Raw genomic sequence first — 72089 nt, 5'->3', positions numbered from 1 at the left:
TTTTAATTCTATAATACCTTTCCAAGCTTTAACCTTGAATATGAAGTATAATATAAAATAAATTACAGCATTTTATACAGTCATAAGTTAACTTTCAGTACAAATTACTTCTGAATCAACTGGGACAGCCCTTAACTAAAATAAGTGAAAATAACACCACCTTTAGGCTGATGGGTTTACATCAGTCGAAAATTCTGGTACATCAGAATAGACCTTAAGGACCTTTAAACTGAACCAAATAACAAACATCGCAGTTGTCCTTAAGATAACAATAGATGGTAAGACTTTTCAGGCTCCCATCTCCGTTTAAAGACTTACCGAAACAGAATCAGTTCCTCTTATTAGAAAACTTAATTGGCATTACTCGCATTAGCCTTAAGAGAAACAGCATTAAGGTTTTAAAGTTTGTTAAACAGGTCCTGGGGTTTGTTGGTATTTTCCCACGAAAGAAGTGGCTTCCTCAGGTGATGAAAATCTCTTCTTCTCGCAGCTCTCCAGAGTAATCTGTAAGGGAGCCGGGAAGAGAAGTGTTGGCCGTAGGGCTAAGTTGTAGAGGTCAGCCATCACCGATCGGTATTTAGCTCATTCCTCAGCGACTTCAGGTTTATAGTCCTCAAAGATCTGAACTGGTGACCTGCGATAGTGGAGCTTGCCTCGTTGCTTGCGAGCCTCTCGAATAATCAGCTCCTTGGTCTGATACCGATGAAGACGAATTATTACCGGTCTAGGTCGAGCACCAGATTGTGGTTTAGCAATGAGTGTCCTATGGGCTCGATCCAGTTCAGGGGGGGACTGAAGAATTTGTTCACCGAGTACTTCAACCAGAAGGTCAGCAAAGAAGTTTGTAGGTCTAGGTCCTTCTATTGACTCTGGGAGACCAATTATCCTGATATTGTTTCTGCGGCAACGGCTTTCTGGATAAATAGTCTTGGCTTTTAACTTAGTATTACTTTATGCCAATGCTACACACCTCTCCTCCAGGGCTTGAAGTCGTTGCTCTTGTAGTTCAGCGTGGGATTCAAGCAAATTCATTCACTGACCATGTTCTGTAATCGTTGTCTGTATCATATCAAGCCTTCCTTCTAGGGTTGCAAATGAAGTTTTAAAGTCGGCTGAGATGCTGGCTCTGTGCTGTTCTAGCATGTTGGCTATGCTAGTCAGCGGCGTGCTATCCACTGTCGGAGAGGTGGCCACGTCATCTTCATTATCTGTCATAATAGTCGCCTTTTTCTTCCTTGGCATTCATTAAATATGTTTGGGTTTCAAATGTAAGCTGTTTCAGTCTTGGTTAGGTTCAATTTTCTGAAGAATATAAACTTTTAAAATTGTCGCTGCGAGGAGCTGAGACGGTACTGCCTTCACATGCTTCACCAAACCGGAAGTCTATCGAAAGGAGTAAAGATCAACACACACACCCCTTTGTATGCTACTGATATAAACCCTAAAGTGAAAATTATTCCACTAAAACTGGGTAAAACTTTTATGCAGTTTTAAAATTACACCATTAAAGCCGGTGGTGCCGGTATGAAAGACAGTGCAGAGACAATAGAGCTCGTCTTAACTGCTTCCTTTACTTCCACCTCTGTGCAGAGAGACCTAGTTCTGGGAATTAAGCCAAGCTGCTGCGGGCACTGAAAATGTGACAGTCGTCTCACATGAATGATGTACAGTACAGTAAGATTTTCCACCCTATCGTCATGGAAACACTGATGAATTCTGGCCAATGTTTGAATACAACTTGCATGTAGGTCAGAGGCCCTGGGATCTCTTTTTTTAAAACTGCATATCCACACAGTACAGATCAGGACTGGGGGAAATAAAATGCGACACCATGCAGCTTTTTCGTCTTCACACTCATTAGAAACCATCAGATCTGAATTGCACTTGATGGGGAGAAAAATCAGAAGTGGGCCAACTTGAGCTGCAGCCCTCGAGTAACTATGATGGAGGTGGCAGGTAACAGGAGGGTTGTTTTAGTCCAGACATACTAACAAACTGCTCTCTGAGTGGTCGCTTATGATCTATTTGCAGAATTAGCATTGTCATTACCCCCATGCACATTCGCATGGGACGATCAAAGCCTGTGTCTTACTCAAATTCACCAAGTGGGAACCTCCAGGCCTGAAAATGAAGTTCAATTCAACACAATTGTATTTATATATCAACTACAGTTGCCTCAAGGCGCTTTATATTGTAAGGTAAAGACCCTACAAATTCACAAAATGAATGTGCAATTGTCCAAACCTGAAGTTGCTTCTGTGGCACAGACTTCTATGTTGAAACGCATGGTTTATCAGTAGGAAAACCTATGAAAATGCAGTTAAAATGCAGCGGGTTGGATTGGAGTCTTGGCAGGGCAATTCTGGCTCCCAGGCCTTATGTTTGACATTCCTGTCTTAGAGGGATTAAAATAATACATATATTTACGTAGTCTTGATAATGCAGATGGCTTCCACTCTTAACAAAATAACTACTAATAACTACTGCAGTCACAAGGCAATGGACAGCTGAAGCCAGGAGCTGTCTGCTAGGCATCACTTCCCTAATTCTAGCTACTGAACTGGAATGTACTTTCAGTACTTCATCTTCTGTGAAGTACAGAAAGGTGCACTGCACCCATACAGTTTATGGTTATATAGTTTATAGGTTCCTAGCAGTAGCAGTCCACCTTGTGGTCCAAATGTTCTCACTTCTGGCACCAGAAAATGATGGGTGATAAAAGATTTACTGACACCTGTGGTCACCAGCTACAGATCGATGGGTGGCACACAATTACTATGAGAATATTTAAAGACAAATGCTTTCTCCATACCCTCCAAGGGGGAAGGAGATTTAAACTACCTTTCTCCATGTCGGGTGCAAATTAGTCAGGGCTTTGTCAGGACTTCCAGTGTGCCAATGTAGCCTTTATGGATCTGATTTAGAATCTGTGTAGACAAAGGGTGCACAGAACACACGCACACAAAAGAAAAACTTTGCAAAAAGAAACAAAAATCCTGAGACCACAGAGATGCTGATTTGCATGGGACTAATTATCACAGGGCCTATGTGATTGGCAAAATATGGCAGGTAATTTGTGGGGAATTTTTTTTACCATGTGTGGCATATTTGCACAAGATTAAGATCCCAGACAGCTCAGCAATCACTGCAGAATACTAGAGTGCCCCATGAAATACTAGTCTTGTGCAAATAGTATGGGATCCAAAGTAGTATAGTGCTGGGTTGAATAGCCTTAGTTTACCATTTCTTCTCTGTGTAGATATTATTTGTTCTGGTATAGGTTTATGCCAAAATTGACAGCTTAAGGAAGAATTTCATACTGAAGCCCCGACTGTGTTTTGAGGAATTCATGTGTGATATATCAGTTTTTATAATATAATTTTGAAAACCAAACCAAGTCTTTGAGCTTTTATTATCCCCGTGTGATATTGCTCCATATACCTTTCCATCTTCTGGCTCACTTGTTGCCTTTTGAATATACTGTTGTGAAAACTTCTATAAATGTAGGGAGTGCCTTCAAAGTATAAGACAGAGGACACCTCTAAGCCCCAAATGCACCTTTCAGTTAATTTATTTGCATACAAATTATACTACTCCAAATCAGTTGATTTCCAGTGTGCCAAAGTCTGAACTGTATTTCATTCAAGTGGAATATTTTAGACATAATTATGAGAATTTACAAGGGTTCTCTTATTCTAATACTTTCTTTTAACAAGAAAGTGTTGAGGGGAGCTTAATTTTCTAATGAGTGTGACTGAAACTGATGCCAGGTTCACCATGAAAAAAACAACACAAAGCCTGCAGAGGACAGTCACTTCCACACTGATCTAGACATCATCTTGACATGTACATTTCAAACTAAATGTAACATAATCCTTTCTTTGACTGCTATTCAACCCTCATGTACTTCTTTTTTAAAATTTATTATCTAACCATTAAACCATGTCCTCACTGCTGTACCATATTTTTTTTTAAATCCTCATAACCAGCATCTATAATTATCGATATAAAGCAAGCATTTATTAACACTGAGAACACAAAACTTAAAATTGTAATTGCAAAATAATTTGTACTTGTCAATGGTAGGAAACCTTCATGTGTGGGCCTAGCACATGTGTTTCCCATGTTCACTGAAATGGCAGCTCAGGTGCCTTTAATTTTAACATATAGCACATGTGCAATCTTATGCTTGTTTACCATTTCCGTTTCAAAGACCTGCGGGTCTGCAGACAGTTCTAGTGACAGCGTCAAGGGCTCCCTTGAGCCCCCTTTAAACTTGAAACATGTTTTGTGTATTTTTTACCAGGACAGTGTTAAAGTTTAACATGGAAAGTGTTTCATTGATCTGTGATTTGGCCCTCTGTGGTAATCTAAAATCCTTAGAGGCTGTTTGGCACATCTATATTATGTACAAAATGTGGATCGCCTGTAGAAAATTGTAAAATGTTTAAATATTTTCATTTTCATGTATTTTTGGTAACTTTTCGTAAAGTCATCAAATTTCAGGCTAAACGAATGATGCAGGTTATTTTTACTGCTGTCAAATGTCTAAAAAGAGTCAAGTGTGTCAGTATGTAAGTGCTAAATGTGTGTTAGAAAGCTAAACAACAAAAATAGTTTGCACTAAAATCTTGATTTCTCTTTCCACTTTCAATATATATTTATAAATAAAGGTGCATTTTAGAAAGGTAATGACCAGCTGATTAAATTAGCCCAGAAATCCAGGGATAAATTCAAGTTAGTCAAAGTGCAGTGGTATGAAAGCATGTATTTTCACTTACAATGTCCTGTATTCATAGACAACATATAGTAATTCAATAATTTGTTGATTCCTGTGTTTTATAGGAGTTATGGTGAAAACTGCAAAATGAAGATGAGGATCAGGGCAATGGGTGTATCATTTTGGCAATGTTTTCTCACAGGTTGACATTAGACATACTGGCTTGTCACAGAAGGAAAAATATAGGCATGTTATTGAAAGCTGTATCCCACTTAGGAAAGCCTGCTTCTAGTGCATGCATGTAAACTGTAACGAATTATTGGGAAACTTAATGGAACTCTGCCATCACCAATTCCACTTGTGCTTTCCCTGCTGTAAGAAGTCAAACTGTCTGCTGATGGAAATATCTATTGTATGGGAACCACTGGGAAGTAAAGATAGTCACACAGTATATTATTGTTTCTGTTGACTGATCAATCACATCTATATGCAGGGCTGTATGCATGAGGGTAAACTGATGGCTACATTGATATGGTGTGCTTTGTTTTTAGTTCTGAGGTTTGTTTTTGCTTCAAGAAAAAAATTACCCATTTATGTGTATGTGTGTAAAACAAAATGTATCATCAAGAAAACTAAAAAGTCCAAAGTTTAATATTTTTCTCTTTTCTTTATGACAGCTTGTACAAACTAAAGGCCTTGAGGCTCAAAAGTTCTGTATGACCCTGTAATAATGCAGCACTCACCTAAATTAATTAAAAACAGAAATTTTTTCAATGGAAGAGAGGCGGCGATGTAAAACAGCAAGAGAAGCAATTCTGAAAAAGCAAAAACGTGTGATTGCTAGTGGTGACTCATGCTTGGTCTGATCAAATCAAAAGAAAGCAGAACTTTGGATTTTAGTTTTAAACTGTTTAAAGCCATTAGTCAGGCTTATCTTGTTCTCTTCTCATATGCCAAGTCTCCAAGCTACTCACCTGTAACTCTTCTCTCTGGACGCTGGTCTCCATGTCAAAAATCATCAGCTCTTTTGGCAATTCGTTACTCCGGACTCAAAACTACTCACTGCCAATGTTCCCTCTAAATTTTCATGTGTCTGAGCGAACACACAAACTCCCTGAGCGGCCCCTTGGTCGACTGTGAGCAACATTAGACGTGTGCACTGTGGTCACGCCAACATCGAATCCATCCAAGTTACATGGTTTATTAAAATAATCAAATTACAGCATTTACATTTATGTTAGACTACTTTTAATTAACTGCTTTAGCCCATTTACAATGAAAATTAAAAAACATAACATCTTGTTCATGACTTTGTGTAGTATGTTCACACTATTAGCAGTAAAAATAACTTGAACTCCAATTTCAAAAACACAACTTTCTTTTTTTTTTTAAATATAAAGCTCTGACTTGTATTATGAGTATGAGTCTGTGGTCTCTGAGAGAGTCCTGTAACTCTCTGTCTGCAAAATACAGTATATAAAGACCAATGTTGGGCAATTAATTATATAGTTACTTCTTCAAAAAAGTTATGCGTCGGGTCCGCGCTGTGTTTACGTCTTTTTGCGCTGATTCTGAGCTGCAGGTTTTGTCTCTCTCCAACCAAAATCCACCGAGCCAGCAGCAAAAGAAGCAGCAAACTGAGCTTCACATTTGGCCAATGTCGTCATGAATTTTGCTGTTTTGCTTCCACGACTATTAAAATTACACTTCATGCACAGCTAGCTCTCTCTCTATCTCTCTCTGTACTTCAAGAACAGTTTCCGTCTCCAATCTCTGTTTTCTGTATTATTCATTCGCTTATTACCCACCAGTCTACAGTTGTTTACAGCGCTGTGGCTGCTGTCTTTTTCTTTTCTTTTTCTTTTTTTCACTTAAATGACTTCGGACAAGAAAGCTTATTTTTTCTGTTGTTCAATACTGAAGAAATTTAAACTTTATATGCAGAACATTGTAGAATATTTTTAAGGTTATGTGCTATAATGTTCTTTGATTTCTCCAGTGCCTTCAACACTATTCTTCCCTCGGTTCTGAAGGACAAGCTGGAGAACTCTGGAGTGGACCATCACCTCACTACCTGGATTTTGGACTACCTCACCGACCGACCACAGTATGTGAGGACTCAGGGCTGTGTGTCGGACAGGGTCATCTCCAGTACGGGGGCCCCACAGGGAACGGTTCTGGCTCCGTTCCTCTTCACCATCTACACTGCAGACTTCTCCCACAATTCCACCCAGTGCTTCCTGCAGAAGTTCTCTGATGACTCTGCAATAGTCGGCCTCATCACTGATGGGGACGACAAGGAGTACAGAGGACTGACTCAAGACTTTGTGGACTGGTGCCAGCTGAACTACCTCCAGATCAACGCCAGTAAAACCAAGGAGCTGGTGGTAGACTTCCGCAGGCACAAGCATTCTCCACTGCAACCACTGAACATCCAGGGTATGGACATTGAGGCTGTGGACAGCTACAGGTACCTTGGTGTTCATCTGAACAACAGACTGGACTGGACTCATAACTCAGACGCCCTCTACAGGAAAGGGCAGAGCAGGTTGTACCTGCTGCGGAGACTCAGGTCGTTTGGGGTGGAGGGCCCACTCCTGAAGACCTTCTATGACTCTGTGGTGGCTTCTGCTATCTTTTATGGTGTGGTCTGCTGGGGCGGCAGCATCTCTGCTGGGGACAGGAAGAGACTGAACAGGGTGATCCGAAGGGCCAGCTCTGTTCTAGGATGCCCTCTGGACCCAGTGGAGGTGGTGAGTGACAGGAGAATGGCGGCTAAGCTGTCATCCCTGTTGGACAACGTCTCCCACCCCATGCAGCAGACTGTGACAGCACTGAGCAGCTCCTTCAGTGGGAGACTGCGGCACCCACGGTGTGGGACGGAGAGATTTCGCAGGTCTTTCCTCCCCACTGCTGTCAGACTCCACAACAAAGACTTTAACTGAACAAACACACACATCCACACATATGCAATAACACTAAGTGCAATAATCTTTTCTGGCATCGTTGTATTTTTACTCAGTTGTATATAGCATTCGTATTCTATTTTTATCTTATTGTATATTTTTATTCTATTTTATTCTACTGTATATAGTATATTATTTTATTCTATTCTGTACAGCTGTGTACTGTATTTATTCTTATTGTATTCTAATTTTTGCATCATAACTTTTGCACTGTCCACTTCCTGCTGTGACAAAACAAATTTCCCACATGTGGGACTAATAAAGGTTATCTTATCTTATCTTATAAAAAGCCAGACCAGGAAAGTCTCCTTCATGTTTTTCTGTGTTTTATTCTCAGTTACTTTCAAACAAAGGCATCTGCTGTGATGTTCACAATTCTGATGAAGTCAGTACTGATAAATGATCAGAATTGTAATATTTCTGACTGTCCGAGGCTAAGTTGAATTGAATTGGGACTTTGAAAACCGGAATCGAATGGATTATAGAAATCAGTGATGATACCCAGCCCTAGTGAGCAGCCTAGGCACGACAGACATGGATGTAGCTGTAATAGGAAAAGAACTATTGCTAACTTTTCTTTTAAGTTAAGGCCTGATCCTTCTGACATTCATAGCCAGTGCTCTGACACGGTGTCATCAATCTTTAAATGCTGAAAAAGCATAGTGTATCCAGAAAAACACATTATATTATATAAATTATTATAAAATTTGTGTGCGCCTAACTTTTGTGCCAGTACGCCCATGGCAAAAAGTTAGTTTAGAGCCCTGGATTGGTCGACATGGTACATTTTTCAACCAATAGGAAATGGTGGGGTTTTTGGTTTTGTTTTTGCTCACAGGTGGAGAGTGCTTTCAAGCATTTTCCTCATTAAATTCAATTTTTACCGTTTCTTCCCGCAGTAAATATAAACAAAGATAGTATTCGGGAAGAAAACCAAACATTGCATATATTTTTATCATAACTCTGGTTTTACGTAGCCTATCAACACAATTTAAAAACTGGTATAAAGTCCACACTTTTTCCGTCAATTGTTCCGTCTGTCCTGCTCACATCTCCAATGGTTGTACACGTTGTCATTAACGTGGCTTCACTCCACATCAGCCACGCGCTTTGCTAGCTAAAACACCGGTGTCGGCACATAAGGATGCTGTCATAGCCTGTCAACGACGTTGATTAGCTGCATATATACGAATGTGAATCGCATTATTGGCTGGACTATGGGATAAGGTGGCATTGTTCTAATCCCATACGGGAGCAGCCAGTCACTCACTGACTAACACTGCGAAACAGAAAGTATTCATTTTAATTTCAATTCAGGTTAGATTTTTTTTGTGAGCAGTGTGCAATTGTGCACGTGCGCAGCTTAGAGGGAACATTGCTGACTGCTCTTACCTACTGCTGACTTCTCTGGATCACTGGAAACCAGGTTGGAACCAACTCACCTACTCCTCACCTGGACGCTCACTTGGCAATTCCTGCCTCCCGAGCCTCTCACTCCACTTCCGTATTGACCCACTCAAATTCTAACCAATCTTTCCAGTGTCTCCTCATCAGAGATTCCCTCACCACATGCTCACGTCTCGCCATTGTTATTCCTGTATTTTCAAATAAACTAATGAAAATCTTATTCCAGTCATTACTTTTTACTTTGCTAGAAAAATTTAAGTAGGAGAATGTAGAAATTAATTGAAATATGCACAAAAAGATGTAAATACAGTATATAAAGCAACAATAAAGTCACTAAAATATCAATAGAAACATTTCTGGGTGACATAAAAAAATACTAACCTTCCAGAGTCTCAGCAATATCCTAAACAACCACCTGCCTGTGATGGTTGCAGTCAACCACACAGCTTGGTCTTAGAGGTTTCTCAGTCCACAACACAGACTATAGATTTTTCTCTCCAGGCTCTAGGCTCTGCTACTCATTACAAGAGGGAGGCGTGACCTTTGGCTTCCTACGTGTTTCCCCTGAAACTTCTCTCGCCAGGTGACCGACCTTCCTAAATTCTCCTAAGTTGCCCTCTGCCTCCTTGATACTTTCAATCCAAATTTCCAGCAGTGGCCTTCCAACCAGCAAGGCAGGAACCCCTCCTCATATATCTTTACCATTGCTTATACCAAACAACCTTGTTTGTTCTCGCCATCTATTTGTCATGTGTCAGACATCCCTGCAGCATCCACCACTCCATGTGGTCTCATTCCCTTTTCCCCCTTGGCTCACCGAGTGTGAAAGTCTAAATTGTAATTGTTACCAGTCTCAAACAAAAGCAGTATATTGAAAACTGTTGCCATGAACAAATCGCCTCCCGTCATGAAATTTCCTCTTTAAGCTTTGAGCCTGTGTGAGATTTTGGTAGAGAGGAAAATTTGTTACTTTTAACAATAAGAAGGTCAGGTAAAACTTATTAAAAGTTTTTTTATTTAGTTTCAGATTCTCCTTCGAGATGAGTCATCTTTTAAAAAAGGCACATTTTAAGCTTCATTTTCTTGTCTAGTATCACATTTATAAGCTTTTGCCTGCTTCTTGGTATTTCTAGAAATCAGTTGATTGTTTTTTTTAAAGTCAGTCTCAAACATACCATGACTGTAGACTGAGGTTCAATCAATACTGGCCGACACATTTGAATGTCTGCATTTCCATTTTTGATTTTTTGACACTAGCCTTACTGTAGTAAAGGTTAAGATGATTGATGACAGTCATCAGTCAGTGGTATGAATAAATATGTCTTATTAGGATAAATATGATTGCTTATTGATTTATTTTCATTTAAATGTGAGGTCATTAACAGGAACATTGAAGGGAGCTTATCATTACATTAAGCGTGCATTGTCTAGTCCTGTAACGTGTAATAAAACCATTCGCCCTACTTTACAAACCTTTATCTTCTTGTCTCCCAATTATTGTATTTAACTCTGCTTTACATAGCCTAACATTTCAGACTCTATTGAAATATCTGAATGCACTCTAATAACCAGCAATCAAAGTCTTTGTGTCATCAATGCCATGCTCCCTGCATCTGACTGTAAAACAGAGAAATGCTTTATTCATAGCTTTGTTCATATCGGAATATCAAGTAATGAATAGCCTTTCCTATGGCCTTGTTTGTTTTTTAGCATTGAAAACTGTTTCATAAACTCTGAAAATTAATTTGTAAGGTTTTATTAAAGTCTTTATAAATGTTTATAATCTAATACAGGGAGTGCAGAATTATTAGGCAAGTTGTATTTTTGAGGAATAATTTTATTATTGAACAACAACCATGTTCTCAATGAACCCAAAAAACTCATTAATATCAAAGCTGAATGTTTTTGGAAGTTGTTTTTAGTTTTAGCTATTTTAGGGGGATATCTGTGTGTGCAGGTGACTATTACTGTGAATAATTATTAGGCAAATTAACAAAAAACAAATGAGCAAGAAGTAATAAATATCACATTAAAATGTAAAAGTAAGTCTTCAATGGATTATCATGACATAAATATGTCTGTAGTTAAACAGGTTATTCTGAATATTGCTAGTCCCTTAACATATATCTGTAATTTATCATTTCAGTCTGGTTGTTTTCCAAAAAAAATGAAAATTGCGAAAGTAATACCACTATATAAAAGTAATGACAAACACAGTTTTACCAATTATAGGCCTATTTCTCTACTGCCTCAATTCTCAAAAATTCTGGAAAAACTTTTTAATTCAAGATTAGAAAAATTCCTTGAAAAACATCAAATAATAAATGTTGGTCAGTATGGTTTCAGAACGCAAAGAACCACTTCAATGGCGATAATTGAGGCAGTAGAAGAAATTACTGATACACTGGATAAAAATAAATATGCAGTTGGTATTTTTGTTGATCTCAAAAAGGCCTTCGACACAATCAATCACTCAATATTATTGGATAAATTGGAAAGATATGGTATTCGAGGGAAAGCTGGTAACTGGTTAAAAAGTTACCTAACGGGTCGGGAACAATATGTTAGCATAGGGCATTACCATTCAGAGAAACTTGGTATTACATGTGGTGTTCCCCAAGGGTCAGTGTTGGGACCAAAACTTTTCAATGTATACATAAATGATATTTTTGATGTTTCTCAAGTACTTAAACTCATACTGTTCGCAGATGACACCAACATATTTTTCAGTAGCGATGATTATACTGATCTTGTAATGACCGTAAACAGGGAGCTAAAATTAATAAAAAAATGGATGGACATAAATAAATTATCATTAAATATAAATAAAACTAAAGCAATGTTTTTTGGTAATTTAAAATATAATGTAGAATTACCAATTATCATTGAAGGTGTACCAATTGATAATGTGAGTGAAAACAAATTTTTGGGAGTCGTAATTGATAACAAAATTTCATGGAAACCCCACGTCAGACACATAAAAACCAAAATTTCCAGAAGCCTCGCAGTTTTGAACAAAGTGAAACCATACCTTGATAAAGATGCACTTCGTACTCTGTACTGTACTCTAGTTCTTCCATATCTTACATATTGTGTGGAAGTGTGGGGAAATACATATAAAAATACAACTAATCCATTAGTCACAGTACAGAAACGAGCACTGCGTATTATTCACAAGGCTGGTTATCTAGATCATACTCACAAATTCTTTCTTCAGGCAAAGTTACTTAAATTCCAGGATCTGGTTAATTACAATACATCCATAATTTTGTATAAAGCTTTTACTAAACTTTTACCGGCAAATTTACAAACTAGATTTGAAATTCGAGAAAAGGTTTATAATGTGAGAGGCTTTGGAGAATTCAAATTACCCAGAACTCGAACAACCCGTAAAGGTTTTTGTGTGTCTGTATGTGGTGTGAAAATCTGGAACAGTCTGAGTTTACAATTGAAACAATGCAAAAATATTCATAGATTTAAATTTCTCTACAAACAGTTGGTCTGGTCACAGTATACTCAATGATGCTTTTAGTGTGCTCTGTAATGTCTGTTCTCTTACCATTGCTGGTATGGATTCCAAAAAAAAAAAAAAAAAAGTGTGCGTATGTATGTACATATATGTACATGTGTGTGTAGATATATATGTATGTATATGTATGTGTGTTTGTTACTTGTAGTTATTACTGCCTGTTACCTGTGGTAATGCAATTTATAATTTATATATTCTGTATTCAGTTATGAAGGCTCTAATTGTTGTTTGCGAGCTGCCGTTTAGATGCTGTTGATGGGTCTGTATGCAATGATGGGCGTAGCTGCGGGAAGTTTGTTTTTTTTGTTGATGAGTGAGTATAGGGGTGGGATTTAATAAGTTTTCTTCGTCCCACTCCTTTTTCAGGCAATTTTTGTTTTTTGTTTTGTGCATTTTATGTTCAATATAGGTATTTGTTGTGCCTGAAAATGAACAAATAAATGAATGAAATGAATGAATGAACTCTTAAAAGCAAGTTGGTATAACGGGGCATTACTATTTAAAAGGAAGCCACTGATTTTACCAGCCTTATCTCCACACGCAGATCCCTCCAAAGCTGAGGGGCCCTGATGGCAAAAGCACAGTCACCTTTAGATTTAAGCCTCAACTTTGGAACAGCCAGAAGGGCCGCACATGAGGATCTAAGGCTGCAAACTGGCTCATATGGGGTCAACATTTGTGCTCTATAGCTTGAGGCCAGAACCAGATGTGCTTTAAAAGTGATCAGTAAAATCTTAAAATCAATTCTAAAAAAGTCCAGGGAGCAAGTAAAGAAAAGCTAGGATTGCAATGATGCTGTCTGCTAACCAGTGCTGCTGCATCCTCAGTAGTTGATTTGGGCAATTGAAGACAATGCATGATCAGTTCAGAACTTATCAGTCACTATGTCCACCACTCGTTTTACTATATAAACCTTGGTGAAAAATTTTAATGCACAATTTCCAAAGGAATTCTGTATTTTATGTCAGCTTAATAGCTAAAAAAAATCCAAAAAAAAAATCCAATTCAGATTCTGTCAAATCTTCAGAGATTAGTAGCTTTAGTTAGTCTCATACCACTTATGTGGGAATGCCCGCCTTGTACAATTACTTACAACCAGTTTCAATAAATGGGAAGACATTCTTTGGAACAACCTTAGGATGGCAAGACATCAAAGTAAACTTGCTTCACAGAAATGTGGAATACTGAAATATAGCACTGAAAACCCCAAGCTGAAGGCTGCTGAGGAGTCTAGTCTAACATGTTCAGAGCCTTGGAATTGTACAGAAAGATCAAAAGCAAGGGTGTCAGTTGGTTCACTGGAATAAGGCATAAGCAAATTAAATTGTTGGATCCCGAGCTTCAAATGGAGATAAAGTGCGGCCTAACAGAGAAAACTGAAGTTAGGTGAAGGCTTCACATGTGGTTAAGGATAGAAGGAAATGGACAGAGCACTGTAACCTTAGATCATAGATGGATGTAGCCATTGTTTTATTTGATACACACTTTAAATGTTATCATCTGTTTCTTTTTTTATTTTTTGGGATGTGTGTGTAAAGTGGACAGAGTATATCGAAAAAGATTCTCAAATTTTACTTGCCAAAATGGAAGTAACACCTGCCAAGGAAGTTTGTTCTCCAGTCTTGGTGACAGTTTTGTTAGTTAGAGTGCAATGAGTATCTACAGCCATCTTTAAAAACCTGTCCATTGTTTGTGCCTGCATTTCAGCCGCTGGTGTTGGAGATCTTCTCAAAGCTGATGGAATTATGAACACAGAAATGTACTCAGATTTTGATCCATCACTATTCTTGAAGACTACTTCAAGAAACTACAGGAAAAGTTGTCTAAGAGAGTTTAGGCCATGCTCTAGAATAAAGTTGGCCATACCAAATGTGGCAGGGTGAATGTTATTTCTCGATTCAACCCACTTTCGGCCTGGCACATTAGGGGGGTGCTGGTATAAATAGTGGCCATTTGAGCATTCCTGGATCGCTTACCTGTGATCTCCTTTTTGGTCACCTGACTTCCCTTGGTGTTGCAGAGATCATTTGCGGGTTATCCTTCTGAAGCCTCCATCGCGGCTGGTCGTAGCTGTAGAAGTCTGCTATGAGCCACTCCATTCATGATTCATGACACTGTTTACTCAGAAGTGTGGGCCTTAGTTTTACAGAACGCTATGTTAACTGAAGTGCTGCTGCTTTGCTTTTACCGTCTGTTCCTGTTGCGAGGTTACTTTTCCTGCTGCTGCCAGCCTTTAAAGTGGACGTCGGCGTGGACAACGGCCATATGCATGCTACGCGAGTCAGCTGGCGTGCATATTGATTGACTGGAAGATTAACTTGTAGTCGGGCAGACGGCAAGTTGGAGCAATACGGCGATTCCGTTACGCTACTGGTGGGAGGCCCTTTTTCTAGCTGCAGATCACCAGTGTGGTCCTGCAGTTGGGTTATCCCCCAGCGCCGCATATTAGTTCTGTTGTAATCTATTAAAATGTTCTTTGTTTCTTTTATTCAGATGCGGAGTGCCGACGTGGAGGAGACTAGGGTGCCTTGGTGGTGGGATCTTTTGAGTGTACGCACCTGCCTTTTTTGGTTTATTAGTGTGAGTGTGTGATAGTGTGCTGCACTTGTGTCTTGGTGAGTTTTCCTTTTTTGAGTTTGTGCGTGGCATCCCTGCCCCTCCACTGGTAAGCCTCGGCTCTGAATACCCTTTTAAGCATATTTGTACATTGATATTTATGATGGTGCTTTTATATGCTGTTTTAAATAATTAATAAATTGTCAACTTGTTTTATCATTGAACCTCGTCTCTGTACTGAGTATAACAAACCTAACTGCCTTCTTGGTGATTAGTGTTACTTCCAGTATTCTCTGGGTGAAATTCCCAGGGTGGCGTTGTCTTTTAAACTGTGAAGAGTATTTACTTTATTCCCAACTCGTGCTGCTACACAAATATTGACTTTCAAGCTTGTATTTATTTTTGCACATTTCATGGGCTCACTGTACCTATTTTACATTTTCCTGGGAACATAGAAAGGAACGAGGATTCACTTAAGCCTTGTGGACAATATAGAACTACAAAACAAACTAAAACAGCATGACACAGACACAGTATAGAAGTCTAGTCCTGCTGTACATGTCAGAACACCTGTGGCCATGACCCTAGCTTTTCAACCTGGTCTTGGTTTACAATGGATAGTTTCCCCTTTATAACAAATTTTACAATTCTAACCCATAAACCTGCTTCTTAACATAAGAATGTTGGACATGGGGTTTGACTTTGACTAGCGTTTGACTTGATTTTGGAGCCAGCCTCGTGGCCATTACAACAGCTGCTATTAGCACTTCACTTTTTGTATTTGGAGGCTGATATTTGAGTGCAACTCAATGTGACATGTACCATGTAAACATACTTATCACTTTAGAATGTGCAACCTTTTTACGGATAGTTTGGAGAGTACATTTATTACACAGTTCCATTTGCTAAATCCTTTGAAAGAATGAATAAAACAGCTTCTAAACTCCGCAAACAAAATACTGGATATAAAATATTTGTAAATAGAAAATAAATCTATAAATAGTTTGAGAAAAGCGAAAAGAATAAATTTAGGTAAATATGCAATAATTATACTAAAGAACAATCAACTATATTTTAAAGGTAAAGCTTGAAACAACATAACTTTCAATTTTTTAATTATGAATTGGCATCATGAGGATAGGTTATGACTTCTTTCTAATGTTGGCTTACATATTATTAAACATGTTAAAAATTTAATGAAAAGAAGACACACTTTTTCAAAGAAGTCTAAGAAGAAATAAATATAGATGAATATAGTGTACAAGGGCTTCTTTCCCTACTTCAAACATCTCTGAAGATTAAAGATAACCATCATTTCTTATTACATTAATAAGGAGAATGTGCAAGGTCTTCTGGGAATTTCACTGGTGCATAAAATATGAACCTGATTATCAAATCAAGTACCAAGAATCATCATTTGGACAAAGACTTTAAAAGATGTTAGAACATAATGACTTATTCTTATCATTATATAAATAAATTTTTCATTTAAAAAAAAAAAGTCTATGCAGCTGCCTCACAGCAAGCCACTTGAAGCAGATTTCTGCTCCATTTCTCTTGAGATTTGTGATTTATGATTACCTGTATGAGTAAGTCTTTCATCAGGAACTATTTTTTTCTGCTCATCAGTGCTAGGAAAGGCCTTGATTTGTGACTGGCTGTGTGTAATGACACTAGCAGAAGATGAAGTCACATTACAGCTGTCTGCTGGGATCATTTGTCATGGGAATGGTGGCATTAACAAAATCTGGGCAGGTATCAGTCACCTGGCAGAGGCGCTTCCATCGGCCCAGTGTCACTAGTGTGTCTTTGTAATGTATTACAGGATTATTTTTTCTTAATCTACCTTTTTAAAGGTTGTGTGTTTATGGTGGTGCACATGTAGTCAAAAGATGGCATGAATTTCTTCACTTCCTTGAAAGAAAAAAAGCCACATTGTTCCTATCATTAATTAAATCCTCCGCTATGTTTGAACTGCTGTCTTTTCTGTATAGTATCCATCAGGGTTGACTGAGAGTTGAAATGTTGTGCAACTCTGAATAAATCATAGGGGAGAAAAAAAGCGGAAGTAGTACTTGTTGTTCTTCATTTTATCTTCTGTGAAAATCAAGACCCTGGCACCCGCTGAAATTATTCATGCAGCTGTGTACGGTGTCTTCTCTTCCTGCGTGAAGCCATTGCGAGGATCTGGGCAAGTATCAGTCACTTGCTCATGGCATTTTCATCTTCTCCATGACATGAGAATGTGTGGGTGTGACACCAGACTGATGTATCTGGACTCATTGCAGCTGAGCATGAATTGCTCACAAGGCGATTTTGAAAGAAATCATTCTTCCCTGAGGCAGAATTTTCCTCAAATTATATCAGCTTAAAAAGAAGGTTATGTTGCCTTTAGGAGTGTTAGCCCTTTAATCTCTACCTACCCCTGCATGTGTTTTTAACACTGGAATGGACAGGTTTTACCAGCAACCCTAATGCTCATTTTAAATGAAAGTAGAGATGCAATGGGTTCTGCTAACAACAAATAAAATTAAGCAGGAGATGTAGCTGACAGGGAGATGCAGATAATAAAGCACCCTAGACACCCCAATATTCAATGATGATGTAATTGGTGCTAACAGAACTAAATGTCAAATATAATGCTGCTCTCAGTGCAGACATTAGAAGAGGTTAGGTGAGACTGTGAACACATGGCTGCATATTGTAACCCCTCAGTGAACACAGGGACAGCCAACTAAAAGCAATATATACACAATTTTGTAAATATGTTCAGCAGCATGGCTCAGGTCAGTGATGTTTCATTTTTATGAAATGATTTTCCTCACGGGGCAGACATGGAATATGACCTAAAACATGGTCTCAATCAAACCCTTGCATAGTACTCTGTATCAGAGTCGTGAAGTCGTGAGCCACCTCTCATTTCTTTGTATTTTGTAAGGTAAATGACATGCTAGGTGCTAGGTGTAGCGATTTAGTGATAACAAGAGCAAGCATACATAAAAATACAGCATATAAAGCAAAAACACAGTTTGTACAATTCTAATACGCATGAAATTTCAATATAGTATGGCCAGCCTTTATTCCTCAACATGCCTAAAAGAGTTTAGGCAACTTTCTTGTAATTCCTTTTAGTCTTCAGGTATAGTTCTCCAGGCTTACAGTTCTTTCGAGCCCTAAGCCATGAGAAAGCCTCAAACATGGACGCTGATGGAAGTTTTTCATTGTATGTTTTTCTATCCTCCTACATTTGGACTGGATTGATAGTGTTTTGGAAGCTGCTCCATATTTTCAGCATGTGCTGCATGATGGATCAAAATCTGATGGTACTTTTCTGCATTCATATTTCCACCAATTCTGACAAAATCCCTAACACTGCTGGCTGAAATGCAAACACAGACCATGACAGAGCCTCAGATGGTTGTAGATACTTACCTTAGACTCGCTCCTGACATCACTCATATTGATGACAATTCAACCAAAATTTTCAGATCTGGATTTATCACTCCATGGAAGCAAAACTCAAAGAAATAAGGGGCAGCTCTTTTTACAGATATTTAATGGGGGGGAAAAAGTTAAAAAAGAATTCACTTGTCAAGCACAAAATGTAAATCTACTATGAAGTGAAAAATTATGTAAACAGCTACAATCTCTCTCATGTTATTATTAAAATAAGCATAAAATTCTATAGAGTTCTATATATCTGATGATTATATTAAGTATTTTGTTTTTGTATTTCGGGCATTTACCAACTATAGATCAAAAGAGTATGAATGGTCTTTTTTTTTTTTTAAAAAAATGGGGGAATCTGTTATATTCTATACATTTATAACAGGTTTTTTGTGTGATTAAAAAAAAATCCAAACAAACTACACTTACTTAAGCAATTTTGGGGCTAAACTTAGCCTGGAAACGGTTATCAGACTCAATACAGCAAAACCAGAAAGTTTAATAATATTTATTTTATTTGACAGATTCTAGAGTCTTAACATTGGTTGCCAACCAAGAAGAAGAAGAAGCTGTGAGCCAGGAGGGAGGGGGTGAATGAGCGAGTGAGTGATTCGTTCGTTCGCTCTATGATTCAGCACAGGAGGGAGGGGGTTAGTGAGTCCTGAGTGATTCGTTCGCTCTATGATTCAGCACAGGAGGGAGGGGGTTAGTGAGTCCTGAGTGATTCGTTCGCTCTATGATTCAGCACAGGAGGGAGGGGGTGAGCGAGTCCTGAGTGATTTGCTTACGCTTACGATTCAACACAGGAAGGGAGGGGGTGAGTAGCTCAAATGTGCTGTTAGCATGTTAGCAGAGCGATGCTACTATGAAGCGAGAAGCTATTTTCTTGATTTGAGTTTCTACTCAGGGTTTTTTCTTCCAGTTCAGAGCAGAAATGCTTTTGTTAAGAAATTGGCTGTTATTTCCCCCCCCACAATTTTAATTATAAGCTAGATATATATTTCTACTAAGCGAATTAGTTTGCTAACAGAAACAGGGATGAGTCAGTTGGGCTTGTGAATCATGATTCACGAGTCAGTAAAGTGATTCTCGAGTATTGAACGATTTGTTCACGAATCGAACATCACTACTTGCATCATCAGCTGCTTGTATAGACATGTAGACATGATATTTTATGGCACATAACGGACACATAGAATCTGTTTTTGTTTTTGATAAAAATGCAAGTCAAATTAATTTGAGTGATTAACTGTGGCAATTACCAGGAAATGCCAATGACTCTAATCTGTGCACAGATACAGTTTACTGTAACTATACATCTTAGTTTGCTAGTTTGCACTTACAGCTAGAAAGCAGTTACAGCCCAGTGACAGCTAATATACAATAGGTTATTTGAGTTAGATCTTCAGAAAAATGATCATAATCAATGTAGATCTCTCTAAAGCCAGTTTTAAACCCAAACTAGCTCAAGTTATTATAACGGTCTGGTCAATTCATGACATTAATAACTCATAGTACACCACTCCCACGAGCTGCTGGTCAATCCTGAGGCCAGACGTCCTAAGCTAAAAAGACCAAACATCGTCAAGGGTTGCTGTCATGATACAGACAACACTCCTAGACACTTTGCTCTTACACCCTGAGGCCTCCACCAGTCTCTTGCATTGCCCTAGGTAGGAACCTGTCACACACTCTCGCCCATCAGAGATATAAACATTGTCACCACCCTTGCTGTTGTCCGAAAAGAGCGTGGTGACCTATTTCACACTAACCAAAAGAGAAGCACTGTCAACATACTTGCTACAATCTTAATGTATCCTTTTATTAAATACCAGCATGTCCTTGATTTCAGGCTATACATTCCTTCCTTTTTTAGAAGCATTCATATCATGAATACAAAAAGACAAACACTCAATGATATACCAAGGTATTCTGAGGCACAGCAGAACAAGTGATTATGTAATTTGTTTACATGCTTGGAGATCTTTCCCCTCAGCAGATTCTTACTAGTCTCTGTTGACAAAGCAGCAGATAAAAAGCCACTCCCCACAGCGTTTCTTTTCTGACAAGACACTCTGAAAAGGTAGACTGACTCTGAGGTTTGATGCCACGGTTCAAGTGTTTGAAACAAGGCTCTCAGGGATGATTAAAAGAAACGAGTCCCCTGCATTGCAATTGAAGATGACTTTCCAGTGTCAGAGCTGTAAGATCACATGACAACAGAGCACTCGAGTCAGCTCTTTATGTTTTTAACGACTCCATAATGAAACCTCAGCACAAATGCAAACAGACCACAAGGACAGCAAGGAGTGAGCGTCCTACTGTAAGAACTGTAAAAAATTTAATCCCATATAGAAAAAAAAACCAAACAAAAAAAGAAAGCAATAGAAATGAACATCTGCAGAGTATTTTTGATATTGAATAAACACAGGGCTTACTGTATGAGATCCACTGACCGGAGATGCCTAAAAGCAGCAGTTTTACAAGCCTGCCACTGGTGAGCTCTTCAGTCTTGAGGACTACATATAAAAAGGAGGCCACCAAAATTCTGCTTTGTGTGCTGTATTTTCCATGTTAGCATTTTTGATATCATCAAGTTTGGAGCCAGAACATGCAATATTTAAACCAAAGGAGGGTTATCAGTTAAGTTATCAGCTGATGCAGGCAAGGTTGAATAGCAAACAAAGTTCATTTGTAGCACAGACAAACTGGGGCCCGTTCTTCGTACGTCGCTTACTACATCCAAGATCAAATGACACATCCAAGATCAAATCATCGCGCTAACCGTGAGCTCGCTAATCCGGTTCCCCGAACACACCTGCTGTTGACGATTACTACAGCTGGACGCAGGAATGTGACATCACTGGGTGTCGTAAAAGGGGCTACGCATCGATAGTAGAAACATTGATCGGCAACCCGCTGATTGGTCGGCGAAAATGTCGAAGGGGCGTGCTCAGTATTTTCCGGCAGCAAAGCAAGAACTCATGAGTGAGGGATTTCAGGAGTTTCAGAGTTTAATTAAAACGCAAGAGAACACTGCAAAGGCTGCAAAAGCAAGGAGAGAGGGCTGGCAGAAAGTTGCTGACAAATCAAACTCGTAGGTAATTTAATAATAATAATAATAATAATAATGTATTGGGTTCATATAGCGCTTTCCAAGGCACCCAAAGCGCTTTACGATACCACTATTCATTCACTCCCACATTCACACACTGGTGGAGGCAGCTACGGTTGTAGCCAGGCTGCCATATCGCGCCATCGGCCCCTCTGGCCAACACCAGTAGGCGGTAGGGTAGATCTATCATATGACACTATATTGTCCAATATCATATGGCATTATATTATATTATAATATGTTATATTATATCCCCTTTCACATTAGAGCCACAACAGGACCCACAAGAACATGGGAACAAGTAAAAGTGGAATACAGGAGTATTCTACAGAATGGTAATATTTATCTCTTAGATTGCTTTGCGTCTCTTGGCAAGGTAATACTGGCCTGTAATACTCTGTTAGTTTGTTCATAACAGCAACCAAGAAAAGGGCAGAGGAAAAAAAGACAGGTGGTGGTCCTGCACCCCCTCGTCAACAAGTTGGTTAAGTAAATAATACCCTCACGGGAATATCGATATCTCTCTATGAGCACACTGTCGCGCTGAGCTAAAGGATCCTGTCTATCCCGCAATATACGCTGAATTCTGAGGACTCTCCTTATCAATCTTGCACCTTCCGCAATGGGTTGGTCGCGTATACGGACAGGACATGGCTGCGACAGGCTTCCCAAATCCACCTTCGCTTTTATAGCCGTGGTCTCTCATCTTGATTACACGAAGTAATTTACAATTACTACTCTGAAATATGAATTACATCTGTAATAATCACATACATGTAATAGAATGTTAATAGTTCATTTCCCTTTTTTAGGAAATGACCTGTATGTATCTGTGTGACATCAATAAAAGGATCAAGTGCTGCATTATCTTTAGTTACATTGATAATATTTATTTATGGTGAAACAGTGGAGAAATATCGCTGTTGCTTTCGTATAAATGAAGCGGACATACCTGCGTGGCCGCGATCTAATCCTGTTTACATAAAGTAAACCTGCTCCCGAGCAGGTTTACGCTTACGGCTCTGTTGCTATGACAGCAAGTCCCGGATGAGCTTCGGGGAACCGACTGATCCAGGATCACGCGAAATCGTCAACAATCTAATCCGGCTAACCTACTTAGCGAGGTACGAAGAACGGGCCCCAGGTCGACTATAAATTCAGGCAGTCAGAACTGCAAAAAAACAAAACAAAAAAAGAACAGAAGACTAAAACATTTGCACTGAATGGTAGCAAAGAGAGCATTGTGGCAATGTGAAGGTGGCAGGGCTAAGTATTTGCAGAGGTACTGATTACTGAAGCAGTTGCAGCTGGTGAAGCTGTAACACACCTGTCCCCCACTCCAACAGAAAAAGCAGAAAGGAAAATATTCACTTTAGGACTCTCAACACTGATCCAGATTGTGATTGAAGCACTTGTGACTTAAATCATGAAAACATGCACTGGTGCTAAATATACAATGATATAGAAAGACTAAAATAATACAATTTTACCTCAGACACGCAGCTATTTGCTGCTCTGGGTCAACGGTTCTCTGAAATTATTTGTGGTCCCAACTCTGTGAACTGGAGTGGAATCGGTTCAGATTACAGATCAACCGTGATCCGTTACACAACAGTATCATGATCACACTTTTTGGATGATAACATATCTGAAAAACGATTCTGTGTTATTCAAAGTAAAATGTGGCCACAGTACAGACAACAAATGTATTATTGTTTTTGTGGTGTAGGACTTATACGCAACAAATTGTCAGTACAGTAAACCAAACTGCAAAGCTATGATTAAAACCTGGTAAATAGTTTTGACACAAGAACTAGAGCCTGAGCAAGGCTGCCAGGTCATCTTAAATCGGTCATGTGATTTAGATGCATGGACGTGTCCGTTGACTCCAGAGGCCTAAGCCACTTTTCAGTTATTGATTTACTAGTACTCATTTTTAAAATGCCCTCAAAAACTCAATGGAACATTTTCACAAGAACAGCCTGTTTTATCACACACACACACACACACACACACACACACATACACACACACACACACACACTTTCCCTTTTCCATGCCCAAGCATTTCAACAAGTATCATCTGTATAATCTTGCTGATAGACAAACAAAAGGCACTGAAAATGTGCCTCTGCTGAGGCTTGGCAGGGGCTCCTGGCTTGACACAAAGAATAAAAGACAAATGATCTGTGTCTGTGTGAAAACACAGAAGTATGACAAAATGACAGAGGGGTTAATGTTGTCACATCAGTTGCCTTTCCCCCCCTTGTTCTGCAAGCTAAATGAAACAAAAACAAATTTAAACAAAAAAGAAACTTGAACTCTGGCATAAATGACATTGCATATTCAATGGATCCGGTGTTAAATTGCAACATAAAACATATCTGCTCATAAAGTATAATTTTGTCAGCAGCTACTTGTTAAAGTAATGCAAAATGATTCTGGAAACATGCAGGGATGTCATATTGGGTTGTTTTCTCTATTATTTAGATCCTTTTTTTTTCATCCTGTAAAACTTTTTTCAGCGCTCTTTGTCTGACAGGCTTAATTAGACTAGCACTGAGCACACACAATCTGTGTTATTTTCTAGTCTTTAGGAGGTAAAGATTGTCAGGGTAAGAAAAAACAAGTGAAAAATATCACTTGTGATGTTTCGGAAAACACTAAACCTTTCAAGGCTAATTTAAAACTGCATAGCAGCGAATTGTTGAGCTTTTGCAATTGTTAACATCATAATGCACTCTGTGCATTAAGGCTACCTTACCAGAGTAGGTATAGGTTTTAGAAAATGGACATACCATGGGGTATGTGGGTGTGAGTTACAGGAAAAGCAGATGTGAAGTATATGTTGTAGCACATTGTATTTGTGGCCATGAACTTTACCTGTGAAAGAGTATTTTTGCCAAACAGCTGTACAGGACTACTGTAAGCTCTTACTTCCTGTGTGGGCTGCACATTTGAGAAGGACTAGGGGCATCCAAGGTGATGTTAAGACATTGCAGTTGGATGAGGCTGCAGATATTGCAAATTGTTTCCTTTTGTCAAGGTGTCTCAGAAACAGACCAAAGTGTTACATCTATTTTTTGGTGCTTTCCAGTTCTCCTGTATTGTTCCCATTTCAGACATTTTGTCTTGCCTTAAATTTTTTTCTCTTACATAGGTGATTCCCAACAACTAGGGTGATTTTAATGAAAAAGCAGGTACACCGTCAATACCCCAAATGTGTTTTAAAACAAAAGAGTAAGACGTGTCTGTTAAACTTTCACAAAAGTGAAATTGGAAGTCTGGACAGAAAAGCACAGATCTTCAAAAAGTAAAACTCCAGTGGTTGATGGGCATGCTGGCAGATAGATATGAGCCGGCATCTTCGGACTGATTGAGAGATAGAAGGTGATAAGTCAAAATGCAAAAAGTCACAGCAATCATATGCATCTGGAAGTGGAAATTGCTATTTCATCCTGAAACATCCACTGACTGAGACTGCTGCAGAACAGGGTTGTAATTTTAACAGGCTGGAAAATGCGGAGTAATGCAAGCTTGAGAGGTTGTTTCATTGGTCAGCTTACATAACAGGTGACTGGATGACAGACATCATCATTCCTGTATTCTCAGTGATTGCGCTCATCCACTGTCTATTATGTACTATTTCTTGGCAAGGCTTACATTTAAAGTGTACCCACAAATTACATCCAACCTATGTAGCGTGTATAATGAGGTTATGATGAGGTTAGAACAAGAGAAAAGTTCGACCTGTGTGGACCGACTGATTTACAACCTCAGTCAAACCCAAAAGTTCATTTGTGTCTCCTTATTGAATGTATGATGTCAAAAGCTCAGCGAGTTTAGCAGGGTTTGTTGGTAAGCCACAATGAACTGAAAACATGTTGTTTTTATACTTCAGCAGGACTGAAAAGTTTACATATATTCATCATGGGCATGAATTTTATAATTTTTCCAAAACATCCAAAACATACTCTGTTGGATTGAGAACTGATATCTAGAGGCAATACTTAGAAATGCTAATTTGGTGTTAGGGGGGCAAAAGTGTGCCAAGAAAAATGCCTCACAACATTACACCACCACCACCAGCCTGGACTGTTCATACAAGTCCTGATGGATTCATGCTTCCATGTTGTTTACACCAAATTCTAACCCTAAATTTGAATGTTGCAGCAGCATCAACTCCTCAAGGTAGGCAATGTTTTTTCTTAAATTTTGTGTTGCCCAATGTTGGTGAACCCTTGCTAATTGTAGCCTCAGTTTACTGTTCTTAAATGACAGTGGCACCAGGTGTGTTCTTCTGCTGTTGTAGCCCTTCTGCATTCAGTGTGTTGTGCTTTGAGATGTGCTCTTCTACAAACCGTATTTGTAACAAGTGTTTATTTGCTCTTGGCTTCCTAACAACTTGAAGCAGTCTGGCTATTTTACTCTGACCTCTGACATCAACAAGGCAGTTTCAATCAGGGAACTGCCTGGATGTTTATACCCTATAGAAACCCTACTGGATAGTTTCTTTTTTTCATTCTCCATAAACCCAGCAGTTCCTGAAATACTGAGATGAGCCCATCTGGGATCAATAACCATGCCACGTTCAAAGTTGCTTAAATTTCTTTTTTTCCCTATTCTGTCACTTAGTTTGAACTTCAAGTTGTTTTTCTACCATGTCTACATGCCTAAATCCATTACTGTGCTGTCATGTGATTGGCTGATTATATATTTGATTTATAAGACTTTCAACAGGTGCAGCAAAGTAGCCAGTGAGTGTAAACAGTGAAAATTAGCTACTTTAGAGATAGAAGAGATCTTTCATTAAACTCTATGCTAATTTTGAGTGTGATGCCAGTAATACAAAAATGGTGGCAAAAGCCTGGACAAGCTGTGCAGGGCCTAATGAAAAGGAGAAAGTGGAAAAACTCAAAGCTAATTTGGTTAATAACACAAGTTTTTATATAAGAGTCATCTCAGAGAGGGCTACTTCTTTCAGAGCTCACCACTCTAAAAGACTGCTAATAGTAAATGGAATGCATTTATGCAAGACTAGTGTCTTGCATAAAGTGACTAGACTCTAGTGTCATTGACCCCTCAAAGCACTTTAAACTTCAAGCCTTATCATTCGCACATTTTATTTGTCCTCTATACATACGTGCAGCGCTTTAAACACAAACAAACATAGGCTGTTCAGTTGCTTGTATGGGGAAATTGTTCACTTTAATTCCATTCTTCATTGTCAACTTCACAACAAAATGAAATTTTCCTCACCAAATTGTGCTTAATCATTAATCAATTTAATGGATCTAGAGGACTGCACAATGGATGTAGAAATTGGTGTGTTATTTAGGTCTGCAGATAGAATTGTAATATTTTACTAGTCACAATCATTTTATTGGAGCAGAAACACTTCTTAAAACCACTGTCAGATCAAGTGCGCATGCGCCAACCAGCGTGCAGCCTGTTACAGTCGCTCCTGCTTTTCTCTTAGTTTAGCTCTTTTTTCTTACGTATTCTTTTTTTTTCTGACTTGTATTTTCCTCCGTTTTCTATCTCTTACTTAATCATGTGGATTGAGAGAGTTTTTGTTCTTCTGGTGGCCGTGGAACTGTTACTTTTATCATGGAACGGGACCGCGGCACATCTCCTACACGCACGGACTGTTTACTCCAGAGATCAGCTGATCGCCCTGATGCCGGCCGGCTCGCTGGCCAGGCCCGCAGAAGTGCCCGCAGAAGTACCAGCTGAAATTTGGAGGAAAACACATCGGGGATGCAGAGGTCAAGGACAGAAGAGAAGAAAAAAGGTGACGGTGAGACAGCGGAGGCTCGAAGCGAGGAGGAGGTTTAAACCGTGTCTGCCGTCTATCGTGATGGGAAATGTGCGATCGTTGGCAAGTAAAATCGACGAGCTCTCAGCACTGGTACGGAGTCAGAGGGAATACCGAGAGTGTAGCCTGATGTGTTTCACCGAATCATGGCTGCACCAGGTCATTCCCGATGAGAATGCTTCCGTGGAAGGCTTCCACACTGTTCGGGCGGACAGGGACAGCATCGCTAGCGGTAAGCGTAAAGGAGGTGGGCTTGCTGTTTTAGTTAACAACCGGTGGTGTAACCCTGCCAACATAACAATCAAAGAAAGGATTTGTTGCCCGGACACTGAACTGTGTGCTGTTGGACTCAGGCCGTATTATTTACCCAGGGAATTCTCTCACGTCATCTTGGTGGCTGTCTATGTTCCCCCCTCTGCTAACCCCACAGCTGCATGTGACACTATCCACTCTGCCATAGCTCGGCTACAGACTCAGCACCCGAGTGCCTTTATTGTGATCTCGGGTGACTTCAACCATGTATCACTGGACAATACACTACCAACATTCAAACAATATGTGGACTGTCCCACCAGGGGAGAGAAAACTTTAGACTTACTGTATGCTAATGTCAAGGATGCATACAGCTCCTCCTCCCTCCCCCCACTTGGTAGGTCAGATCATAACCTGATTCACCTCACCCCCCGCTATGTGCCAATTGTGAGGAGGGAACCTGTGACCACCAGGACTGTTAGGAGGTGGTCAGAGGAGGCAATAGCGGAACTACAGGGCTGTTTCGAGGTGACCGACTGGGAAACACTCTGTGAGCCTCACGCCGAGGACATCAATGGGCTTACTGAGTGTATCACAGACTACATAACTTTCTGCACCGACTCCATTGTTCCAGCTCAGACTGTTCATTGTTACCCAAATAACAAGCCGTGGGTGACTAAGGACATCAAAGCCCTCCTCAACAACAAGAAGAGGGCTTTCAGAGGGGGCAACAAAGAGGAGGTGAGGAAGGTCCAGGTGTTACTAAAGGACAAGATCAGAGAGGCTAAGGACAATTACAGGAGGAAGCTGGAGTGGAAACTCCAGCAGAACAGCATGAGAGAGGTGTGGAGGGGCATGAAGACCATCACTGGATTCAGGCCAACCAACAGCAGGGGAGCTGAGGGAGGTGAGAATAGAGCCGACGAGTTGAATCTGTTTTTCAATAGATTCGACACCACAGTGTCTGCTCCTACCCCCACAACCTCACCTGCAGTCAGCCTGGAATCCAGAGCCACACCACTGTGCCAGCCTCTCTCTTCACATGTTGCCTCCTGTGAGATTCCTGACACCCCTCCCCCACCCATCACCTTCACTCAATACCAGGTTGAGATGCAAATGAGGAGACTTCACTCAGGCAAGTCTGCTGGACCAGACGGAGTGAGTCCCCTTGTCCTCAAGGCCTGTGCCCCCCAGCTGTGTGGAGTCTTTCATAAACTGTTTATGCTGAGTCTGAGTCTGCAGAGGGTCCCGGTGATGTGGAAGACATCATGCCTCGTCCCTGTACCAAAGACGCCTCGTCCCAGTGGCCCCCAGGATTATAGGCCCGTGGCACTGACCTACCACATCATGAAGACCCTGGAAAGGCTCATCCTGGACCAGCTGCGACCCATAGTAAGACCACATCTGGATCCCCTTCAGTTCGCTTATCAGCCTCGTCTCGGAACAGAGGACGCCATCATCTACCTGCTCAATCGTGTCTACACCCATCTGGACCAGCCGGCGAGCACTGTGAGGGTCATGTTTTTTGACTTTTCCAGTGCTTTCAACACCATCAGGCCGACCCTCCTGGGTGATAAGTTAGCAGCGATGCAGGTGGATGCTTCTCTGGTGTCCTGGATTGTTGATTACCTGACAGGAAGACCACAATATGTACGTCTCCCACAGTGTGTGTCTGACAAGGTGATTAGCAACACAGGGGCACCACAGGGGACTGTCCTCTCCCCCTTCCTCTTCACCCTCTACACCACAGACTTCAGCCACTGCACAGAGACCTGCCATCTTCAGAAGTTTTCTGATGACTCTGCGGTGGTTGGATGCATCAGCAGGGATGATGAGACAGAGTACCGGGCTGTGGTCGACTCCTTTGTCACGTGGTGTGAGCAGAATCATCTGCAGCTCAACGTGGCAAAGACCAAGGAACTGATCGTGGACTTCAGGAAGACCAGGAAACACTTGACCCCTGTTTCAATCCAGGGGGTCAGTGTTGACATTGTGGAGGACTATAAATACCTTGGAGTACACATTGACAATAAACTGGACTGGGCTAAAAACACCACAGCACTTTACAGGAAGGGCCAGAGTCGTCTCTATTTTTTGAGGCGACTGAGGTCCTTCAACATCTGCCAGAAAATGCTGAGGATTTTCTATGAGTCTGTGGTGGCCAGTGCGATCCTCTATGCTGTTGCATGCTGGGGGAGCAGGCTGAGGGTCGCAGATGCCAACAGACTTAATAAACTGATCCGTGAGGCCAGCAATGTTGTGGGGATGGAGCTGGACTCCCTCAAGGTGGTGTCGGAGAGGCGGATGCTGTCCAAGATAAAGACAATGTTGGATAACACCTCCCACCCACTCCATGACATGTTGGTCAGTCACAGGAGCTCGTTCAGTGAGAGACTGAGATTACCGAAAAGCACCACTGAACGACACAGGAAATCATTCCTGCCTGTGGCCATCTCCCTGTACAATGCATCCACTTAACACACTGTTTGCTGCTACAACTACACATGTTTCTTTTCCAAATATTTATTTATAAGTGACTTATGTATGTATGTATGTATATATATGTATATATTGTACTATTCTTAGTTAGCGTATTGTCTGTCTTGTCTTAATGTTGGTTTAAAATGGAGCACTGTAACAAAAAATAATTTCCCCCAGGGATCAATAAAGTATTCTGATTCTGATTCTGATTCTAAAACTGCAGTGCTGCATTCACATATGCAAAATTCTGTCACGCAAAGACAAATAAACAAACAAACAAAAAAAAAACATATCTAGTCCTCTATCCTTTTGGGAAATCATGGAGACTGCATCTTCCAGGCATGGAAAACGGGAGTATCTGACTTTTTAATTGGCAATTCACAGGTGGTATGGGGATGCATTACTGCACATGACATGGGTAATCTGCATTTGTGAAGGCACCATTCACGCTGAATGTTAAGTTCAATGCCAACACGTTTCCATCCAGACAAGGTCATGTCAAGGAAGGCTTTCACTTATTTATAATAAGATAATACTAAACCACATTCTGTGTATATTAAAGCAGCATGACTCTGTAGTAAAACTTTAGTCTATGAAATGATTGTGACTATTGAAATATTACAACTGGCCTTCCTAGAGTTCATACCTTTCATTTACTGACGACATTCAGCACCCTACAAAAGTACAAAAGTGTTTGAAATTTTTCCCATTTTTGCTTGATACAGAAACCTCACATATTCAAAGCTGAGTTTAGAGCATTGTTAAAAGAAGAGGATATATAAGTGTCACGTCATGGCCTAGGGGTAACCTAGACATAACATGAACTCTAACTCCCTCTTCTCCGCAGTAGTAAACATGCCCTTTTCTGAGCTTTTTCAAAAATGGAGCATAAAATGAGTAATGGAGAAAATGAAAAAAAAAATACTCAGACTCAATTTTAACATTTAATAGTTTTTTCTTTGTAATTATTTTTAAAAATATATATATATTTGTGCTTTCGATTATTTACACAGTTGATCACTATTTTGGAAACAGTCATGACCTTCAAAAGGCCAGTGACCTTCAGTTTGTTTTCCCAACATGAACTCACCAAAACCATTATAAAGGTGCCAACATTAAACCTCTGCATTACTCTCATACTGAAAAATCCAGCCTGGTTGAAAGAACTGAAGCACATCAGTGAAATGGTCTTGTCCAACTGTAATGTTTTATTCTTTCATTTGCAACCCCAGGTTGTGTTATCAGTTGTACTTCCTATAAAATTCCAGGTTTGCGCTCACGTGACACATATCCTGAGACTATCCAGGATGTATATGTCATGTGGTTGAGTGGAAGGGAACTCATCTATTTTCTGCTTGGAGTAGGTCTGCATCTCAACCTCCATCATAGCTGGGGGTTTTGTCTGTATGTATGCGTTTATGTGTGTGTTTTGCGCAAGTGCTGTTGCCATCTTATCTTTCTCCAGCATCAAAATATGAGCCAAAGCACATCAGTGAGTGTAATTGCACTTCTGTCTGACTACCGCCGACCCGAACCGCTCTTCTTCCATTCCCTGCTTACTCACAAGCACGCGGAAGGTAGTGCTTGTATGCATGTTTGTGTATTTCACGAAAAAAGAAGACCAAATTAAAGTAGAAACTTTTTATGATGATATCACAACTGTGTCTGACATCTGTGTAATGGGAGAGTCCAGGTTGCAAGAAAGGTGCAGGGTGACTGTGTCAAATTGAGAGCAACAGACACAAAGCAAGAATCAGGAAGAGAGAGCAAGAGTGTGACTGGCAGATAATGGCAGCTTTCCTACCTGCCATTTCACTCAGCCATCTTGTTCTTTTAAATAAAGTCACAATGGGACTGTGATAGTGATGGCAGCACTTTTAGAAATCTCATTTACATAACCATTATTAGAATTTACAATAGCTATGTTTTTACAGTAACTATCATATGATGTAGCCAGTAAATCTGGCTGTGGTTTCCACAGTTTCACAGAGCTATTGCATCTTTTTTTATATATATATATATTTGCTCGTCATTTCATAGATATCATTCCTATGAACAAAGTGTCTTCATTGTGTTGTCTATTTCCTTTAGATATACAAAATGGAACTGCAGAGACCTGGGAACACAGTGACCTTGCTACATTTAATTTCAAGATCATTCAGATAATCAAAGCAAACATGAGTTTTTTAATCTACAAAAACATTTTTAGCAACGTCTATTAATCTATTAAATCATCATCATTCATTTTCTATTGTTAAAACCAGATGTTTTACCCAACTCCAAGTATACTACTTCTCGCAAAGACCTGGGTACTGTAAGCTTGTTCACAACAAAAACAAGGTGCCTTTCATAGAGGCAAGGGTGACGTGTAAAAGTAACAAAGTCCAAAAAGTAGACTAGATAGGAATATTAAAAAAAAAAAAACAGATAGTGGAGGATACCAAGCAGAGACCCACAATTGAACAAAAGATGCACTCACTAGAAATTCCAAAAAGTAAAAACAGCAAGAGATTCAATAATAATACAAAAATCAAGGTCATCATAAAAAAACACAATAGAGAAAAACAGGAAGTCTAATCTAAACAGGACTCAACATCACAATATACAGGGTGGGCCATTTATATGGATACACCGTAATAAAATGGGAATGGTTGGTGATATTAAAGTCCTGTTTGTGGCACATTAGTATATGTGAGGGGGCAAACTCCTCAAGATGGTTGGTGACCATGGTGGCCATTTAGAAGTCGGCCATCTTGGATACAACTTTTGTTTTTTCAATAGGAAGAGGACCATGTGACACATCAAAGTTATTGGTAATGTCACAAGAAAAACAATGGTGTGCTTGGTTTCAATGCAACTTTATTCTGTCATGAGTTATTTACAAGTTTCTCTTTGTTCACAGCCATTGACATGTCGAAGAGGTTAACACGTGAGGAGCTGATCGAAATGGTCTCCATATAAATGGCCCACCCTGTAGATCATGATTCACAATACAGAATAATAAAGAAATCAAAAGAAGAAATTCAGCCTTTGAAAAACTAAAATGGCAGTAAAATCCAGCAGAAAAGAACAAAAAACTGAAATACAAATCCACAAACTGCAACTCAAACCCTGAGACCAAACTAGGAACCATAACAGAGGAATTTAATTTCCTTCCCTTCAATTACAAATCCATAAGCAGGCCTTTCTCAGTACCACTGATATTCTTCATTGACGCACTGCACATAAAGTTATTGAACAAAACTAGAATAAGTACTGTAGGAGCATGCTGAACAAGGACGTTGGTCTGCCTCCCTCATCTCTTGCTGCTACAATAGCCAATAATTACAATTAAGTTTATCTATTTGTATAATTTAGCAAAGTCTGAACTTTAGACAATACCAAAAACAAACAAACAAACAAAAGTGAAAATGTTTAAAATAAACTTTTTGCAATTTCATAATTTTTTTTATTGCTCTTCTTCCAAATAAATTTGTACTGTGCATTAAGGAAATTCACTTGCATATAGACTCAAGCATGATGAAGTAGGCTTGAAGTTCATATACAATAACTTGCCATTAACGTACACCTTGAATTTTTGCTTGTGACTTATTATTGGTATATTTATTCACTTTTTCATATAATAAATGGGTTAGGTGAAATTGCTAGAGGTTTTGGCCAGGCCTTTTCTGTAGGAGAACTCATCACTCATGAATCTCCGTTTCCTCATGAATAACATTGACAGATGGAGGACAACTGTCTTGTCGCTTTGCATGGTAAGGAGTGTGTACGTCTGTGTGAGTATATATGTGTTTGTTAGTGAGTAGCCTAAGCGAGATAAAGAGAGGGGTGAGAAGAGATTGTGAAGTTTGGCAAGCATGTCTGTATATTGTCTTGATATATAATATCTTTATGTGGAAATGTATGACTGAGAAGTGTGCGACAAACCCGTTGCCTCATCTATCACTTTACTATTGGCTATGTATGTGTATGTGTGTGTATGTACGTATTTATATCTATATATATAGATATATATATAGATAGATATACAGAGAGAGAGAGAGAGAGGGAGGTTTGGGCATGTGTGTATTGCACATTGCATAAAGCACATGCAGTGTATGTATGTGTGCATGGTCTGAGTCCATGTGATGAATGGTTTCTGGTACTCGTCACTCCAAGAAAGCATGCTGCCCTCCACTTGTCTCCAATGCAATTAGGTTAAATAATGATAGCACATAAATTCCCACAGCAGGAAAAAAGCTCCCCTGCCCTTGTCGCCCTTCTGAAATATGACTGAATCTACCATTAATGTAGGTTGAGTGGAAGTGTGTGGGCATGTATGTATGTGTGTGTGCATTAAATGTAATAAGGTAAAAATAATAACAAACAGACTTTGAACGTAAATTTTGGAGTCTCACTCTTAACTATTTGTCTACCCATCTATCAACCCCAACAAAGACATTTGTTACGTTCTCACTCTCACCTTTCTTTCTCCTGTCCTCTACATAGAATACTACATTCACTTGAGTCTGTTGTCACAACAACCTCTAGTGACCAGTCATTTTGAAAAGTGACCTAGACTAGCTTGTCGTTTGGGGAAGGTTCTTCCTCATTTCAAATGGAAAATGCCCAACGTTCACATGCTGTGTGTGTGTTTCTATTTTCATTATTATTATTATCATTTAAAGGTACAGAGGCTTGACATCAGTCACATTCAACTTTTTGAATGTACTGTGTACTGGAACTTTGACTGCAAGCCAGACTTTATTGCTTAACCTCACTAATGTTCTTATGGCTGAATGGTGGCAATCTTTGCTGTAGCAGCATGTTTGGGAAGCCTTCTCCCTTAGGAGTGCAAGATGTTTTAGAAGAATATTAAAGCAATAATAATGGATTCTTTTTTTCCGCAAACACTTTAGCATCAGAACATGCAATAGAACAAACATGCCCCCCCTTATTAAACTGTCTGGAGAATGTAAAAGGTAACAGTTGTCTATACAAATCTAGCAGATTAGCAATTATCCAAAGTGCTGTTTCAGACTAAATTTACATCAAACTGCTTTTTGCCATTTGGTGGCATAAGGTAGGTTTAACATGGCCTTTTTTATTTTTTTTATTTTTTTGTCTGAAAACGTTGAGAAAAGGATTAATGGGAGCAGGCTGAATGAACCAGAATAATGTCTGCTAAAAGACCATGACTTTTCATGTAATTCTTATGAAGACTGTTATTCTTCTCACAATACACAAAGTCAGTGTTTGAGTATTAGCACTGTGAAACATCAGTCAAGGTTTGCATTTATATTCATATTAAAAAGACTCAACTAAGCTCGCCTTCCACTGAAGACAATTATACAACCGAGTACCCCCTATAATTCTTGTGCTTTTGAAATGAGATCACATATGGGTATAATGTCTGGGTGTCCAAATAGTTTTGCCTGCTGTTCAGCTATTTATGTAGACTGAAAAATATTTGTCTTTATACCAGCCCATATTTAATAGCCTGGCATCTGCAGACAAATGCACAAATGCAAATTAGTCTGGAGTGCCTCAGTTCAGTCTTGATTTCCAGGGGGTTTGTCAATGGGCACAGACCAAAAATGTCTCTGGATGCAATTGGATGGACCTAAAACCAATCGGAGTAATGAAACATGAGATGCAGCATTGATTGGTGGAAGAAATGTAACTGGACTACAGTGTGCAGAAGTGTCAGTCATCATATCAATCCCGCCCCATTAGATAAATGGTTGTGATTGGCCAGGCATGCATAAGGCCGGGTGAAAATCTGTTTAAATGGGAGGGGGCCAGATAACACATTCTGGCAGAGCAAATGATACATGAGCTCTCAGATTCATCTGCTTTGCAGACTACATATGTAAACCATATCGGGGTCGAATAGTGTGTCTTTGAAAGACAATGTCTGGGGTCAGCGTCTCTGTCTAACCAACGATTCACCTTGACGCTCTGGTCACCAATGGGCCAGGCAGCCCACTTACGATTTAAAGCCCCCCCCCCTCTTTTAAAGGACAATGAGACTGGGGGAGAGAGAGCGGGAAAGAGAGATGGAGGACAAGAGGAGAAAAAAAGGAGGAAAGGAGGGGGTAGAGACGGAGTAGATGCTGTGATGAGGTCGGTTGCCGTGGCAACTAGCGGAGCAGGGCTCTGAGCAGGACTGTGATATATATTGTTCCCCATGAGAAAGAGGGAGAGCAAGTGGGAGATGGAGGAGAAAAGAGAAAGAGATGGGGAGAGTTAGTGGGGCAGGTTGAGGACAGAAGGGAAAAAAAAGTTGACAGCGAAACCTGAGAAAGAGAGTAAAGGAGACAGTGAGGAGAGGGAGAAAATACGGCATTAATGGAGACAAACACATGAAGAGAGGGATTGCCATTAGTGTGATTGTAAAGAAAAGAAAGGAAAAAAACAGATAAAAGAAGTCAGAGTCTCTCTGGTACTTTATTATTTTCTGGACGCCAGCTGGCCATTCTTGTGATATGGCCTGGGCTGTCTAGTTCATCCCTATTATGACAAATCTGCCTCGTTTCAGCATTACGAGTAGAGCCACTAGCTTAACAGGACAATATGAATCAGCCTGAGGTTAGTGCCCTGGCTCTGTGCTACCACACGTGCTCAAACAGATATGCGTAAGACTTTCAAACGCACAGCACATGTGCTAAAGTCTTAGTCATGAGCACGCACACACACACACGCACAGAGAGGGATCCTTAATAGGGGTTTGTTTCCGAGCACTTATATTAAAGGAGGGCAAAGGGACACCGTGCTCTAAATTTAACCTCAAACAAAAAGCAATATCTAAGTTGCAATGTTTCCGTACTACACAGTATAATACAGCACGGTATATATGTTGCCACAACCAAACACACACACACACTCATAAATGTGTTCCCTTACTAGTGTGTCTCCTATCATATTATACTGAATGGTAGAAGTGGCAGCACAATTGACCTGCCGGCTTTTTGTTCTGTCTATTAGATAATTATTTACCATACTCTTTGCTTTTATGGTTCATCCTCCTCCACAGGGGTAAGAGGATGAAGGGGCTGGATATTTTCCTTTTTTCATCCAAGAACTCAACCTAATTGTATGCTATCAGATGCATGAGGGGTGGCATTTGCAGTCATATAGAGGACAGAGCTGAGAGTAAATGCCAAAAGCCTTAGTTGGGATTGTGTTGTGATGCCCCTACTTGATTTAGATAGAGGACTGGTTAAGACAAACAGGCTATTTGCTGTTATCATCTGCAACACCCTAAGTATTTTAAGTGTTTTCTTAAAAAAAAAAGAACATATGTGAGTTTTTCAGGGTAAAAGGAGTATAAAAGTGTCAGCTATACTATATATACTATAGCTTAAATGTCACCTAGTAGAATTTTGCTAGTACTAGTTACCAGCATGGTTCCCCTTATCTCGTCAATCTACTCAGCAGTTGAGCTGGGGAGCTGAATGTAATGAACTGGCTGGCACATCGTTAACAGCTCAACATTTCCATATCACCCGTTGTCCAAATTCATACTGTACAGTTTTCCATTTATACAGTTTTCATTCTGAATGTTGGATTTCAAGCTTTTTTCTAGTTCATTGGATTAATAGTTAGAATTTTTGGTCATACTGCTTTATATTCTAGACTTTTTTTTAAAACCTTATTTGCTGTAATCTCCCTTTCTATTACAGTTGTTTGGAATAATTGCATTTCCGTCTTTGCCATCCAAGCATGTGATTGTAATCATGTGTTCCAGATTATTATGAGCAGTGCAGCCTCCCTTTGAACTGCGGATGGTTATGGTTTGGCATTTCAGTAATAAAATGGTTAGATTAGTTGGCAATAATACTACACTCAGGAGAATTATTACCTTAGCAAAAAAGGAAATAATGAAAAAAATATGATTAGAAAAAGAAATTTGGGTTATGCCAAGATTGATATTGTGTGCTTCAGTTGTTCTGGTGTTTGTGTGCTTCCTTTAAACAGCACATTTGTCCCACTATATCAGCATCTTTATTGATAATATCGAGATTATCTGCTGAAAAATTGAATGCTAACTCTTCACTGGGATTCATCATTCATGATATACCTTAGAGCCCTCTCAAATTATTAGCAAGAGAAACTGGTGGCGTACCTTTTTGTTACAATTGAAATCAATCAAAAAAGAGATACAGCAAAAAAAAAAAAAAAAAAAAAGAGAGAAAAAAGAAAAAGGCAATCACATTTACTGTGCATTATAAAAAAAATGTCATAGACATCTAATTTAAAGTTTTGGTCCCACTGGTCTAATCAAGCAGACACACATCAGGTGTGGGTAATTATAGTCTTCAATCAATGACTTTTATATCCCAAAAGGGGTTCAACAAACTTGGAGATACTTAAAGTCTTGTTATAAAATAAAGTACATAAAAAAACAATTCACATATGAAAATAGTCCTTTGTTGTGGGATTGGTTAGGGAAGGATGTTGTGATAGATTATCAAATCGTGAGCACTATCTTTACCTGCTGGTCCTGCTGTCTTTTTCCTTTAAAAATGAGTTAAAGATAAAGATTCCGTTTTCCACTGAAATACAGAGTGTATCAAAAAGAATCATTCAATTTCAGAAATGAACAAGTTGAAAATACATGACTGAATATAAAGTTTTAAATACAAAATATACAATATTCAAGTGCTTATTGTGTCTCCCTTCAGATGTAAAGCATACGTTGTTTCAATAGTTGAACTCTTCCCATACTTGTCACACAAGCAACTGTTGCTACTTACTGTAGCTTACCTTATCTGTGGTCTTGACCTGTAAGTAGTGATTGAACGAATGAGGCCTTGAATACCAACGGTGTTAGAGACAGGGTCAGGAGCTTGGTCAGTAGTCACTAGTAGCCACTACTTCTCCTCCTTAGGAGTACATTGAGGTGGTTCAGCATCTGACTTTAAGATCTTGGGAATGACTCCTTGGTCAGGTGTTTTGGCCATGTCCCACCTGGGATGAGGCCCCGGGGCAGATTCAGAACATGGTGGAGAGATTACATCTCTTGATTGGTATCCCACCAGAAGAGCTGGAGGATGTGGTTATGAAGATAGAGGTCTGGGCAGCTTTGGTTAAACTGCTGTTCCTGTGTTCTGGACCCAGATATAGTGGCAGGTAATGAATGGATGGATGGATGACCTTCTTCAGTGGTCATGATCTATGACTCAAAGAAAGATCTGATGCCAAATGAATTTCTGATCAATTCCTCTTTAAAATGCTTTTTATATGATTACCAATGAGTGATTGTGGAATCACAGCAGGATTTTTTTTGATACACCTTATAGTTTGCCAAAACTTGAAGTGCTTACATTTTAGAAGAAGACACTTGATGTTTCACCATTCATCTAAAGTTGGTGCCGGCATTTTAAATATACCTTACACTTCTGCTCAATAGTTTTGTTTTGTCAAAACAGCTTGATCTAACGGCAGCACAAAGTGCCCTGTCATAGCATTGCACTCCCAAGCTGTAGCATTACATTAAAATGCATTCTGAGTGAATATCATTTTTGGACATGGTGGGTTATTCTTAAAAAGACACATATTTTAAAGTTTTCCTAAACTGAACCAAATTGTTTTGCTTTGTTTTACCCCACTGATGAGGTTTAAGCACTAAAAATTAAATACCAAACACAATGATCCAAACAGGAAGCAAACAGCAATGTCCTGGTTTAATATCTCGCCCCAGCAACCTCCTAATGTGGACTTTGTAGCTTTTTAAAAGGGGACCATTGTTTCTTGGCTTCCAATATTGTCTCAGCTGGTGCATCAATAACTGCTGCAGCAGGATACCTTGTGCATGACCGTGAGATGTAAATGCCATTACAGAACAGCAATATTAACACTTTAATGTAACTGTAGATCATAATAAGAGCTTGCACAAGGGATCCGGGTTTGTTTTTTGTTTTTTTTACAGAATGATCTTTTTGTGTTAGTGAGCTCCTCGCCTGAATGCTGTCATGTATGTCTGTGATGAAATATGTGTCCTTGTTTAGAAGATTAAACTGGATGGAAGATTACACCGAATCAAATCCTGTCACATCGCTGTTTTGCAGTTTGTTACAATAACAACATGCAATAAACCAGTTACGACTGACCTTTTCGGGATTTGACTGAATCCCAGCAATTCCATGAAAGAATTCTCTTTGTAAATGTCCTACAAAGTGCCTGTTGAGTAATGGCCATATTTATAGAAAGTAGAAGAAGGAGTATAGACCAAGATATGTCACAATAACAACGACAACAAAAAGTAAAAAAAAGTGGACCATGTAAAAATGGAAAGGGAACTGAGCAATGCACTTTAGGGATTTAACAACAAACAGGGGTGGTCTGTAGGTCAGAAATATTACAACGTCATGGCATTCTTTGAGAGCAGTCAAAGCATGGTGTATCATCAATCAGCACAGTGTTATATGAGCTGCCAAAACATGTTACATGCCCCTTAGCGTTGCAAACTGCAGGAAATTCAACATTAGAAAATAACATGCTTGTGTTGCTCCCATAAAGATGCAAAATGAGCAAGATGAGGCATTGCTTGACACCATTTGGAATATGTGCTCCGTGGCACAACTACAGAGTGGTGTGTAATAGATTCTCACAGGCCGGAAATTTGCAAATAGTTTTCATATGGCTGATTTATTTCTCTTACTCTCATCATTTGGAAATACTAGTCTTGTAAAAGATTCCATAAAATAATACTTAGCAAAATGTGTCAAAAAGGTATCTAATGAATTTAAATGCATAGGCTTTAGGGCACAGGGTGATATTATTTATCACTGAAAGACTGCTCAGGTTTGACTCTTTCGACTCTTCATTTATATGGAAAACCCACTGGCTAACAATACCATTACTCAAATGATCCATCATCCATGGCCTCGGAGATGCACACCCATTGCTTCACAGCCTAGTGCTGCTTGGGGCTACGCCTGAAACTTAAGACTAAACATGGTGTTTACAACCTTCAGATCAGCCCCTCAATACTTCCCAACATGTCAGGCAATACATCTGGGGCTGTCAACAGTTTTCCTCATGTGTACTGAAGATAAACATTTTTTTTTGATGTGTCAGACATATATAATTTCTACCTGCACTCATAGATTCCTTCTACTGACATTACCTCTTCAAAAAACATGTATCCGTTTTGTACTGCTTAACTAGGTCAGGGGGCAGCAGTGTTTTCTCACCTGTGATCCTCCTTTTAAATCAAACTCTAGTTCAAATCCCTCCTTTGTGCAGTTTGTTTGTGCAGGTGTGAATACAGTAATCAGACTGGGGCATGGAACAAAACCACCTCCTCCAAAAGGTCTTTGTGCAATTCCAAGCAAACTTGAGAATAGTTATTTTCTAGTGTGAACATAATCCAACCTCACCCCAAGCCAACTACCAGGTTTACATTGTATGTTTGAGCTAAAAACAATGTCCTAAAGACAGGTATGCTTTGTGTTCATAGATGCGTCAAGATGTTCTCTGATAGTTCAGAACACAGCAACCTTCTTCCTGTATTCCCTTTTGTTGTTCCTGCCCCAGGTACATCTGGCCAATAAGTATATTGAATATTCCCATGTGGTAAAAAGCTAAACGTTTATAAACTCATCAACTGATTCAGACTACTGTAAAATAAATGCCTTAAGAAGAGTTGCGTAGACCTCCAACTACTAAGGAGGATATTGAGACCTTCTGGAACCATTCATAAGATATAATGAGACAAGATAGCTACTCAACATCTGCCCAGGAGCTTCTCCCACTCAGACACACCTAAAACACCAACAAGGAGAAACACTAGGCAGAACCATCTCGGTGTTCCATTTAAAACAAAAGAATAGCTGCTTTAGTCTTAGCCACTCCTGAATGATTAAACACCTCACATCCATCTCTAAGCTTGACATCCTTTGGAGCAAGGTTGTTAAACATAAGGCCTGGGGGGGCAGAATTGTCCCGTCAAAGACCCAAATCTGGCCTAGACAACGGAATGTGAAGGAGTGCATAGATTTTGAACTTTTAACAGTATTTTCACAAATTGTATGTCTTTTTTTTTTTTTGTGTGTCCCGTTTGGATCTTTAGCCATCAGAATTGTTGTCTTAAAGCCAAGAAAGATGCCAAGCGGATTTATTTTACCAAGTGGATCATCATGGCCTTGCCATATTGGTCCATTTGATTGACCTTTATTATAATTATGTATTTATTTTATTTTCGGTTGCTACAAACAGGACAGACATGACTGGGGGATAGGACAGGGAGAAGGAGAGAAAGAAAAACAGAGGGGGGAAGAGACGGTGAGAAAGGGGGGAAGAAAGAAATAAGTTGTACGTCTTTTTATTAAGACTTCCCACCCTTTGCCTTTCATACAACATCACAAGTTATTAACTAACACACAAACAGTGAAATGGCAGGAAAGTATAAATGGGTTCACAGTAAATGGACAAAAACTTTATCTTTTATATTATAGGTTATAGCGCTTGAACTCTCATCTGTCTCTCGGTACAGACTGGTACACATCAGCCACTGCGTTTTTCTGTCCTCTTAGGGCGACGGGTCCATGATGTTTTTACTGGGGCCAACATAGTAGAACCCCCTCCATCCATTTACCCCTGTTTCATCTTAATTTAGTATCAAATGTACCTCACTTCTTTGGCTTCATCTCTTAGATTAAACAATATACAGATAATATACAGTATACATATGTGCTCACCAAGGCACGCACTTTTGTGCTTTACATGATGAGTCCCGTCTCCTTTCCAGCTGTATCACTCATTTTTTTCTTCTTCAGTGTGCCACCGTTGCAATTTCCACCTCTGCCTTGGAGGTCATGGCCCATCGTCTCTTGACGAATCGCATCACAGAATTATAAAAGACTGAATCGCAACCTTCCCTCCTGCCAGACTGTCCACCGGTGGGAGGAATATTAGTGAAAGGACCTCAAACAAAATGCTGGTTGCCCTCGGCAGCTGGGTAAACAGGTAATATCCTCCATTTAAACAGACCATAATGGTAAAACCTCTCTGTGCAACCGTTCCTCCTCCCCACTCCTCCTGCATTCTTTAAACACATTTCTTTGGCGATTGCTTGATGCAAATGCAGTGCTCCATGCTTGTTTCACTTTGGCTTCCATTACACTGTGCAAAGATTGGTAGGCTTGTCGGAATGGGAAATCGCCCTTTAATCATTTATGATGGCCATGTCTAAGTTGGGTATGCCCTGAAGTGCACCGTCTCTACTTCTTCTCCTTCCTCTCGTATACTGTGTTTCTGTCTCTGCCTGCATCACTTACTCCTTCTCTCCTCTGTCTCATCTTTTTCAGTTTGCTTAACTCCTCAGGGAGCGGAACGATTCCTATGTATCCCTCTTGAACGACCTCCAACTTCCTCTTTAGATGCAGAGAAAAGAATCCCGAGGCATGTTAAAGTTAAAGTAACGGTCTAAAGAAAGGTGGCTTGTAAATGCTTTTTTTGCTTGTTTGTAAAGGCTTTAGATAATGTAAACTTCTTTTTTTTTTTTTGAATTGGTACATATTAGGAGGCAGGGCAAATTTACTTTGTTTCTGTAAACCTCACCACCAGGCCTCTGGATGCTGAAGCTTGTTCAGTAAAAGCCTCTCCCCTTCCCTCTCAAGCTGAAATCAAAGCAGGAGCAGAACAGGTGGGCAAGCTGGGACCGCGTGTGGAGCTTTTTAGATAGCACATGCCACCTTTCTCTACGCTGCCTTTGACAAAAGGCTGCAGAAGAAAACATGCCCTACCTTTTAGCGTCTTCCTCTTGCTCTCTCAACACACACACACACACACACACAGTCACAAACACACACTTGTGCTCTCAGACACAACCAAAACAACAGGCCCATCGCTGACATTGTTTTGCATGCCATTCGAGATTGTTTTCCTCCTGCCAAGTCGGACTGCCGTTTGACAATTTTCCATTTCTTCATTGTTTTTCCTCTTCAGTATTGACTTTGTTTTGTTTTCTTGTCAACATCGGAGCCCTGGCTTCTGTAACAGGATGGCATTTCTATTACTGCATTTTATCTTCAGTCGTCAGGAGTCGGAGTGCTGCAGCCAGGGTGCCATAATTGAGATCCTCATGTGGCTGGGCAGCCAAGATTCTCCGCCAGTGGATGTGAATTTGATTGCCAGGTTTTAAGTGCCCCGTCTTAAGTGTTTCTTAGGTTTTAGAATTAAATATGCATGTTGTCAACAAAAGGTGGAAGAGTAGGTTAGGTAAAGTGGCCCAAAAGTTTTAGAAATGCAAATTTGGAGAAACTACAAGTTTGCTATGTACGCGCTTTGTAGGCTGTCGGCATCTGCCAACTGGGATAGGCTCCCTTCCCCCCTATGACCCCGAATTGGCTAAGTGGAAGAAAATGGATTGATTAACCTTGCTCTTGTGTTAGCTTTCTGCTACTAGCTCTTACGTTATGTTTTCCTTTCTTTTTCTCAGGGATGCCACTCACAAGTTTGCTTTTTCCACATCTTCCCGTCTTCTTAAATCCATGCATAAATGGTTTTTGAATCACATCACATTGTGTCATATTTACCTGACTTGCTGGGATACTCATCTATGTTCACCTCTGACCTCCCAGCCCATTGTTCCTTCAGTGGGCTGGCTTCAGTCATTATGCAAATGTACTGTTTATAAGATTGGGGAAACCTGCAGTCAGCTGAGACTGAAGAAGTCACTTGGATGAGTGACGAAATGTTTCTACCACAAAACGCTACGTCCAGATTAACAAAATCAACTTTTGGAGATGCCTGAAAAATAGTTCTGCTTGTTGATGTGTCCCAGAAACTATGGTGTTGTCACTGGATCTGTACACTTCAGCAAGAAGGCATCCAGGTATTCTTCATCAAAGTCAATCCAAATGTTGCTCTGGACTTTTGTTCCTTAAAGGTCTGTCATATCAAAGGTGGTTTTCTTTCTTTCTTTGGTGATGTCACAAACCTGGTATTCACAGAGGTCATTTTGATGACATTTGCAGCAGTTGCCCTATCATGTAAGCCAGGAGGTACTACACTCCAAAAGATGTTACCGCTTTTGGATTTATGTTTCAGCAAAAGCGGGAGCAGCATCAGTACCCGTAACCTCTTCAAACTTATCAGATGCATTTTTGTCCTCTGGTTGATAATCTGTATTGTCCTCCTCCTCGGAAAGATGGTCATCAATATTGCTATGCTGTTTTGTGACCAGCAAAGCAGGGATAAAGGGAAGTGTTTGTTCAGGGAAGGAGACAAACAGGTAAAGCCCCTAACTTCTCTCCGACAGTGTTAGTGAGCTCATACTGTGTTTATGATTTCATTTTCAGCAATAATTATTATTTTATAGTCTTTTATTATAACTGGGTTGAAACCGACCCAAGCAACACAAAGGTCATAATTTTCACAGAAAATTTTATAATTCAGTTAAATTTTTGTTTTGTTTTGTTTAAATATAGATTCTTGAAAAAGTCAAAAAGCCTTGATGCAATAAACACATTTAAAAGGCACTTTTATACATTTGTAACCAAAAAATGGGTCAGTGCCAACTCTAACACAAAAGGAAGGCTAATTCACTTCAATGTTATTGTGGCAAATCACAACAACAGTTGCCTCAAGTCATTTTTATAGTATTGTAAAAGCCCTTTAATAATAGAGAGAAAACCCAACAATGAAACAACCCCTTTGAGAAGAACTTTGTAACAGTGGGAAGGAAACAGAAAGAAACCACCGGCAGAATCAGGCTCACAACGGGCCGTGCCCGACTGGGGGTTAAAGGAAGAAAGACAACAGACACAACATGAAAGAGTAGGTAAGTAAGTAAGTAAGTAAAATTTATTTATATAGCACTTTTCACAGATAAAAAAAAAAATCACAAAGTGCTTTATGTAACCCTGGTTAACATAGCTAACAACAAATAAAAGCCTGTTAGTAAAAACAGTCATAAGAAATATATTACAGGTGATAAATAGTCAATAAATAGATCATAATGGTTAGAAAATTCATTAAAAACATCAGCAATGATATAATTCATGGTATAGGATTTCATTTGTGTTTAAAAACATGTTAAAAGGGTACAGAACTTGCTAATTCATGGTGTTTTATGTTAATTCAGGTAAAATGGCTAAAATATGTGTTGAGACTCTTATTGTGAAAGGGCACGTTGCAGCGTGACTCCTGTGATTAGCCACACCCAATCGGGTTGTTCCTTCTTTTTGATGCTCGAGAGGGAGAAATGCAGACAGTCCTTGCAGAGGTGCTGCTTAAATGAGTGAAAAAATAGTAAAAATAAGCCAAAAATCTACTTAAAGCCATTTTTGTACTCTGGAGAATGTATTTTTGTTTTTCCGACCTGTCCTTGCCTTGGTGACGTTGTGAACATAACCGAACGGGACTTGGTGAGTTCAGAAATTGTCTTTTATTTCATGCAAGACATTTTTGTTGTATTATATTGCTCATTTCATGCAAATGGAGAGCCAAGGTAGCAGATTTATGTTGTTTTATGTTAAAAACGGTGGATTCGTGCTTAAACGACACACAGGCTGCAGTTCAAAGGCCTTTGACGGTGTTTCAGCGCGCCATATTGGCGTCACCTCATTTACGGCTAAATAAGCTGGAAAAAACGGACTTTTACTGTTATTTAAGGGCTACCCGTGTGTTATTTTCGAATGTTTATGCACTTTATTTTGTTGTTATGGTAGGCCATTAAGGTTTGGATCGGGAAATGCTGAGCTAGAATCGGAGTTTGATCCGCTGAGCGAGAAACAAGATGGCGAGCCACCCACGGACCCATTGAACTGTACCGAGCAGGAAAAAGGAAAACGCCCCCTGCTGGACGTTGAGCTCTTTCGCTGAAAAAACTGGTAGGATTAATCCATACACCTCTGCAAAAGAACAGCGGACTTTCAAAGCACTGGATAATCATTCGGAGCAATTCCAGGATTAATAGTTAAAGGACACAAAGAAAACTTTCTTTTGTTTGTTTAAGGGATTTATTCAGCCTTTTGCTGAATTGTTTTCAGTTTTACATTTATTTATTTATTTTTGTAATTTATTTTGGTCAACCTTACATTTTAATGCTGTAATGGTGTTAATGGAAGTGTAAATAATTTTGTTGGGTTAAAACAAAATAAGAACTGGTTGAGAATTTAAAGGTGAACTTAGACCAAGATTAAATTAAATCTTGGGCCTAAAGAACTGAACTTGATTTAAAATAACACAGTGTTAATGCAAATAGATCAAAGGATAAACTTGAACTTAGAACTTGAAATAAATAAAACAATAACCTAGGTTGAGAATAACATCCTTCTAAAGCCAAATAAAAGGTTTTGAGATAAATAGGATGAACTAACAGAACATACTGAACTAAGAAGGGGAAAGAAAACATCTTGTTTTCCTTAAATGTGTGATGTTGAATGTTTTATGTAATGTGTCTATAACTGTCTATTCTCTGTCTTCACAAAATAATAAGCCAGCAATTTAAACGTATTTACTGGTCTGTGGTCTTTATTACATGCTACGCTCATTACTGCTCTAGTAGTCGAACCTAACTGGTCCTAGTATACTGTAACGACTCCAGAAGTGTTACAGAAGTGGCGAGCCAGCCAGGAGCAGTAATTGATCCCTCAAGCTTTTTTCCTGACCCAGACCTCAAAAATAGGCCAAGTCCGTCAAAATGGAAATAGTTGACAGAGAAAATGTTAAAATCCCAAACTCAGTTATTGTTAGTGGGATTACAGGCACAGACGCTGATGAAGCTTTAAAAGACTTTTTAAGCAGATATGGTCGAACAGCAAGAACCCTTAAGATAGATGACCCTAAGTCTTCTTACCACAAAAATGCTATTGTAGAGTATGAGAGTGGATCTGCTCTGTCGACACTTGAACCCTTACTACCCTACACACTTGAATGTCCGAATGAAGTCACTTATCAGATACGAGCCCTGTCACCTGAGTACATCGCAGCTGTTACCAACGTCGCCACCAACAGTTTTTTCAATGAACTGCAAAGCATTGCTAGACTTAGTGGCAAATCTTTTGAAGCTGTTCTGCATGAACACCTTTCCCAATGTGCTCAGTCAGTCACACACAGCACAGAAGCTCCTACCCCAGATGCACATAGTGAACTAACAACCCAAGTACAAGCAAATGACCAACCTATCCAAAGTGAAACTGCAGAACTGATCAAAGCTAACATATGCATCAGCGATTCTGAGTCAGTCAACCAGACACAACCAGATCTACAAACTACCATTCCACAGAGCTTTATAACACACCCTGATGTGCAAAAGGTTGTAGTAGAGCACATAGTGCGAAGTGAAGCTCTTGTCTCACCAGTGAGCGCCTCCTTCCGCCTCAGAAATTTTTCAGGCAAACTGCCCTGTCCTAGTCATGAGGTGGACTTTGATACATGGCGCCACAGTGTAGAGCTCATACTTCACGATCCCAATCTGTCTGACTTGCAACGCTCACGGAAAATCGTACACAGTCTTGTACCGCCTGCTGCCAACGTGGTGAAACCTCTGGGCCCTGAAGCCTTGCCCTCAGCTTATCTTGAACTACTCCATTCAGCTTTTGGCACTGTGGAGGATGGCGACGAGCTTTTCGCCAAATTCCTCAACACATTACAAGATGCAGGTGAAAAGCCTTCACACTACCTCCATCGCTTGCAAACAGCTCTCTCAAAAGCTCTGAAAAGAGGCGGTGTCGTAGCTAGTGAAGCAGACCGACACCTTCTGCGTCAATTCTGTCGGGGGTGTTGGGATAATGCCTTGTTAACAGATCTTCAGCTCGAAAAGAAAAAAGATAAACCCCCCTCATTCACCGAGCTGCTGCTACAGTTGAGAGTGGAAGAGGACAAGCATACTGCAAAAGAAAGCCGAATGAAAAAACATTTTGCTGCCACCAGACCAAAAGTAGCCTCTCACTCTATTGCTGCAAATGCTGACTTTCCTGCGCTCACCATGCAAGACGATCTCACTGAAATGCGAACACAAATAACTGCGCTGCAGAGTGAACTGACGAGATTGAAACCCCAGAAAGTAGACCCACCAGTAGATGCTCAAAAGGATCTGGTCACAGAATTAAAGGCACAAATCAGTCAGCTTCAAAGCCATCTCGCAACATTAACCCCGAACCCTCCTAGGAAAAAGTCTAACCCTCCAAAAGCTACTGCTAAGACCAACTCTCAAGTACCCGAACGAACCCTTTTGACATCCCAAGCTGCGAAGAGTAGGCCCAGGCCTGGTTACTGCTTCCAGTGCGGCGAAGACGGCCATATTGCCTCTGTGTGCCCAAATGACCCAAACCCGTCTTTAGTCACTGACAAAAGGAAACAGTTGAAAGAAAAACAGTTGCTGTGGGATAGACAAAACAAGCAAACACAGCCTTTAAACTAAAGGGAGCCCTCATTGCGGGACAAATGGGTGCTACGGACAAAACTAGTCCCACCGAACCTTCACATAAACCCAAAAAACGATTCTCAAACAATAAATCAGCCACTGTGAAACTACCCAAGGGTCTAATTGGAGCTAAGTACACTGCTCAAGTGAAAATCAATGATCAAGCTTGCAACTGCCTTCTTGATACCGGATCGCAAGTGACCACAGTGTCCCGATCGTTCTATGAAAACAATCTTGCAGACCTTGAAATCCATCCAATACAGGACCTGCTAGAAGTCGAAGCTGCAAATGGTCAGAATGTTCCATATTCAGGCTATATTTGTGTCGACATTACCTTTCCAAAGAACTGTTTTGGTACTGAACTTACTGTGTCTTCTCTTGCATTAATTGTTCCAGACACACGCTCTAGTGTTCAGTCTTCTCTCTTAATTGGCACTAACACTCTTGACCTTGTCTTTGAAAGCCTCTCCTTGGCTAATACAGACCTCAGTATCCTGCCTTATGGTTATAGAGTAGTGCTGAGCGTGTTACAACAAAGACACAAGCAAAAAGAGGACGACAGCCTTGGTCTTGTCACTTTGTCAGGGAAAGAGCCTGAAGTCATTCCTGCAGGCCAAAGTCGAGTCTTAGAGGGTTTAGTCCACGCAAAAACTGAACACTCAGGCGGGTGGGTAGTAGTCGAGACCCCCTCTACATCCTCCTTGCCAGGTGGAGTCTTGGTCACCAACTGTCTACTTACCCTTGCTGAGAAACCCTCACAAAAGCTTCCAGTGGTCCTGCGAAATGAAAGTAAGCATGACATAGTTATCCCTGCGAAAAGTGTCATTGCTGAAATGCATGCTATTCAAGAGATCATACCAAACAGTCAGATCACAGAGCAGTCCAAACAGACTCCCAGCTCAAACCCTGCTGAGCTTAATCTTAACTTTGCTGATTCTCCAGTCCCTGCTGAATGGAAAGAACGAATCACACAAAAGTTAAGTGCTATGTCGGAGGTTTTTGCACTACACGATACAGACTTTGGTTGCACTAACAAAGTAAAACACCAAATCAAACTGAGCGATGAAACCCCTTTTAAGCACAGACCCCGTCCCGTACGACCACAAGATCTTGACGCCATACGGAGGCATTTGCAGGAGCTAAGCGATGCAGGTGTCATTCGCGAATCCGAGTCGCCATTTTCCTCACCGATAGTGGTGGTAAGGAAGAAGAATGGAGACGTAAGACTCTGTGTAGATTACCGTAAGTTGAATCTGAACACCATCAAAGACGCCTACGCGCTTCCTAACTTGGAAGAAGCGTTCTCCGCCTTGACAGGATCGAAGTGGTTCTCGGTCCTTGACCTCAAAAGTGGGTACTACCAGATTGAGGTCGATGAGGCAGATAAGCACAAAACAGCCTTCGTATGTCCGATGGGGTTCTTTGAGTTCAACCGGATGCCTCAAGGCATAACAAACGCTCCCAGCACATTTCAAAGGCTGATGGAGAAATGTATGGGTGACATCAACCTTAAGGAAGTCCTGGTCTATCTAGACGACCTTATAGTTTACTCCGAAACCCTCGAACAACACGAGACCCACCTTCTCCATGTGCTTAATCGTCTCAAAGAATACGGTCTGAAGCTATCGCCTGAAAAATGTATGTTTTTTCAGACGTCAGTTCGGTACTTGGGGCACATTGTCTCCCAAAACGGTGTAGAAACAGACCCCGAGAAAGTAGCAGCGTTAAAAACATGGCCAAGTCCCAAGAACTTGAAAGAACTCCGCTCCTTCTTAGGGTTTGCAGGGTATTATAGGCGGTTTATTAAGGACTTTTCTAAGATCGTAAAACCCCTTACCAACTTAACTGCCGGATACCCCCCACTGCGAAAAAACAATGGCTCTAAGTCCAACTACGTCCAATACTTTCAGCCAAAAGCTCCTTTCGGGGAGAGATGGACAGAGAGTTGTCAGAAAGCGTTTGAGGCGATTATAGACAAACTGACTTCTGCCCCAATTCTAGGCTTTGCCGATCCCAAGTTGCCTTATGTATTACATACAGATGCAAGCACAATCGGGTTAGGGGCAGCTCTTTATCAAGAGCAGGAGGGAGAGTTGCGAGTAATTGCATACGCAAGTAGAGGACTATCCAAAAGCGAAAGCCGTTATCCTGCTCATAAGCTTGAGTTTCTTGCCCTCAAATGGGCTGTAACGGAAAAGTTTTGTGATTACTTATATGGCAGTCCTTTCACAGTAATAACTGACAGTAACCCTCTAACTTACATTTTGACCACCGCTAAGTTAGACGCGACGAGCTATCGCTGGTTGTCCGCCCTGTCCTCTTTCGAGTTCCAGCTTAGGTACAGAACAGGCAAACAAAACATGGACGCAGATGGCCTATCTCGTCGTCCGCATCTCGAGCCATTAAATGACCTTGTCTCCCTGAAGGAACAGGAGCGGATCCGTCAGTTTGTGCAACACCACTTGCCTGGCACCGATCCTTTCACTCACGTTCCCACTCAAGCTGTCAGTGCAATATGTGAGAAACATCTAGTCCAGTCTCTTGACACAGACCATGCTCTCGCCTGCCCACTCGTAACTTCACTGTCTACGTCCGTTGATGCTGTTCCCGACAGTTTCGACCAGTGTGATGCTTTTCCTGTCATTCCAAGCTTGTCAGAAGAAGAGATAAGACAAAGTCAAACAAACGATCCTGCTATCAGTGAAATCATACACCAGCTTGAAACAGGTGAAACATCTCCTCCTACTGTACGCAACGAGATCCCACAACTTAGCATCCTTCTGCGTGAGTTAAACAAACTTGAGTTGCAGAACGGGATTTTGTACAGAAAAAGACAAGTAGGTGAAGAGACACAGTACCAGCTGGTTCTTCCTGAAAGTCTAAGATCTATGGTTTTCAAAAGCCTTCACGATGACATGGGTCATTTTGGTCTTGACCGGACCCTTGATTTAACCAGAACCAGATTTTTCTGGCCAAAAATGGCCTCAGACATAGAGCAAAAGATCAAAAGCTGTAGCAGGTGTGTTTGCAGAAAGACCCTGCCAGAGAGGGCGGCGCCCCTAGTAAACATTCAAGTCACCAGACCTCTAGAGTTGGTGTGTATTGATTTCTTGACAATTGAACCAGATCGCAGCAACACTAAAGATGTCTTAGTTATTACAGATTTCTTTACGAAGTATGCTGTAGCAATGACAACTCCCAACCAAAAGGCTAAAACTGTAGCCAAGGCCCTGTGGGAAAACTTTATAATCCACTACGGTTTTCCCGAGAAGTTGCATAGCGATCAGGGAGCAGACTTTGAGTCAAAAACTATCAAAGAGTTATGCGACCTAGCTGGGATTCAGAAGGTCAGAACTTCACCCTACCATCCCAGGGGAAACCCTGTGGAGAGGTTTAATAGAACCCTGCTAAACATGTTGGGTACACTCAAAGACGAAGACAAGAAACATTGGCGTGACTTTGTTAAGCCACTCGTTCACGCGTATAACTGCACCAAACATGAAAGTACAGGGTTTACGCCGTACGAGTTAATGTTTGGCAGACAGCCTAGGTTACCCATTGATCTTGCCTTCAATGTCCCCCTGAACCATCGCCAGCAGCAATCTCACTCACAGTATGTTAAAGCCCTCAAATCTCACCTTCAGGAGAGCTACCAACTGGCTACCAAAAATGTAAGCAAAGTTGCTGAACGTAACAAAACTAGATATGACAAACATGTAACCGAATCTGTCTTAGGTGTCGGAGATCGCGTGCTTGTAAGGAATGTTCGGATTAGGGGAAAAAACAAATTGGCTGATAAGTGGGAGTCCGTCGTCCACGTGGTTGTAAGCCAAAAAGACAACCTCCCAGTATACACAGTCAAACCCGAGCATCACCAAGGTTCCACTAGAACTCTCCACAGAGACCTTTTGTTACCTTGTGGGTTTTTGCCAACTGCCCCTGAAAATCCTCCAGCAGTCCAAGTAAAGCCTCATCGGCCAAGCACACGTCAACACCCAACAACTGATCCTGATTAACCTGAACTTGAATACAACTCTGAGGAGGATAACTACCCTCTGTATTACCCTCCACTTCCTCCCAAGGAGATCTCAAGGTCGATTGAGGAATACGAGGTAGTTTTTCCTCCCAAGGCTAAGTCAAACCATGCTAATGAGCAACCCAAATCAGACAATTCTCAAGTCTCAGAAGATGTGACAGTGCCTGATATTGCTCAAGAGCACATGGACATGACGGAAACTGTAAATTTACCTGATTGTGGAAACCTACCGGATATGGAAAACTTACCTGAAGATGACAAAATACCTGAAATGGAGAAACCACCTGAAATGGAAAACTTGCCTGAAGCTGCAAAGGAAGGAGCTCAAATAACTCCACCAAATGAAATGGACAATGCATCGGATTCAACGAAAACTAATGATGAGGAAGCAACTCAAACTCACGTGAATGAAACTGAACCTGTAAACAATGAAACTGAAAGAAATGACCCCGAAGCAGAGCAATCAGTCAGAAGATCATCCCGAGAGAGAACAAAGCCCAAGCACTTAACATACCCTCAATTAGGCAACCCTCTTGTTGGCATAGTACAGTCTTTGTTCCAAAGCTTAAGTGAAGCTGTCACAGGCTCTATTGAAATCCATGATATCCAGGTAGTCTGAGTATGCATTATGCAAAGGGGCTAGCATACATTTAAGAGGGGAGGGTGTAACCCTGGTTAACATAGCTAACAACAAATAAAAGCCTGTTAGTAAAAACAGTCATAAGAAATATATTACAGGTGATAAATAGTCAATAAATAGATCATAATGGTTAGAAAATTCATTAAAAACATCAGCAATGATATAATTCATGGTATAGGATTTCATTTGTGTTTAAAAACATGTTAAAAGGGTACAGAACTTGCTAATTCATGGTGTTTTATGTTAATTCAGGTAAAATGGCTAAAATATGTGTTGAGACTCTTATTGTGAAAGGGCACGCTGCAGCGTGACTCCTGTGATTAGCCACACCCAATCGGGTTGTTCCTTCTTTTTGATGCTCGAGAGGGAGAAATGCAGACAGTCCTTGCAGAGCTGCTGCTTAAATGAGTGAAAAAATAGTAAAAATAAGCCAAAAATCTACTTAAAGCCATTTTTGTACTCTGGAGAATGTATTTTTGTTTTTCCGACCTGTCCTTGCCTTGGTGACGTTGTGAACATAACCGAACGGGACTTGGTGAGTTCAGAAATTGTCTTTTATTTCATGCAAGAAATTTTTGTTGTATTATATTGCTCATTTCATGCAAATGGAGAGCCAAGGTAGCAGATTTATGTTGTTTTATGTTAAAAACGGTGGATTCGTGCTTAAACGACACACAGGCTGCAGTTCAAAGGCCTTTGATGGTGTTTCAGCGCGCCATATTGGCGTCACCTCATTTACGGCTAAATAAGCTGGAAAAAACAGACTTTTACTGTTATTTAAGGGCTACCCGTGTGTTATTTTCGAATGCTTGTGCACTTTATTTTGTTGTTATGGTAGGCCATTAAGGTTTGGATCGGGAAATGCTGAGCTAGAATCGGAGTTTGATCCGCTGAGCGAGAAACAAGATGGCGAGCCACCCACGGACCCATTGAACTGTACCGAGCAGGAAAAAGGAAAACGCCCCCTGCTGGACGTTGAGCTCTTTCGCTGAAAAAACTGGTAGGATTAATCCATACACCTCTGCAAAAGAACAGCGGACTTTCAAAGCACTGGATAATCATTCGGAGCAATTCCAGGATTAATAGTTAAAGGACACAAAGAAAACTTTCTTTTGTTTGTTTAAGGGATTTATTCAGCCTTTTGCTGAATTGTTTTCAGTTTTACATTTATTTATTTATTTTTGTAATTTATTTTGGTCAACCTTACATTTTAATGCTGTAATGGTGTTAATGGAAGTGTAAATAATTTTGTTGGGTTAAAACAAAATAAGAACTGGTTGAGAATTTAAAGGTGAACTTAGACCAAGATTAAATTAAATCTTGGGCCTAAAGAACTGAACTTGATTTAAAATAACACAGTGTTAATGCAAATAGATCAAAGGATAAACTTGAACTTAGAACTTGAAATAAATAAAACAATAACCTAGGTTGAGAATAACATCCTTCTAAAGCCAAATAAAAGGTTTTGAGATAAATAGGATGAACTAACAGAACCTACTGAACTAAGAAGGGGAAAGAAAACATCTTGTTTTCCTTAAATGTGTGATGTTGAATGTTTTATGTAATGTGTCTATAACTGTCTATTCTCTGTCTTCACAAAATAATAAGCCGGCAATTTAAACGTATTTACTGGTCTGTGGTCTTTATTACATGCTACGCTCATTACTGCTCTAGTAGTCGAACCTAACTGGTCCTAGTATACTGTAACGACTCCAGAAGTGTTACATTTACAACACAGGAAATGGAAATATAAAACAATATAACAGTAAATAAAACAGCAAATAAAACAATAAAACTATAAAAACAGCATAGGAGGAAATTAGTCAAATGCTTTTCTAAATAAAAATGTCTTCAGCTGTTTTTTAAAAGAATCAATGGAGTCCGTGCAGCGAAGAGACAGTGGAAGAGAATTCCACAACCGTGGTGCTACAGTCTGAAAGGCCTGATCACCACGAGTTTTAAAACTAGTGCGCGGTACCACCAGCAGTCTCTGATCTAATGACCTTAAAGCCCGAGAAGATGAATGTGGTTTCAGCAGGTCAGATAAATATTGAGGAGCTTGACCATGTAGGGCCCTAAAGGTTAGAACTAAAATTTTAAAATGAAACCTAAAATTTACAGGCAACCAGTGAAGGGAGGCCAAAACTGGAGTGATATGCGATCTTCTCTTGGTGCCTGTTAAGAGACGTGCTGCAGCGTTCTGCACCATCTGAAGACGATTCAAGGCAGATTTGTTAAAACAGGTAAACAGTCCGTTACAGTAGTCTAAATGAGAGGAAGTAAAAGCATGAATAATCATCTCAAGTTCAAGCTTTGATACCATTAGTCTGAGTTTAGAAATATTCCGTAAATGATAAAAACCGTTTTGGACCAGCTCCTTAGAATGCTGCTCGAGCGACATCGAGCTGTCAAATATGACACCGAGGTTTCTAAGGCTTGATTTTACATAAGGGTCTAAGATGCTGATATGCTGCCTGATCTCTGGGACCATGTGGTCTGGAGCAATAATTAGAGTTTTTGTTTTATCAGAGTTTAGTTGGGGAATGATGATAGTTACTGATTAAATGCTGAGGGGTATGTAAACAAATAGTAAGTGAAAAAGGTGAGTAAGGAAGTTACACTCAGTGCATCATGGGAAGTCCCCAGCACCCTAAGCCTATTGCAGCATAGCTAAGGGGGTATTCAGGGTCACCTGGTCTAGCCCGAACTATATGCTTTAACAAAAAATAATATTTTAAGCCAAATCTTAAAAATCCAGTTGAATCGAAACTGGGAGCTGGTTGCGCAGAACAGGGGCCTGAAAGCAAAGGCTTTGACTCCAATCCCAATCAAAATGCATCCACTATTATGTTATATATCGTTTTTTTAAATTGTAAAAGTAAACCTTTCTACAAATTAGCAGATTCAGTTATACATGCTTTTTCCGTTGCTGTCAATAAAGATAAAAAATTATTTTTTCATTACTTTTTAGTTCTCAATTCTAACACCAGACTATCAAATAGCCAAACACCAGTCTATTGGCAGTATGTGATCATTTATATTAGCATTTATATCTAACAATTTATAGCTAAATTGCTATTACCTAAATAGCTAATTGCTAAGAACAATTAGCTTTTAGCAATTAACTCTTAGCAACTAGCTATTTAAAGCTAAATCAACTTAATAATGTACCCACATTTGTTACATGAGCCGTTTAGGTTTCTATATCGTGCCACAAATTTGCATCACACTGCACCGATTCTTAATAATTTAGTACTAACTGACAGCTAGTGGAGGTTTTTGCTGAGCAAATAGTCTGCAGTTCAGTTTGAAAAGGTCCCCTGGACCAGGGTCTGACAAGTTTAAAAAAAAAAAAAAAAGAGCAAGAAAGAAGAAATGGGAGGGAACATGAGAATAAACGAGATAAATAAGACATAGTGATGGAAAACAGGAAGAATAAGCAACCGAGAAGATGAGATAGCACTGAAAAAAAGCAAGTGTCCTGTTTAGGTGGATGGCTGAGGTCAATAAAGTGCAGCCTGGTGGAAGAGAAAGAGCCTTACTGCAGTTTTTATGAGCGGGCCTTTCTCCCTGTTCATATGGGGTGGCCTCTCATAACAGAAGGAAAACAACTAATCAATAATTGAGGAGAGCGGAAAACACCGTGTGCACAGGAACTCCCTAAGGGGATCCCTTTGCTGTGGAATATGTGTTTTGACTTGAGTGTCTAAGTCCAGGTATTTCTTTTCCTTTTTTTTTTTTTTTTTGCTTGTGTATCAAAAGGGCTCATTATTTTAAACTCTTATACATAATACAGCAGAAACACATATCTTGTTATTCCAGAGCATGCTTTGCAGAGCTTATACACAGGGTCAGTGCTTTAAGAGTTACAAAAGACATATCTCTGAGGTTAAAATGTTTCTTTTATGTGGGCTATAACATTTTCAAAGGTCAGCGTGTGCAAATAAATCCAAATAAATTGTCACAGATGTGAATTAATTAGATAACCAAGATAATAATAAAAAAATAAAACATCACAACAGTATTTTGATAGGACAGAGTCAGGGATTAGTAGTCCTTCTTATTCCTCCTTCAGTTTCCTCCTACAGTCCAAAGACATGCCCGTTAGGTTAACTAATGATTCTGAGTTGACAGTAGGTACATCAAGTGCGTACAAAACACGCCACTGGTGCGTGTTGGTGCAAACCCCACTATCAAACCAGGATCTCTATTTCAATATGAAGTCTCTGGTTGGTGGCTTTCAAGGTTAGGTCAGTTCATCATCTACGACTGACCATAAATGCATCCAACCTGTTTTGTGTAATTCCACTTTATATGTTTCAGTTGACTTGAATGGTGGCACAGCCAGACAAGTCTTGTGGATCTTTATATATATATTTGTAGAGCAAAATTTAGTATTTTGGTCTAGACAACCCAAAATGTGATGTCCACATATTTGGATGCCTGGTCCTCGGAGGTTAAATTTGCCTTTCCCTTACAGGATCCTAAGACACTCATGAATGCTTGTTCAGAATGCCTCAAGTTTATGTATTTTTGAGGGCAGCCCATTATTATGCAGTCAACCTAGTGTATTATCCTAGTGCCTTCTGTGGTGTTCTTGATTCAGTTCACTTTATGAAAGTTTCACATCAATATACAGTACAACTTTTTTTCCCATGTCATGTTAGGATTAAGGTCAAGGTTAGGGCAACAGGTTTAAAATGTAATATAATACTTATAATACACAAGATCCACACCAGAAATGGCTAGGACTATTTATACACAATCCCATGTTATCACAGTGGTGAGTGCTGCTTGTGGGAGCCGGTGAGTATTTGCTTGTATAAGACACAAAATGTGCATATGGATTTAGGTGTCTGAGTTGTGAATGCTGCAGACAGGCAGCTTCAGGTCAGCTGAGCTTTGTGTGGGGATTAGTTGCCTGTTGGCAAAGTCAGAGCTACAGAATCACTTTCCCCTCAGGCTCTTTGTCAGTCCGCCACACACTGAAAGACAGACACAGTGACAAGCAGACGGTGGGCCCATTTTTGTTCAGGGCTATTTCCTCTCCTCCTTTCTCTCAACTCAATTCTCCCTCTGCTCCTGCTGCTGCATGAAAAGCTCTTAATTCCATTTTTTTTTTTTAAAAGCATATGCTCGCAGGGTTTATGATTCAAACTCCTATTATAGGTTGCAAAATCCATTGCCGTTAAACAACGTAGGCCTATTGCAAACTTTGTTAAAGTCATCATCTTATTTATTAACAGCCAGTCAAGGCTGACTCATTGTCGGTGACTGTGCGGTCCTCAACACAACCAATGCCTCTAGTTAAAGTATATTAAAAGATATACGCTCAATGCATATAATTAACTCTCGTGCTGCTGACTGGCACAACCTTTAGTTTAAACAAATGCCTCAGTGGGAAGGTCATAGTGTAATGCATGACAAGGCTGCATGAAGCGGCAACCTGCATGGAAGGCTGCGTGCACAACCTCCACCACGAATGTGTTCGCATGTGGAACACCACCAGGATATTGTCAATTAACCGCTGAAAACAATCCTTCACTGCCTTAGGGGGTTTAGCAGATAACTAGGAGGGCAGTGCCAGTTAGAGGAAAATTGGCCGCTCCACCAGGCTGCATGATGATGCTCAGGTGCAGCACAGAAATGCTCATTAATTCCTCATACCTGGAGGTGGTGAGCATATATGATGAAGCCAGCATTTGAGGGTTTTGCATCACAACTCCTCATATTAAAACAGTAGGACTGTAAAACATAATGAGATTTTTTTTAACATAATGATGAAACTACATGAAGGTTAGGAAAAAAAGGAGAAGGGATTTAAGCACTCTATGCATGCGGATTGAAGTCGATACCGATTTCACTCGGCAGACAGAATTGCATGGACATGCAGATATATAGAAAAGTAAAAAAGAAATATATATAATTTTTTTTCAGTGTTTAAATTTGAATCTTCACATACAGGATATTATAACTTACAATATGAGAGATATATGTCTTGCATCAAGATACAATTTCAAAATAATAATGCATACAGCTCTGGTTGGAGTTGTGCATCAAAAGGTAGGATGGGGACCCTAAGATTAGTTTTATTGCTGCAGCTTGAGGAGAAGAATTACTTCAAGATATGTCTCAATTTATATTGTGCGGTCCAGCAGATTTTTTATTATGTATATGTATGTATAAATATGTATAAAGCTCATTTACAGTGGGGCAAAAAAGTATTTAGTCAGCCACCGATTGTGTAAGTTCCCCCACTTAAAATGATGACAGAGGTCAGTAATTTGCACCAGAGGTACACTTCAACTGTGAGAGACAGAATGTGAAAAAAAAATCCATGAATCCACATGGTAGGATTTGTAAAGAATTTATTCGTAAATTAGGGTGGAAAATAAGTATTTGGTCACCTCAAACAAGGAAAATCTCTGGCTCTCACAGACCTGTAACGTCTTCTGTAAGAAGCTTTTCTGTCCCCCACTCATTACCTGTATGAATGGCACCTGTTTGAACTCATCATCTGTATAAAAGACACCTGTCCACAGCCTCAAACAGTCAGACTCCAAACTCCGCCATGGCCAAGACCAAAGAGCTTTCGAAGGACACCAGGAAAAGTATTGTAGACCTGCACCAGACTGGGAAGAGTGAATCTACAATAGGCAAGCAGCTTGGTGTGAAAAAATCAACTGTGGGAGCAATCATCAGAAAATGGAAGACATACAAGACCACTGATAATCTCCCTCGATCTGGGGCTCCACGCAAGATCTCATCCCGTGGGGTCAAAATGATCATGAGAACGGTGAGCAAAGATCCCAGAACCACACGGGGGGACCTGGTGAATGACCTGCAGAGAGCTGGGACCAAAGTAACAAAGGTCACCATCAGTAACACACTACAACGGCAGGGAATCAAATCCCGCAGTGCCAGACGTGTTCCGCTGCTGAAGCCAGTGCACGTCCAGGCCCGTCTGAAGTTTGCCAGAGAGCACATGGATGATACAGCAGAGGATTGAGAGAATGTCATGTGGTCAGATGAAACCAAAGTAGAACTTTTTGGTATAAACTCAACTCGTCGTGTTTGGAGGAAGAAGAATACTGAGTTGCATCCCAAGAACACCATACCTACTGTGAAGCATGGGGGTGGAAACATATTGCTATGGGGCTGTTTTTCTGCCAAGGGGACAGGACGACTGATCCGTGTTAAGGACAGAATGAATGGGGCCATGTATCGTGAGATTTTGAGCCAAAACCTCCTTCCATCAGTGAGAACTTTGAAGATGAAACGAGGCTGGGTCTTCCAACATGACAATGATCCAAAACACACCGCCCGGGCAACAAAGGAGTGGCTCCATAAGAAGCATTTGAAAGTCCTGGAGTGGCCTAGCCAGTCTCCAGACCTCAACCCCATAGAAAATCTGTGGCGGGAGTTGAAAGTCCGTGTTGCTCGGCGACAGCCCCAAAACATCACTGCTCTCGAGAAGATCTGCATGGAGGAATGGGCCAAAATACCAGCTACTGTGTGTGCAAACCTGGTAAAGACCTATAGTAAACGTTTGACCTCTGTTATTGCCAACAAAGGTCATGTTACAAAGTATTGAATTGTATTTTTGTTATTGACCAAATACTTATTTTCCACCCTGATTTACGAATAAATTCTTTACAAATCCTAACATGTGGATTCATGGATTTTTTTTTCACATTCTGTCTCTCACAGTTGGAGTGTACCTCTGGTGCAAATTACTGACCTCTGTCATCATTTTAAGTGGGGGAACTTGCACAATCGGTGGCTGACTAAATACTTTTTTGCCCCACTGTAAAAGGTCTCATCACCTTGATGTAACACTCACCATCACTTTATATTCAAACTAAATATTTTAGCCTGCACTAAACATTGCTTCACAATGTGAAGGAAAGCACAGCTTCAACAACACCTCATGTATCCAATATCTAATTATTGAAAAGAGAATTCGGACTTTACAAATTAGCTTAAAAATTTTGGGTTCATCAAAAGTGACTGAGCAGTCCTTTTCTTTGAAAATAATGTTCCTCTCCTGTCCTCTTTGTTCACTCTGACTGGAAACAATAGCAGCTACACTTTTACCTAATATACAGTTGATACAGTTGACCACAACATATTTCTCAAACGACTGGAGAACTGGGCAGGTCTTTCAGGAACTGTACTAAACTGGTTCAAAACATACTTAGAAAACAGGAAATACTTTGTATCAATAGGTAACTTCACATCTGAGCAGACAAGTATCACATGTGGAGTTCCCCAAGGTTCCATCTTGGGACCCCCTCTGTTTAACATTTACATGCTCCCACTGGCACAGATTATAAAGAACAACAAAATAAACTACCACAGCTATGCAGATGACACACAAATATATATCACAATGTCACCAGGAGACCAAGGCCCTGTACAGGCTCTTGGTAAATGCATTGAGGAAATTAATGACTGGTTGTGCCACAATTTTCTCCAGCTAAACAAAAACAAAACTGAGGTAATAGTCTTTGGCGCCAAAGAAAAACGATTACAGGTCACCAGAGAACTTCAATCTATACACCTAAAAACCACAGACCAGGCGAGAAATTTGGGTGTAGTGATGGATGCAGACCTAAACTTAGAAAAACACATTAAGACAATAACAAAATCAGCTTACTATCACCTCAAGAATATTTCAAGGATAAAAGATCTGATGTCTCAACAGGACCTGGAAAAACTAGTCCATGCATTCATCTTTAGTAGGCTTGATTACTGTAACAGCATCTTTACAGGTCTACCTAAAAAATCAGTCAGACAACTACAGCTCATTCAGAACTCTGCTGCTCGAGTCCTCACTAAGACCAAAAAAGTGGACCACATCAGTCCAGCTCTGAGGTCTTTACACTGGCTGCCTGTCCGTCAGAGGATAGACTTTAAAGTTCTGATGCTGGTCTATAAAGCTCTGAATGGTTTAGGACCAAAATACATCAGTGACCTCCTGACCCAGTATGAACCTTCCAGATCCCTCAGGTCATCTGGATCTGGTCTTTTATCAGTTCCCAGAGTCAGAACCAGACACGGAGAAGCTGCATTCAGCTTTTATGCTCCTTATATCTGGAACAAACTCCCAGAAAACCTCAGATCAGCGGAAACACTCAGTTTATTTAAATCCAGGTTGAAGACTCACCTATTCTCAGCTGCATTTGAATAAAGCACCAAATCCACACTTTTAAGCTTAAATTTCAAAACTTACATTTTAACTACTGATTTTATCTATTGTTCTGATTTTATCTGTTTTGATTTTATATAGTTTTGTTTGTTTGTTAATTAGTTTGTTTGTTTGTTTGCTTCTTTTAATCAATTTTAAATCATGCTTTTTATTTGTTTTTGTTTCTAATGTCTCTGTAAAGCACTTTGAATCACCTTGTTGTTGAATTGTGCTATACAAATAGCAAATTGCATATAAACTGTTTTGGAGTTAAACTGGAGCTTTGGAATGCGGCAATATGAATAATAATACTTAAATGTACAGAAATATGGAGCTTTACAAAGAGCTCAGCAAATATCTCCAAACACACTTAAAAAGAAAGTAAAATACTCATTACTACTTCATGCTCGCTCCTTTTCATCCCCACTTTTTAGATGCTAACAGGACCATAACATTAACACAGGGACGAGAGGGGAAAAAAAGAATTCTTAAGGATGTAAGCATCTCATTATTTGATTATGTATTTCCAGCCCATCAACTGAAAATAACTCTAGGCTGCAGCACAAGAAAAACAAACTCACCCAACAGTATTATATACTAATCTTACTATCAGATTTTGTTGCTCAATCACTGAATGAAATCTAATCATTCTAGCTCACATACACTCCTTTACCATAAGACCATCCACTATTTTTAAATACACATTTTGAAATCTAAAAATTAGCCTCTACCAATCAGGCATGTATGTTATAGTGGCCAGACAGAAGCCACTCCTTAGTACATGACAGCCCGCCTGGAGTTTGTCAAAAGGCACCTGATGAACTCTCAGACCATGAGAAACAAAATTCTGTGATCTGATGAAACAAAGACTGAACTCTTTGGCCTGAATGCCAAGTGGCACCTCTCATCACCTGGCCAATGCCATCCCAAAAGTGAAGCATGGTGATGACAGCATCATGCTGTCAGGATGCTTTTTGGCAGCAGGAACTGTGAGACTAATCAGGGTTGAAGGAAAGATTTTCAAGCAAACCGTTTTCATTTTATCAATATGAGGTAGAATTTTATGGTGAAAAATGAATTTAATCCATTTTTGGTGCTGTTTGTGCAAATTTGTATAAGGAGACACCCCAAATCTGCACCTACAGCCAGCTTAGAATGAGTTTAAAATAACATGCCATGAGAGGAAACTGGGGCACAGATTTCAATCCTGATTAATTTCACTGATTTTTAAAAAAAACTCTGTCCAGATATATACGTTTAACTGCTTGGATAGTGTGTGTACCTCTTTGCCCTGTCATTTTAATGTCCAGTATTTAGTGTGCAGTAGGTGACACTTTCATGCGTGCAAGCTCTAATCTGGGCATTCGTGCATGTATTAAGACCGTTTTGTTACCGCAAGTCGACTTACCCCTCTTATTACCGTGAAAATAGTCTGAATAATAACCCCCGGTCACAGCTTTTTTTTCTTTTCATTTTAATCCACAAATGAACTAGTAGAGCGCTAGTGACAAAGTAGAGAGTAGAGTGTGCAATGGCCATAATTGATCTGGGGAAACGAAGACTACATAGTCAGCATCTTAACCTCTAAGTCACTAGGGTGTCCTCTGACTGCATAATAAACTGGGAACTATGAATATGGCAAAAAAAGGAGAAATTGCCAGGAAAGGAAAGTCAAGTTGCATTATCATAAGTGCAGGATACAGTGTTGTAGGCCACTATAATTTTTTAGCTTCTGTGTCTTTATTTGTTTGTTGTCAATCCCATATTTATGGAACACAAATGGCAATACTAAAGCTGTTTGTGCTTCATTGCCAACAACTAGAATTATATGATTCCATCCTTTTTTTAAAAAACGAATTCCAAAACTCCACAGTTCATTTTTCCTTTCAATCCAGACTGACACCATTTAATGTTTCACAATAATTTTGACATTCCTGGTGACTTGGAGAGAACTAAAACTAAAGTTTAACATTTTGGTATGGGGCTATGGGCAACACTGGAGGTAGGGAGTCGTCTAAAGTCCCCTTAAAGACTCAAGAAGACTATATCCCTGTGCTGGCTTAAATAAAGGTCACCATAGCTGTCTGGCACAAGAGTAGCGGGAGAAGCACCTGAACAGCCTGAAAAGGGGGGAGCAACCATCTCTCTGAAGGAAGCAAAAGGTCAAATTTGTGCTGTTAAGGACTCCGCAGGGTCAGCGTGGTGGCATCTGTTCTTATGGGACCCTGATGCATCCCAGCTCCCTGTTTGCCCAGGGACTGCACTGAAGTTGGGTTTGCTTGGAGGAGTATTGATTTGCAGAGTACAACCAAGTAAAGTAGAAGTGTTTGTTTGTATGTGGGCGTAGGTTTGTGTGCACAGAATTTCAGCATCAACTGCTCACTGTCATATGTTTGCTTGCTCCCCTCCCTTCCTCTTAGATATTTTTCCTCTCTCATCATTCTGTCTTTTTTCCTCCCTCCTTCCATCTACCTCTCCCGCTGTTTCAGTAATCTATGTGATGCCATGGTGAGAGGATAGATGAGGATGAATTAATCATGTTTCCAAAATGACTCGTCTACACGAAAACACAGAGTCAGTAAAGGGCAGACGCATCGCAGAGTTGTAGTGACCCCTACAAAACGCCGGCACCGAGCATAATCCATTACAAATGAGCGTGTTAGGGAGGTGTGTGGCTTTAATTTAATTGCTCCACTTTTTTTTTTGTCAGAAACACGCAATTGCATTCAAGCTGATTGATAGGTACATTTTATTCATTGCGTTTATTTACTGAGTTCATGTAGTTAAATGTTACATCTGTGGAAATGTTCCACAAATTACCCAGGAAGCAGGCAATACTTCTTGGAAAAGATAAAAACAGTTCTCTACTGCTTTTTTTCTCTGCTTGTAAGCATGGCCTCGTATCCACAGAGAGTTACTAACCTCTGAAAGGGTCGTCTGCAGAAGGGCCTAATTGCTGGTCGGCCATTTTGCTTGGGGGACAAAACAGTGGCATGAAATATTAACATACAAACATGGTACTTGTGACAGTTGGAGAGATTTATAATTAAGCAGGCGAGGATTGAAGATATAGACACAGACTCCGATTTCACTCCCTTCGGACAAACAAATACAAGTATGAAGATTAATACACAGCTGGCCGAGCTGAGAAAGCCGAAGTGTCATTAACGCCTTCATGCATCCCAGGCTGCACCACAAGCAGCAAGGCCCCCTCCTGCCTGGAGACACACAGTGAAGGTCAAGGGTCATAAATTCACAAAATGTTGTCTTCACAGACAGTTAAATTTGGCCTTCTGTCCTTCATGGCCATTGAGCTGTGTCAGGCATGGAGCGCTGTGGGAGAGCCCTCTTTACCTTTCTGGTTTAGAGAAACGAGCCGTGCAGTGCAAGCAGTTTATTCAAGAAGATTACTGTCATGTGTAAATGATGTACAGTTTTCATTAACAAATGTAATTATTTTTTTGACTGGAAGCATCTTTATAAGGTATAGTGTAGATGATGCATGACAAGTTACAACCCCGACATGGCTCATGAAAAACTCTGTTTGACCCTTTTGCACCTACCAGGTCAGTGCATGAACATAAAAATGTCATGAAACAGTCATATTCAGAACTTGTGTTTGTGTTTTTTTTTAATACTTAAAGACTTTGTATTTAATTTTAAAAGACAATCACATGATCAGAAAAGTTTAATGCAAATTTCAAGTCACTTGATATAAGGTGACCTTGCCGGCATGTTCTCTGAGTTTCAGCCAATGAGTGCTTGGATAGACTTCAGTCGCTCTGGAGAACCTAGCTGCATAAGTGGTTAAGGTAACTGTACGATTATCCTGTCTGTCAGACCCTGTTTCACGATCAAAGTAACGTGAACTGAGGCAGATTTTTAGATTGATCCCTATAGGCCTCACTCCAACCACTTGCATGTGTGCAATTACAATTTCAACTTCAACTTCTTTGTCTACCTGATTAGAGTTAGTTCATAGGGTTGTGTGCTAGAGATTTGGCCCTCTGGACTATCAACAAATTTTACTGGAATGTCATATAGTCACCCAGGCCTGATCACTCCCAGATCTGCTGAATCAAGAAATCACCTAAATAGAACCTGTCTGACAATGTGGATCATGTCACAATCTAAATAAAACTGAGAAACAAAGTCACTTGGAAACAGCGGTGAACATATCCAGGAGCCAACCAAAATGACTCTAATAGCACAGTGACAACTCATTCAGCAGGTCAGATAAGAACCCAGAACAAAATCTGAAGAACTGCAGGCCTAGAAACCCTGGTTTAGCTCAGTGGTCTAGCCCATATGCCATATGACTGATGGAGGCAGACCCGCAGCCTCTCCTCTCTCTCCCTCTGCTAAGATGTCAGTCTATCAAATAAAGCCAGAAAAACAATTTTAAAAAAAGAACTGTAGGGCTCACTTGCCTCGGAATTGTTCATAAAATACTTGATGGACTGACAAGACAAAAGTTGAATTTTTGAATATTTGAGTTGCACCCAACACCACCGTTACTCACCATTTAAACTACTTATACTACCACTACTTTTTTCCAAACTGAAATTCAAGTAGAGATCCATCTTACTTGATAGATACATATTGGCGAGATCTTAAGTAGTGGTTGCATAGAAGGTAGTATCCAAAGCTTTAGGTGACATTTTTGTTTTCCCAGATTTTAACTTTAAAAGTACACTTATGAGGACCAAAACAATGAAATTACAATTGAAAACTTTTTTTTTTAGGACAGAGAACTGCACAAAATTTTAGATGAAGAGCAGTAATAATATAGTGTATTTTCCATTTGATGAGATCTCAATACTTTTGGAGGCCTGATAAAGGTCAGGTCATCATGTTCCACAAGGCAGACACCATGTGTGCCATTTCCTCTCTTTTGCATTAATAGCTGCTGTCAAGATCTACTCTAAAGAGGTGCAGTGTCAATTTTGTGACTTAAAAGGTGTAAACACACATGCTTTTGTTGCTGGCCTTATTTACAGGGGATTTTCATCTCTCTTCCTTCTCTTATGGGAAAAAATTGTTATATTAATAAAACACGTGATTTATTAGGGATTGTGGCACAACAATTTCAAATTGTACTTAGATTATCACATTAAAAATGTGTCTGTGATGGCTGTCATTAGGAGCGCTTATTTGAACAAGTGGCTGAAAACTGAGCACTGACCTCCTTTCACTCTGGCTGATTGGGACTCACACCCAGTTTCACACCTTGGCTCAGGCGATTAGAGGATCATCAGGGGGTCCTTTTGTCCCCCTGTGGGGGGGATACTCCCACTAGGTTTATATCTGGGACTCTCCACCATTTGACCTTAGAACTGAAGAAGCTTCTCGGATGAGAGGTGAAACGTCTTCAAGTAACTTAAAGAAGTCCAGACGCTTTTCTTTGCAAGCTCCTTTGACTACGATGACCTGGATGACTGAGAACCTTTACAGACAGACCTCCTATCACTCTTCCCTGAGTCCCTACCAGTGTTAGGTATAACATGTTACATTGTGATGATTTACATTGTACACATTTGCATTAAGATTTTTCAGTAATGTCAAAAGTTACTGTACTAAATTCAGTAATTATATTACAACTCCAGTTACATTGTTACTTGTGTTACAAACGTTCTTTAGTTATATTCATGCAGAGCAGACAGAAAGAAAAATGGGCATCAAGTAAACATGTTTGTGCACTGAAGGAGGAAACGTGTGGATCGGTCTACAGCGGCGATATCAACATTACTTTTATTTGTATTACACAAAAATACAAGAGCACAATGATAAAGTGGAAACTGCATCCAGGAGAGGAACAATTGTTATGCTGCTAACAGAATTTTGAGTTTTTGGTTAGCTTTTTAGCAATGCTGTCAGTGCAGGTACTTGCAAAGATCCAGAGAGATTTCATACACTGTAAAAAAAAAAAAAAAAAACAACAACAAAAGAAATTATAATATATATTGTATTTGTATGTGTATTTTACAGTTTTGTACAGTTTTTCAAGAATATCATTAAATTTACATAAATAGACTGATTTTACATTTCAAATGTAAAAATAACATAACATCACTGTAAATGTAATAAAACACAATTTTCTTGTTTTTTTAAATATATTTGTCTGTACATATGCATATTTAGATTGTTAAAATACATTCACAAATGTATCATAATTTCACAAATATTTTTTTCCATTATTTGAAAGCTTGAACTGTTAAATTCAAATGTAATACTATGGAAAAATATATAAAATGATTCTTATAAACTTGTTTTACATCAAATAATGTTATTTAGGGCGATCGTGGCTCAAGAGTTGGCAGTTCATCTTGTAATCGGAAGGTTGCCGGTTCAAGCCCCGGCTCAGACAGTCTCCGTTGTTATATCCTTGGGCAAGAGACTTCACCTACTGCCTACTGGTGTTGGCGCGACATGGTATCCTTGCTTCTGTCAGTCTGCCCCAGGGCAGCTGTGGCTACAACTGTTATGAAACGGTTGTGTGCAGGCAGGAAAAGGACCCAAAGTGCAGACTCTGGAGACAGACGTGAACACAAAAAGATAACAAAACTGAGACTCCAAAAAATAAACTCAGGCAAGCAGACAAAACACACAGCATCATAAACAGTAGATCATGACACAGACACAGAGAAACACAGGGCTTAAATACACAGAGGGAGCAATCAGGGAATGGGTAACAGGAGGGAAACACAGCTGGGGCAAATCAGGCCTAACGAGACAAGGGGAAGCGAAACCAGATACATTAACATCAGACAAGGACCTTCAAAATAAAACAGGAAACATGACACAGACTGAACTAAAGACACAGACTAACACGCATGCACTGCAACAGAGGGAACAGAGATGTGGGACCAGGGCAGACACAGACACTGACTGTACACGGGGATATAGCAGACAGGGGAGACAGCTACTAAGGATTACACAGAGACAGACCATAAGACATAACTCTAACGAAGAAACCAAAGAATAGAAATGATAGATAATACAATAAACTCAAAACCCTGGGTCAACGACCCAGGCATCCTAACAACAACTGTAGCTTCCCCCCACCAATGTGAGAGTGAATGAATAGTGGAATTGTAAAGCACTTTGAGGGTCTCGAAAAGCGCTATGTAAATCCAATCCATTATTATTATCATTTAAACCAGCTGTTAACTGTATATTTCTGCACATTTAAATATTATTATTCATATTGCTGCATTCATTGACCTTGTTTATAGGTAATTTCATTTTTTAATCACGTTAAAATGTTCGTAATTTAATGTTTAAAAGCACTTGAAAAAGGCAAAATCCCTTGTAAAATTAGGGCAACAAACTGTATTGTCATTACTGAAATAAACCGTATTTTTATGAGAAAGTTATTTTCTGTTATTTTACGGTATTATTTTGGCGCCCCAGCTGCATTCTTTTTCACAGTGTAGCTCAATGTATGCAGACCCCAGCACAGTATCCAGAGCCTGATCTTCAACAGGTAACAAAGGCAGTGATGAGCAGTCAGGCTGTTGTTACTAAAGTAGAATCACTGTGGCAATCACTTTGAAGTCTCTTTAGGCTGGTTTTCATCTTTGCTTTGTGTTGTCAGCTGTGTGTTCACATGTAAAAACTAGAAGAAAGATCTTTTGTGTGTCTCATTAGGGTAGGGATTTGTGTTGGTGTGTTGAACAGTATCAGGTTTATACTGTTAACTGGACATAATGTAACAGTGTGCTTCATTTTAGAGAGTAACGAGAAAGTAATGTAACAAGTAGTGTAATAAATGACCTTTTTTGGTGAGTAACTAACGTACTGAACTACTTTTAAGAAAAGTAAAGAATGATGTGTAATGCATTGCTTTTTTGTGTGTAACTACTCCAGCACTGGTCCTTATTTAGACCCATGCCCCACATATTTGTGATTCTCAGTACTAATAGTAAATTAAGAGAATTGAAAATGTTGAGCTTCAGAGAGAGAGAAGGAGGAGGAGGAAAATCCAGACACAAGAAGCAAACCAGGATTTAAAGGCGATCGAGTTACTTTTTGCAGTGAGAAGAACAGTTTGCAGAATTTCAGGGGTTTTGTCACATTTCTACACAGAGAAACACAATTAAAATCTCTCTATTTGTCTTTCTCAGCACTGCACACAACCGAAGTCACATTTTAAATTCTATTATTTATTTATCTATTAAAAATACTCCATGTTATGTTATATTGTCACAAGAGCTATAGGTGGGACTGTGTCATTGTATTACTGTTGGAATCTTACAATGTGTAACATTCAATAAGTACCTGCAGCCTGCAGTAATAAACAAAAGCGAGGTGTTGGGTCATCTCTTAGATGCTGATTTGAGGTTTATATGATGGTGTAGTTTGTGGTAATGCATCCATCTGGATAAATCCTCTGGATACCTGTGTCTTAATATACAGCATCTCACACACAAGTCCCCAGCAAATTCGAACAGATCAGTTCACCCTTATGTCACAAACATATTGATTCTTCTTCAGCTGCCTTGTTTACCCTACCCTAAAAGCTTGTCTGTGAAACAAATGCATACAACTTGCACTTACACCGCATTGTTTT

At 39.9% G+C, this 72089-nt stretch overlaps 1 long non-coding RNA gene across 1 annotated transcript; it reads left to right on the top strand.

The window, feature by feature from the left end:
• Window positions 1-45891: 45891 nt before the first annotated feature.
• Window positions 45892-47739, top strand: LOC145424262 (uncharacterized). The gene is made up of 2 exons (XR_013905281.1): window positions 45892-46649; window positions 46953-47739. It is a non-coding gene; the product is annotated as an uncharacterized LOC145424262 (long non-coding RNA).
• Window positions 47740-72089: the final 24350 nt, after the last annotated feature.

The sequence above is a fragment of the Astatotilapia calliptera genome, chromosome 23, assembly GCF_964374335.1.
Source record: "Astatotilapia calliptera chromosome 23, fAstCal68.1, whole genome shotgun sequence".
In the NCBI taxonomy this organism is placed as follows: Eukaryota; Metazoa; Chordata; class Actinopteri; order Cichliformes; family Cichlidae; genus Astatotilapia; species Astatotilapia calliptera.
This window is presented reverse-complemented; position numbering and strand designations above follow the sequence as displayed.